Source organism: Diplotaxodon limnothrissa, linkage group LG3 (assembly GCF_057381915.1).
Source record: "Diplotaxodon limnothrissa isolate DT_005_m linkage group LG3, D_limnothrissa_male_GT1.1, whole genome shotgun sequence".
Taxonomy (NCBI): Eukaryota; Metazoa; Chordata; class Actinopteri; order Cichliformes; family Cichlidae; genus Diplotaxodon; species Diplotaxodon limnothrissa.
Genome location: NC_140598.1, coordinates 38555975 through 38628063, shown reverse-complemented (window position 1 = coordinate 38628063; position 72089 = coordinate 38555975). Strand labels below are relative to the sequence as shown.

Sequence of the window (72089 nt, the reverse complement as noted above, 5' to 3'; positions counted from 1 at the left end):
TGAATCAGTTAACAGTACACGTGCAAATACATGATTGCATCTTCTGATGTCTGTTTTAAATAGCTGTCAATAAATTCGTTATTTTACTCCCAATCACGGCTCTGGCTCAAGTGTTACAAACCTTAGAAACTATGTAAATGAACAGGAAGGCACTAACTATAGTTATATAGTTCATTTGCATAGTACATAGTATCTATAGATACTGTCTGTGTGAAACTCCCAGGTTGGCGTAGTCGGGTTTCCCCTGTGACTGTAAAGCTTTAAGCTCCCGATCGCCACAACACCATATTTGTGTTTGCAGAATCTGATGGATTCTGGTCAGCTGTACATAGATAATCCTGACAATATACAGTAAACCCGAGTCTTAAAAAAAACGGAATTAACTGAATTTGAATAAATAATAAACAAATTTATTCACCTGTGTTTGAGCCTCAGGCATGGCACCATGCCCCTCCCATGTTTTAAATGTACGTTAGAATAGCATGCATCGTCTTGATGCATTCTCAATCATCCAGGAAAGTAAATCTCCAAAAGTTGATTCTGTTCATCTGGACGTAGCGTTTTGTGGGAGAAACGTTTCGTCACTCATCCAAGTGACTTTATCAGTCTCAGCTAACTGCAGGTTTCCAATCTTATAAACAGTACATTTGCATAATGACTGAAACCAGCCCACTGAAGGAACAATGGGCTGGAAGGTCAGTTCCTTAATCATAATTATGCAAATTCTCATGACCATTGATCAACACCACTGACCAAAACCCACTGATCAAAGACCACTGATCAGTGCATGCATCAACACAATAAGTGAGCGGGAGGAGTGAGGCGTGGGGTCTTCACACACCCCCATTCTCTGTTCGCCATCTGGGGCAGGGGGCTAGCCGTTTGGTCGGTGTCTGGGCTGACAAGACTGACACACTTTGTACAGTTACATCATAGTCACTGGTTACAACACATAGTACCCCTCCCCTGCGACCCACGCACACACACACACAGCAGCACTAACGAGGTAAAGTCCCTTCGCATGGTGGTAAAACAGGAAACGTAAAATACGAGCTTTATCGGTTTGTTTGTTCTGTCTCCAAACAGAAACCGTGAAAAGCAACAAAGCAGCATTATTAAACATGAAACCTATGACAGAAATATAGGCTACTCATGTGACTCCTCAAACAACTTACACGTTTCTAAGACAAACCAAGATTATTATTATTAGTAGTAGTATTAGTATTATTGTATTGTATATTATTTATTGCTAGTTTCGTTTCGTTTTTGTATGGTCTGGCATAAGCATTTCACTCCATGTCGTACTACACTGAACAAAAATATAAACGCAACACTTTTGTTTTTGCTCCCATTCCCCATGGGATGGACGTAGAGACCTAAAATTCATTCCAGATACACAATATAACCATCCCTCCCAAACAGTGGTCACAAATCAGTCCAAATGTGTGGTAGTGGGCACATCTGCTATATTGAGATAATCCATCCCACCTCACAGGTGTGCCACATCAGGATGCTGATCTGACATCATGAGTAGTGCACAGGTGTACCTCAGACTGCCCACAACAAAAGGCCACCCTGGAATGTGCAGTTTTGTCTCACAGCAAAATGCCACAGATGCCACAAGCAATGAGGGAGCGTGCAATTGGCATGCTGACGGCAGGAATGTCAACCAGATCTGTCGCCCGTGCATTGAATGTTCATTTCTCAACCATAAGCCGTCTCCACAGGCGTTTCAGAGAATATGGCAGCACATCCAACCGGCCTCACAACCGCAGACCTCGTGTAACCACACCAGCCCAGGACCTCCACATCCAGCAGGTTCACCTCCAAGATCGTCTGAGACCAGCCACCCAGACAGCTGCTGGAACAATTGGTTTGCACAACCAAACAATTTCTGCACAAACTGTCAGAAACCGTCTCAGGGATGCTCAACTGCATGCCCGTCGTCCTCATCGGGGTCTTGACCTGACTCCAGCTCGTCGCCGTAACAGACTTGTGTGGGCAAATGCTCACATTCGATGGCGTCTGGCACGTTGGAGAGGTGTGCGCTTCACGGATGAATCATGGTTCACATTGTTCAGGGCAGATGGCAGCTGAGAATCTCCCAGTTCTTGCATGGCCAGCATACTCACTGGACATGTCACCCATTGAGCATGTTCGGGATGTGCTTGACCGGCGTATACGACAGCGTGTACCAGTTCCCACGAATATCCAACAACCTCGCACAGCCATTGAAGTGGAGTGGACCAACATTCCACAGGCCACAATTGACAATCTGATAGACTCCATGCGACGATGTGTTGCACTGCATGAGGCAAATGGTGGTCACACCAGATACTGACCGGTTCTGGGTCCCCAGACCCCCAATAGCGCAAAAAACTGCACATTCCAGGGTGGCCTTTTGTTGTGGGCAGTCTGAGGTACACCTGTGCACTACTCATGATGTCAGATCAGCATCCTGATGTGGCACACCTGTGAGGTGGGATGGATTATCTCAATATAGCAGATGTGCCCACTACCACACATTTGGACTGATTTGTGACCACTGTTTGGGAGGGATGGTTATATTGTGTATCTGGAATGAATTTTAGGTCTCTACGTCCATCCCATGGGGAATGGGAGCAGTAACAAAGGTGTTGCGTTTATATTTTTGTTCAGTGTATGTATGATTGTTTATGTGACAAATACAAATTGAATAAAATTTTAACATTTAGATTTGATCTAAAATGGACCAGGAGAACAAGTTGATTTGAATAATGTGTTCATTAGTTTGTTCTGTTTCGGTGCATCATAAAGGTGAGCTGTAAATGTAGCACATAAAACACTTTTCAAAAAATAAAGAATTATTTAAAATATTGTCAAACTCTGTTGCAGATTGTTCAGTTAATATATTTAAAACAGATGACGTTCATCACGCTGTACAGATCGTGTTTGATTGTGTGTGTTGAGCATTTTGCACACTTTTGTCACAAATATGAACATTTTTTAAGGAAACAACGACGAAAAGTTTTCATGAGACGGTTGCTTTACTTGCAAAAGATAACAGTGCATATTTGCATGTACACATATGGATGTCTTACAATTTTTCTACAATGTTTTCATCTTATCTATATTGTTTTTATTATATTATCCCTCTGTCCAGCACTTTGAATGACACTTGATGTCTTTTAACTGTGCTATAAAGATGACTTGACTTGACAATAGAGAAACGAGGAAGCGGTGTCCTTTGCCTCATTCTATTCTCATCCATAACCCGCGTATTTTTGTTCTTTTGGTTTCTTCCGCGTTTGGAGCCATGTGCAACTTGACGTGCAGTCTGAGCTCTGGAGAAGCAGGAATGTGGATTCTACCGCAGATATCCGGTTAAAACCTTTGGGAGAGAGATCAAAGTTTTGTTTTTGTATTTGATACCGCGTTGGTTCTGCGGAAAGAAAGACATGATAGTAAGTACATTTGTGCAGAGGTTTGTTGCATCATTCAGTGTTATGCGATCTCCTTATTTTCCCCGCACTCATCTTCAGATCAGAAATAGGTCCGACATGTTTGTTCACATTTTTTAGTTTTGGTCCGGGCTGCTGCATAAAAACAGAAACACATCGACAACATTCCGCCGAATTAATTCCATATTAGACTTCAAACGCACTAAATAATTTCTGAAGCAGAATCGGCTGGAATACGAAAACATCTACACAACTAAATAAATAGTGGTTTGCATTACTCGATTTGCACTAATTTGCATTAGCAGTAACAATAAGTGAGCGGGAGGAGTGAGGCGTGGGGTCTTCACACCCCCCCGTTCTCTGTTCGCCATCTGGGGCAGGGGTTTGGTCGGTGTCTGGGCTAGTGGGCTGACAAGACTGACACACTTTGTACAGTTACATCATAGTCATTGGTTACAACACATAGCAAGGGCGTAGATTTGGTTTTGGCATTGGTGGGGACGGATGATTCAACCACTGAACCCTGCCCTGTTCCTTTTTTCCTTTTTGTCGCTTCTTGAGAAAAAAAAAAAAAGGAGAAATATACTTGCCTACATATGCTATTCTTCATGCTTTTAAATCATTTAAAATTACAGTTCATAGTTTTATATGTGAATTATATGTTAAATTACTATTAAACAAATGACTGACTAAGTATTTTAGGCTTTAGTTTACTTCAGCCATATTCCATATCAATCAGGTATCATATAAAAATAAAAATAGCTTCAAATACAGTCATGACAATAAAAGAATATGACTTTAAGGACTTAACAACATTAGTTCAGTTATAGTGCACCAACATCTCTAACACATTAGCACTAAGGGAACACTGAATAACCTGGTGGTTTTTGTCCATAAAACCCCTTAGCTACGATTACCACAAAAGATCTCTCGGCAAAACGATGCAACATTTTAGGCACAATATTGCCCCGATCAAATCAGTGAGCTGGGATGTTTTATTCTCAACATGAACTACTGTTACAGCAAAAGACATGGACTACTGGTGTCCCACACAACAACTCAATGTCCATGTGAAGGAGCCAAACACATGCCTGCTCCTCTTGTTAACTGAGATAAACTGCTGGCATATTTGTTTTACATCTATACTGTCCAGTCTCTCCTGGTGGACATGGCATACATCAGGATTGTTTAATCTCATTTGAGTCATTGTTGACCTTAGCCATCTTTTTAGTCTTGTGAGAGCACTGAAGCTTCTTTCAGCCTCAGTACATGCGTTTTATCCTCAGATTAAAATTATTGTGTGCTTGATGTGCCTCACCTTTGGGCCTGGCTCTTCCCCTCTGACTGCACTAGGACATATTGCCACCTGATAAAATAACACATGGATTCGTGCCATATAAAAAGTGAGACATTTCAGATTCTTTGTCAAATATACACTAATGAAACAATTTACATCAGCAGCCTAACAATTGTCATGATAATAAATACTAGTTAATCTATAGCACCAAATCATCAGTCAGTCACCTGTGACCTCGCCTCTTCACCTCTGTCCGAGCTACAACATGGCAGAGCTGCCTCTGTCACCTGATGAATAACAGTGAGCCATTCCACATACATGCAGTCACACATGTGCTTCAAATACAGTCATGAACCACCAAGTCATCATCCAACTTCACCTGTGATTCTTGTATCACCATTACTCCACCACTACACCATTATTAAAACAATTTGTGCAAAGTGCACTCCAAGGTGGAATATTTGCAAAATCATGACTACCTCATGATATTTTGTCTCAAAAATGAACCCTATGAATATGTCAGTACCATTAGGATGAAATTATTGTGGCACCAACATTTTAACGTTAGACACATACTTTTAACAGCCTCTGTAAACCAATATCCTGGCCTGCTCGAGGCTGCCGTTTTCTCTGACAGTTTCAATCAAAATTGGAAATGCTACTGTGGGAGACTGAGAGAACTAATAGTGCTGCCTGTTGTGCAGTTAGTTTCCAAAACACGTTATTTATGGTTACATACAGTTTCAGACTGATGTGGGCCAAAGCCTAGCATAGCCTGTAACGTTATTATGAAGGACACATTTTATGAGTGAACTTGAGTTCAAGTGACTAACAGGTTTCTTTGAAAAATACTTTAAATATAAATTTCGTAACTGAAGTCAGTGAATTCCATGTTGATGCCAACTGTAATTTCAGGAATAGAAACAGCATGAAGATTGAAGTGTGAGCATAAGATTCAATTTTAAAAACAATACTAACAATAAGAATAAAGGAGCGAGCTCTTGGTGTGAGTGAGGTGGCTCTGAAAAGAGCCGTTGTTGGTAGGAGAGCGTGCAGCTTAAGCTCTCTCTCCGCGGATGCAGCGAGCCAGCTGGATGTCTTTGGGCATGATGGTGACCCTTTTGGCGTGGATAGCGCACAGGTTGGTGTCCTCGTAAAGTCCGACCAGGTACGCCTCGCTGGCCTCCTGCAGAGCTCTGGAAGCGCAGGTCGGTCTTGAAATCCTGAGCGATCTCGCGGACCAGGCGCTGGAAGGGCAGCTTGCGGATCAGCAGCTCGGTGGATTTCTGGTAACGGTGGATCTCGCGCAGAGCCACGGTACAGGCCTATAACGGTGAGGCTTCTTGACGCCCCCGGTGGCCGGGGCGCTCTTACGTAGTGATGTGACGTTCTGTATCGAGGCTTCGGAGCGTGTGTCGAGTACTGGAGGGGGCGTTTCCGCGAAGCGCGTATCGAGGCTTGCTTCATTTATGGGAGGAGCTGAAAATGATGACGTCCGAAGCCTCGCTGCCCGGCTGTACCACGTGACTGGTTCATGAAGTGGTTCGAACTTTGCCGTGAGATATGACAGATATAAACCCCTCAGACTTCATTCAAAATGTGGGTGTTTGATGGAGAGTTGCGGTTAGTGAGAGTTGGAGAGAGTTTGGAGGTTTATGAGAGTGAGGAGAGAAAGTCAGGAGAGAATGGAGCCGGCTAAGAAGAGGAGGATGTCCTCCCCTGTGTGGGAACATTTTGATCTTATTCCTCCCAACAAGGTATGTAAATTTCTAAAGAAGATGTATTGTCATGATACTGATGGTGCAATAAAACCTATGTTAAGCTGTCTGTACTTTTGTACAAGGTGAAGTGTTTGCTATGTGCCAGGGAGCTGGGATATAACAGCAACACCTCATCCATGCTTAGGCACTGCAGAGCTTTGCATGAGAATAAGGGGAACACCGATTGTGGAGCAAGACCAGGTGAGCCATCAAATGCAATGATAATATAGCATGCAGTAATGTTACTAAATGATATAACAATATTATACAACTGTTATAAGTTACGTGTGTGATATTTATATTTGTGCTTTGTCTTTATTGTCTTTCCTCAGGAGAACAATCTCAAATAGATGAAGACCTGGTCAGCATGGTGATTGAGGACTCCCAGCCATTTATCATTGTGGAGGACAAAGGATTCAAAAGATTTGTGAAATCATTAAATCCTAGCTATGTTCTCCCCACTAAAGGTTATAAAAGCAGTGAAAATTTAGTTTTTATAGAATAAAATGTGAACAGGCAGGAGTGTGTAGCTGTCCATACCTCAACGTTACAAAAGCACAACTACTGTCCACACCCCAACCACACCTCACCTCACAGTAAATGATCATTTCCATTTCAAGCATTTCCAAATAATTATTTCCCATACTGCCACTATAAATATACACAGTATACTGCCATCACTACAATATACATGTTTTACACACTCCTTTTGTTGTTGACATTTACAGGCTGTGTGCAAAATGCCACACACTTCAAATTCATGCCAGCTATTATTTTTACGTCCAGTAGGTGTCCTGCTAGAGCAAATGAAGCTTCATGAAGCTTCGCGTTGGGGTGAACCAATTGGATGAAAAGCTTCAGTGCTTCATGGGGCTTCATCTACCCATCACTACTCTTACGGACGGCCTTGGTAGCCAGCTGCTTCCTGGGGGCTTTGCCGCCAGTAGACTTGCGAGCAGTCTGCTTGGTTCGTGCCATTCTTCCTCACTTTTCTTTCCCTGTGATAAGAGCAGAAAATGTAGCGAACAGAGGAGACTCGCTGCTCTTATAGTGTGTGACTGGCTGTGACGCGGTGCCGCTCCGGCTCGTGATTGGTGACGGGCTCCACGTGGAGCATCGCCCCGCCTCAGTGTGTGCTGCTCATTGGAGAAAAGTGCATTGATGTTGCGCGCTGCCGTAAGCCTCTCTACGATTGGTGCGTGACGAAGCTCCGCGCGCTCTGCGGAAATATAAGCGAGGCTTTGAGCTGATCGGGCCACATTTTCTCTTAGGTTCTTTTCTTCGTAGCATCGAGACTATCAAAACGAGTGGCCGCGGCAAGACTGGACATTCGCAAGTTTTTTCGTTTATTCGCGAGGGTATGACGTAGAAGCACACGCGGAAACTGTTTACCCTAGCAGCGAGCGCTGGTCTGAGCGGCTTTTCGAGGAAAAACGTTTTTTTTTTAAATCATTTTATAAAGTGTTTCGTGTTAAAGGTAACTAGTCATAATGGGAAAAGCAGATTTTCTTTCACCCAAAGCGATAAGCAACCGAATAAAAGCCAAAGGTCTACACAAGTTGAGATGGTATTGCCAGATGTGTCAGAAACAATGCAGGGACGAGAACGGATTTAAGTGTCACTGCATGTCCGAGTCCCATCAGAGGCAGCTACTGCTGGCCTCTGAGAACCCCACCAAGTTCATGGACTACTTCTCAGATGAATTCAAAAGTGACTTCCTGGAGCTGCTCAGGAGACGATTTGGGACCAAGCGAGTACACAACAACATCGTCTACAATGAGTACATCAGTCACCGGGAGCACATCCATATGAACTCAACGCAGTGGGAGACTCTGACCGACTTCACCAAGTGGCTGGGCAGAGAGGGTTTTTGCAAAGTTGATGAAACCCCCAAAGGCTGGTACATCCAGTACATCGACCGCGACCCAGAGACCATCCGACGCCAAGAGGAGCAGGCGAGAAAGAAGAAACAGGAGCTTGACGACGAGGAGAGGAGTGCCAGAATGATCGAGGAGCAGGTCCGCAAAGGCCGTGAAGGCAAGGGCACTGATGAAACTCCAGTCTACACAGAGCTCAAACGGGAGAGTGAGGAAGAAAAAGTTGCTTTCAACTTGGGTGCCTGTTCTTCTGTCACTGGCCCCTCCAAATCAAGTTCGGTTCTGGGTGCTAGTGCGCTTAAAGCAGCATCATCTTCGTCTTCGACCTCAGTAAAAAGGAAAGACTCCAGCTCAGACTCCAGAGGAGGGGAAAAGAAGAAGAAATCAGCTTTGGAGGAGATCATAGAGATGGAGAAGAAAAAACAACAACAACAGCAGCCGGTGAGAACTGATGACTGGCTGCAGCCCAATATTATAGTAAAAGTAATCACCAAAAGACTGGGGGAGAAATACCACAAAAAGAAGGCTGTCATCATGGAGGTACGAGACAAATACACCGCAGTGGTAAAAATGATCGACTCTGGAGACAAACTGAAACTGGACCAGAATCACTTAGAGACAGTTATACCTGCCCCAGGTAAACGAGTTTTGATCCTGAATGGTCCTTACAGAGATATGGAGGCTCTGCTAGAGGGCATTGATGAAAAACATTTCAGCGCTGCACTCACTCTTAACTCTGGACCTCAGAAAGGAAAGAGAGTGGACATTGCCTACGAGGATTTCTCAAAACTGGCCTGAATAAGCATACTTCCTGTTTAAACCTCAGGTAGCTTTTTAGCTGAAGGACTCTACTGTGTCAGAGTTTATTCTCCGGGAATCTCTTGTGTAATAGGTGAAACCACACTCAGAAAAATTATGGTTCTTAAGTGGTTCTTCAGATGTCTTCATGGTTCTTTAAAAAACCATCATACGTCAAAGAACCTTTTTATTTTGTGGATGGTTCTTCAGCTATAACAAATGGTTCTTTAAAGAACAAAAGGTTCTTTATCCTTAGCAATCTAAGTTTGATGGTGTAAATGGCATAAATATTTATTCACTATAATGAGGCTGTGAATTATACTGTGTGTTTTCTTTGTGTGCATGTGTGTGCGAAGGGGAAGGGCGGGATACCTGGCAATTACCCTTTAAGAGAAGATGGTAGGAAACTGAATATTCAAATAAAAGTTAGAAATATTTGCAAACAATAGACACAATACACACATTCAAATACTGTACTTTAGTTTTAAATTTTAATAAAGCATTACTATTTTCTACTCCAAGGCATTACTTTTGAGATTATTATATATTTTTGAAAATATAGCATAATGATAATACTAGTTATTGTAAACTTTACAAACCACCCAGCAGTATGTAAAGTCAAATTATAAAATACAAGTAAATAACAATTGCAGGACAGAATGTCAGTGTAATGAACACACACTTCGTTTTGACAAAGCGCACAGCTTAGGTAAATGATCTGAGTAGTTGTTCATCACTGAGCAATTTGTTAATATGTGTTTCGAGCCAAATAAATGACAGGGAGAGAGAGAGTGACGTCAGAACAGGTCATACTGTAACCTCCCGGGAGCGGACGGGGGGGGGTCAGTCGTTGGGATGCGCATGCGCAGACAGAGTGTGCGAGCGGCGGGCCTTGACCTTCGGGAAAAAAAAACTCACGGACGGTGACAGCGAAACAGATAACAGTCTTCAGTACCTGCTGGACTTTGAAGCTGTGGATTCTGGGATTGTTAGAAAAGGTAAAACATTTTCATTAAAACCTTATTACGGTTTTATTTTTGTTACTCGTCATTGTAGCTTGCTGTTGATGTTGTGCTAACAGTAGCGATTAGCTAGATACGTTAGCCGTTGAGGTCAACGCAATTTAGTATCCAACGGTTTTCCTAACAAAACCACTGTTATAATTAAGTGAAGCTGCTCCCAGCTAATTTGAACCTTTGGCTTCTAAAATATGTGGTTCAATTGCGTGCTGCGTACATAACCTAATGTCAGCTAGACCGAAATTAAAATGTAATATATTGTTAAAGTCACTAAAATGGCGCCTGAAGCCTGTTGTGACGTGAGCTCTGTGTCTGCTCTAGAAACTCTGAAATTCTGTAGATCTGAGCCGTACATTAAATACTCACATGAACCTGTACCTTGAATTCTGTATGAGCTTTATAAAATACAGCTATGCATAAGTGTTTTGAATGAATAATTGGATTAGATGACTCTTTATTGTCTAATCGAATTATATAGAAATGAATAGAAATGTGACATGAGAAGGTGTGTCTTCCTGCATAACTTAGTTTCGGACTAGTTGACAAGTTATGCTCCGGTCATTTGATGTTTCCAAGGTAGATGTTCTTTTGTAATATAGTTAATTTTTTTGTATATTTCATTTATCCACCATCATACATCATACATACAAGCTAAGAAGAGGTCGTTATACTAACAAGAGGTATCAACGCTGGGCCAAAGTTCAGCACATGGTTAAAGTTTGTAATCCAGCCAGGGTGTAAATATCACTCAGCAGCCAGAGCTGAAGCAGGTAGCATCAACACATAAATCTACTCTACCCGGCTTAAATCACAAGAGCACCTCTGACCAAAAAGCTGTAGATTTTTCTTGTTTGCACAAATTAATCCAGATTCACATTAATTGTGTTCACAGCTCCAACAAAATGAGGAAGAGGAGGGGGAGAAACACAATTAGGTTGAATTACAATTGGATGGAAGGCGAGGACAAGGAGAAGGAAGCTTAGGATGAGGAGGAAGAAAAGCAGCAGGAGCATCTTTAGGGATCCCTATGATGTCATTGAGGTTGGTTTCATTAATATGGTCCTCTCACAAAGAACGATGACTTGTTTTAGTTCACGTACTTCCTGTATTAAATAGTGATGTGCAAAATGTTGTGAAAAACCATGGAACAGGCACGTATAGTGCATCTGCAGGTAAATGAACATCAAATCTCTAAGACAGACTGAAATTTGTATATTTATCACCCTTATGATAAAACCCATGTCAGCCATTGGTTTATGGACTTTGTATTTTGAAGCCTCAACATTTGCTTTCTTGCTGTTGCTATGTTGGGACCATATTAGGATGAGGGATCAGAATCTGGAGTCATGCACACTATTGTTTCATTTAGTGTGTATCCATAAGATTCGTACAGCAGATCCAAGTTGTGCCTTGAAAACAGGAAAGTCGTCTGCATAGAGGAGAACTGTAATAGCAGGCTTGTAAAAAGTGAGGCTTTGTGCTCTCGTTTTACTTCTGTCACCCTGTTTTGATGCAGATTTCACTTGAAATCAGGCAAGAACTGGACTTATTTTTTTATGTGTTCTTGTGAATTGATTGTGTATCGCATATGTTTGATTTGACTTTCTGCAAGACAACAGTTGTCCGCTGGCCAAAAAAGTTTTCCAAATACCTCCACGTGATCAAGCCTGGATTTAGAAAAGAATAGCAAAAAAATCTGCACCTCCTGCTTCAGATGCAATTTGTGTTTCTGTGTTCAGAGGCAGCGGCGAGAGGGGAGACCTCGGCTCATCCAGCTGGAGAGCCTGACCAGGAGGAGTCGAACATTAACTGAGCTCTTCCAGGGCACCCTGCAGACTCGGCTGCTGGCATCGGCGAGGGATGACGTGAACGCCAAACTGGAGTCCATCACAGGTCAACTGCAGGTATGCGAGTCAGACCTTCTGAGGAGGGTTTCACTTTTCTCTTCTTTATAATTGACTCTTTTCTCGATCTCTTTCAGCTCCTTGTCTCAGAGTGGGAGGGATTTGAAGCACAAAGGGAGGAACTTGTCATTTGGTTGGCTGATATGGATGTGAGGTTGACCAGCTGACAGGAAACACCAGTGAAAAACTGAAACAACTGCAGGTGTGGGCTTGTTTTGATATGACATATACAGGGAGTGCAGAATTATTAGGCAAGTTGTATTTTTGAGGAATATTATTATTGAACAACAATCATGTTCTCAATGAACCCAAAAAACTCATTAATATCAAAGCTGAATGTTTTTGGAAGTAGTTTTTAGTTTGTTTTTAGTTTTAGCTATTTTAGGGGGATATCTGTGTGTGCAGGTGACTATTACTGTGCATAATTATTAGGCAACTTAACAAAAAACAAATATATACCCATTTCAATTATTTATTTTTACCAGTGAAACCAATATAACATCTCCACATTCACAAATATACATTTCTGACATTCAAAAACAAAACAAAAACAAATCAGCGACCAATATAGCCACCTTTCTTTGCAAGGACACTCAAAAGCCTGCCATCCATGGATTCTGTCAGTGTTTTGATCTGTTCACCATCAACATTGCGTGCAGCAGCAACCACAGCCTCCCAGACACTGTTCAGAGAGGTGTACTGTTTTCCCTCCTTGTAAATCTCACATTTGATGATGGACCACAGGTTCTCAATGGGGTTCAGATCAGGTGAACAAGGTGGCCATGTCATTAGTTTTTCTTCTTTTATACCCTTTCTTGCCAGCCACGCTGTGGAGTACTTGGACGCGTGTGATGGAGCATTGTCCTGTATGGAAATCATGTTTTTCTTGAAGGATGCAGACTTCTTCCTGTACCACTGCTTGAAGGAGGTGTCTTCCAGAAACTGGCAGTAGGACTGGGAGTTGAGCTTGACTCCATCCTCAACCCGAAAAGGCCCCACAAGCTCATCTTTGATGATACCAGCCCAAACCAGTACTCCACCTCCACCTTGCTGGCGTCTGAGTCGGACTGGAGCTCTCTGCCCTTTACCAATCCAGCCACGGGCCCATCCATCTGGCCCATCAAGACTCACTTTCATTTCATCAGTCCATAAAATCTTAGAAAAACCAGTCTTGAGATATTTCTTGGCCCAGTCTTGACGTTTCAGCTTGTGTGTCTTGTTCAGTGGTGGTCGTCTTTCAGCCTTTCTTACCTTGGCCATGTCTCTGAGTATTGCACACCTTGTGCTTTTGGGCACTCCAGTGATGTTGCAGCTCTGAAATATGGCCAAACTGGTGGCAAGTGGCATCTTGGCAGCTGCACGCTTGACTTTTCTCAGTTCATGGGCAGTTATTTTGCGCCTTGGTTTTTCCACACGCTTCTTGCGACCCTGTTGACTATTTTGAATAAAACGCTTGATTGTTCGATAATCACGCTTCAGAAGCTTTGCAATTTTGAGACTGCTGCATCCCTCTGCAAGATATCTCACTATTTTTGACTTTTCTGAGCCCGTCAAGTCCTTCTTTTGACCCATTTTGCCAAAGGAAAGGACGTTGCCTAATAATTATGCACACCAGATATAGAGTGTTGATGTCATTAGACCACACCCCTTCTCATTACAGAGATGCACATCACCTAATATGCTTAATTGGTAGTAGGCTCTCGAGCCTATACAGCTTGGAGTAAGACAACATGCATGAAGAGGATGATGTGGACAAAATACTCATTTGCCTAATAATTCTGCACTCCCTGTATTTGATATGAAACATACGTCAGAGACATTATCCTAAACTGGACTAACAAAGGACCATGAGTACAACATGAAACGTACATTACATAGCGTAATGCTAAAGTTCATTGATCATTTTAATCATAAACTTGTTGTTGAAATATTTTTACTGAACATGCAAACATCTGCTGATGAAAATGTGTTGATTTATTGGTCTGTTATGAAGCTATTGCTATTTCTAATGTGTTTTATCACTTTCTGATGTTTTATTAATTAAACAATACATGTATTGTTGTGTTATCTGTAGCTATAGTATTTATATATATATTTATTTATAGTATAGCAAATATATTTAATTATTACTGTTTAAAACACTAATATGTGACATGTATTAGTAGTGATGTTGTGCTGAGGGTTAAAATGCCTTTTTGTCTTTTGGTAACTACAAAATGACAATAAACCATTAATATATGTCTATGCTGTGCTCGTATTTATTTTTACCCTACTCAAATTCAATTTATGATGCATTTTATTTTGAAAGATTTAAAATGTTTTTTTAAAGAACCACTCAAAAAAGGTTCTTTAAAATGGTTCTTTTAAAGAACCATTTGAAGGACCTTTTTAAAAATGGTTCTTTAAAGAACCATTTTTAAAAAGGTTCTTTGAAAAACCATTAAAGGTGCCCCAAAGAACCATTTCTTGATGGTTCTTTGGGGCACCTTTAAAGGTTCTTCAATGAACCACTGAAAGAAATGGTTCTTCAAAGAACCATTGTTTGAAAGGTTCTTTGTGGCACCAAAAAAGGTTCTTCTATGGCATCAGTCTAAAGAACCACTTTTGGTTCCAGTTAGCACCTTTATTTTTCTGAGTGCAGGAGAAGTTTTTACTGAATCATTAGAGCTGAACAGGTAATGAAGAAACAAGTTTACATTTTAGGTCACATGAATGAGTTGAAGGGAAGTTATGAACTGTTTATGAGAGACAAATAACACCAGGATCCTTTTCTATGTAGCTGACATCTGGTAACTGTGCAGGGGCGGATCTAGCAAAGTTTTGCCAGGGGGCCAGGTAGGGCATTAACAGGGAAAGGGGGGCACAAAGACATAATTTTCTTTCTTATTCTCATTTAAAATGTCTAGCTTTTAATAAATAATTATTCTAAATCTTACTACCAAAGTGGTGATCTGGTTAAATGTATAGAGATCCATTATTGTATGTAGTAAATATTAAGTCTAATATATACCCTAGTAATAGTAGTACATACAGCACTTTTTCCTTTGGGAAGGTACCATCTGCGCTGTCTGCAACTGTATTGAAGAAAAATATTGAATCTAATTATTATAGAAAAATAATTGATTTCTGTGCATTAAAGTAGATTACGTCAATTAAGCATTATCAGGCGGAGGGTGCGGGGTGGTTTCCTAATATTTTTGCTGGGAGTTGGCAGCCCTATTAGTTAGTTTAATATTTCTATGTACTGTTTAGAATACCTGAATAAGGAGGATGGTGTAAGTTTTTTAGGTTGATCAGTATTGCTGAAGTATAAAATATTTTGGGTGCAGTGTATTTTTTGCATACAGGTATAACAGAATAGCTTTAATGTTTTGTTTTTAAAACTGAGTATGAACTTATACAAAATGCAGCAAAATATTTATAAAAACAGTTTTATTTATTATAAAATACACTATATCGGATTCATATCGGCATCGGCAGATAATCAAATTTATGATATCGGTATCGGACATAAAAAAGTGGTATCGTGCCATCTGTAGTTTGCACAGAGGCACAAGTAAGATTTGTTTTGTTACAAGGGAGTATCATGAAGTAATGCACTAATGGCTTGGAAACGGTAATTGTTTGTCTTTCTAAAGTTTTTTTTTTATTTTATTTTTTTATTTGTCTTCCTTTTCTGGCAGATTTTCTTCCCCTTATGTGTTACTGTTTATTCAAGAAGATGGTGTTATTTTGGTAAGTACATGCAAATTCCTTACATATTTATCACAACAGTATTTGTCACAGTATTGCAGAGACAAGTTTATCTATCTCATCTTAAGGGTTCTTGTGATTATTAATATTGATATTATTAATATCAATTAATATATATGATTAAATTTCTTTTATCCAGGACAAAAGAAAAAAAAACTTCTGAAAGTGAAATGAAAAACAGGAATTTAGTTCTTGTGAGTTAAGAGGATGCAGAGCATATGCTTAGATGGAGGTGGATCATTCACTGTGGTGATCCCTGAAGGAAACAGCCAAGAGAAAGAGGATCAGATTGCAAAAAAAATGTGGTTTGTGTGCATACATGAGTCTTTACGGTACCCACAGGACTTCTGAAGTACAAGTACTCTGAAGTTTGCAGAGCAATTTCAGAGATGTTTGGGGATTACATGGCAAGCATGTTTTTAGTTGCACATCTAAATTTTCTCTGCTCTCTGTTTGGGCCAGAGATCCAATGTTGTCCATGACTATCTCCCCTTCAACAAATATTCCAATGTCATCATAATTAGGGCTGGGTATCGTCACTGATTTCTAGAATCGATTCAATTCCGATTCACAAGGTCCCAAATCGATTCGATCCACGATTCGATTTAATTCGATTCGATTCGATTTAAATCTGGGAAATTTTGACAGTCAGAAGTATAATTCAAATCAGAACATTTACATATTTTTGTATCTATAAAAAGGAAGCTGACACTCGCAAGACTTTATCCAAGGTGTGAGCATCACAGCAGATGCCTTTGTGTCAAAGTAGCTGAAGATAAAACACAGAAAAACATGAAGGTGATTTTCCTGGCCTGGGATTTTATAAAAATATTCTGCAGTACATCAAAAACGAAAGAAAACCATTAATTAATGAACATTGCCTCTGACGTTACAGCGCTTTTATTAGACACACGGCTAAGCATTTTGCATTTTGAATAATATTAAAAAGTTTAAATTTGTTCAGTATTGAACAGCAGAAATGAGGTTTTCTTTTCGGAAGAATGTAAAAGGGAAAAAAACAGCGGCCGACAGCGCTGTAAACAACAGTAGACTTGTGCGTAACAAGCAAGCGAATAATGAAGAAAGCGAAACTGTTCGAGAGAGAGAGAGAGAGCTGCGCATCGCAATGGAAGCAAAACAGTAAAAGAGTGAATTCATGACGATGTTTATGTGAAGCGTTTGGATCTTCTTTTGCTGCTGGTTCGGTCAATATTGTTTGGAGAGAGATCAAACTAACAGCTTTAGAATCAGCGCATAAAGGGCGTGAACACAAAGCGCGGACCCGGATCAGCGAGCTGTCGGCTTTCAGCCCCGACTGTGAGAAAGGCGACATCTAACTGATTCTGATCCGCGGGTTGCGCTGTGTGTTTAAGTCTATGTGCAGAATCCCTGTACCTGCTCTCATTTACTGTTTGGTGGTTCTTGAAATTTTGTGAGATGTCACCAGAGATTCTGGCATTTCGGACAAAATAAATTTATATTAAAAAATCGATTCAGGATTTTAATGAATCGATTTTACGTTATCCAAGCCAGAATCGATTTTAATCGATGAATCGATTATAAAAACCCACCCCTAATCATAATGTCCATTTTTTCCATCCTCCTTGTTGATGACATAAATGCCCATGGTGTGCTTCTTCAGGTCTGTCTGGATATCATCTCCTTCAATGTCCTAAACATTTAATATCTGCTGGATAGGAAGATTTCTAAAACCACACATCAAGAGAATGCTGTTATGTAAATTACCAATGACTGGTGCTCTTGTGAATAGGAGTGAAACTCTTGTACAACAATCATTTGTTCTGTGTTATGTTTTGATTGAACATTTTAACTTTCAATAATGAATGTTTCACGTGTGGTACATTTGAGTAGCTTGAAGAGCAATTTTGTAATTATTCAGTTATAGCTGCTGCCCTGCGTATAATCAGTGTTAACTCAACCGAATTTAAAAGAAAACAAAAAATAATAATTCATGATTACCACACTGCAGCACACTGGTAACACTTTAAAGACTATTAATTGTTTTGAAGCGAGTATGTTAGGTCAGAAAACATGTAAAACATTCAGAATCTTCAAGGAAGGACTAGAATGGAAAGACAGTGGTCAATAAGCAGTAAGGAAAACACAAGTTTAGTTTTAAGTCTAATTACCTTATTAAAATGCAATTTCTAAATATGGATCGCAGAACAGCAAGTCTGAAACTGGTTAGTTTGTGGATGCATCAGTTTCTTTTTTTTTTTTTTTCTCCCCTGTCCCATTTGGTTCTTTAGCCATCAGAATTGTTGTCTGAAGACCAACAAGGATACCCAATGGATTTACTTTGCCAAATGGATCATCGTGGCATTGCCGTATTGGTCCATTTGGTCGATCTTTGTTTTTATTATTTATTATATTTTATTTTCAGATGTTACAGACGGGACAGACATGAGTGAGGGATAGGAAAGGGAGAAAGAAAGAGGAAAGAAAGGTAAAACAGAAGGGGAGAGGGACAGTGAGAAAGGGGGGGAGAAAAAAAATAAAAATCTCCTGGATCACCTGTTGAGAGAAGAATAGAAAACAAGCAAAAAAAAGACAAAAAAAAAAACAAAGCAACATACTAAACACAACACCATCGCATTAATCTAGCTAAGTGTAAACAGCAGCAAATACTAAATATTCAATGTTGTTGTGCAGCACGCAGGACAGATGTGCTTCGAAGTAGCAGCCAAGAAAGGTGTAATTTGGGTCTACGAGCAGTGAACACCCGTGTGCATACCTGTGTGGATCAGCGCGCTTGTATTCCAAAGGTTTCTCCATGTAACGATCTGCTAGGGAGTGTGGGGGGGCCACAGCCCCGTCCTCCAGGGTGTGAAGCAGGTATGGAGGAGATCAAAACTCCAGACATCCGGAGGTCCCCAGAACACAAGAGACCATGGAAGACCAACAGAGGGGCAGCCGCGCCACTGTTCCAGTAAGAGCTGAGGAAAGTCCCAGATGAGGGTTCACTCAGCAGCCGCGGAGCAGAAGCCAGGGGGAGTTGCAGTGACGCGCCCATGAGCTCCGCCGGCCACCAGCTGTGCCTGAGTGACCGAGCCCCAGGCCGAGAGGCCGGGGGCACCCCACCCCCGAAGGGGCCCGAGCGAGCGCCAGGCTCCAGGCCCCGATAAGCGGCCGCCAAGGAGTGAGCCGGTGTGTACCTGGACGCCCACCCCCAGACACAAAGAACCACCAACGCACCGACACCTGAGGGAGTCCGCCACTGGCAGGGGAAGTGGTGGTAGGTGGAGATAGGCCTCCAAACCTTGGAGGGCCTGAGGTGACCCCAGAGAGGTGGCGTCTGATACCCAGCCTGACATATAGACACAGACATACAGGCACACACAGACACAAACATCCATTCCCCACCTCATGCTCTCATATGCACTTACTCCACACTCAACCAACGTGGAGACAAACATAAAGAGACGCTGTACACACGATCACACTCCCCAAGCGTACTCTACAAACCGGGTCTAGGTACCCTTGCCCCTGGAGGGGGGAACCGCACCCAGACCCAGGTGGTGTTACCCTTTTCCCTGCGGTGGGGAGAGGCAGACCACTCCGACTCCGTAGCAGCAGGGAGGCCCCACACTCCAGACCGCAGTCGGACGGCCAACTCCACCTAGCCCTCCCGCTCCAGCAGGCCGCAGAGAATGGGGGTGGGAGAAGACTCCAAACCTCCCTCCACCCGCTCATTGTAGTGTTGATGCATGTGTGTTCTAAGGTGCAATTAAAACCCAGGAGGGCATGGAGCTACCTGCCAAGGAGCAGCAGGTAAGCACATAGTCCCTCCTGATAGCCCTCAATGTCTAAGTGTATTTAAAATTGAGAGGTGGGCAACGACGCCAGGGGTGAGGTGTACACCCTGATGGTAATTTGGACTCCGTGATTGTGCCCACCCCCAAGATCCTATATGTATGTGTAATGAGAGTGTGAATAATGTGAATGTCTAAGTTGTGGGATAAAATTGAGGCAGAGGCAGCCAGAAGGGGACAGAGGGGGGGTAGCCTCCTCTGCACCCTGGTGACATACCCCTACTCCAAGGCCCTGCATGTGTGGGTGGTTGTGGTGGAGCGGGAAGAGGGAGGCAGCTGGAGATGGGGAGGGAAGGAAGGGAGGGGCAGGTAACCCCTCCCTGGGGCCAGCTCCCCCGCTGACCCCAGTAGGCACTCCCACACTCCGCGACCCGCCAGGGGAAGGGGGCCCAGGCCCATCCAGACCGGGGCCCAGTGCAGCAGCGCCCCCCGGCCCCACAGAGCCCGGGACAGTCCACCCAACCCCACCACAGAGAAAACTGCACCCACCCCACCATCAGTTTCTAATTGTGATACTTTATACTGCTGGCAGTGTTTTATTCTTTTATGTAAGGAGTTTTTTTTTTCTTTTTTAGAGGAAGAGAAACATTGGTTAACATTTCTCTTGTCTGTTGTTTCTGTTTTGTTTGAATACAGCTTTGTAAAGCTAGTTCATAGGCAAAAGTTTTGTAATTTGTATTATACAAATTGCAGCAATTTCCCTTAGAGATGTGGATTCTTATTCTGTTTGCAACAAATTTAGCATTAATAAATGATGTGAAAGAATTTTGTAGTTTTCATTATTGACGTTTTTAAAAACTACAAATCAGGGTAAGCAATATTTTTTTAAGTAAACTTAACTTAATTGAAATAGAGAGAAATTAACAATTTGATTGATTTGAATATAAGTTTGGGACATAAGTGTAAAGGAAACAAATTATTCTGGTACACTTAACACGACCTTAGTTGGACTTACTAATAATATTTGACTAAGTCGTATCCACAACAGTTAAGTTAAAGTAGCTTAAAAATATATGTTGGTTTTACTCGCTTAAATTAAATTCAGTGTACTTAAAAAATATTTCTGGATTCAAACAAATTTATTTTGTGCAACAACTTGTCATAAAAAAAATTGAGTAAATTGAACAAAACATTATTTTCAGTGCAGGCTTTTTGAGCCATGCCTGGCCACAGCACAGGGGCTCCACGCCACAAGTACCCCAACTCTTGCTCTAGGGCGGACAACCATCGAACCAACCGGACTATATCCAGGGACAGCACAACCAGCCAAGACTCCTACAAGGATCCTCATGGGGAGCAAATACGTGACCACTCCCGCTATTCAGAGGGCAGGTATGGTCGAGGAAGAAGCCACCCTCGAAACGGCACAGGAAGGGGTTCAGAGACAATAGGATTTATTCCGGGGTCGGCAGACAGCGTGCCGAGCAGCAGGCAGTCCTGTGCCTCCATGGGCTGGAGTAGCTGTAAGGCTCTTATCTGTTCTGTTCTCACCTGTGGATTTTATGGCACCTGGGAGCCCTGGGTTAACGAGAGCTCCACAGACCATACCCCCAAAACGGTCGGTGACCCTCGACCTCCTAACGGCATAGCTGTGAAAACCCCTGGCATGTCTTTGGAGCCCAATAATAAGCAGCCCAAGACCCCCAGGTTGCCCCTGAATGACAGTTTCCGTTACCCAGATGTGCACATAGCAGGTCAGAAGGTAAAGTACCCAGGTGCTGACCCCAAACGGGGTCGCGCATCAGGTAAAGGGGATAACCAGCGGCCGGTCAGCAGCACCAGCCTTATATCCTACGAAGACTACGACTTGGATGAGCAGAGCGACAAAGACATTGACTCTCTGATCACCAAGAAGCTGCTGGAGCTTTACGCCCTGCATCAGATTGACCAGCTGGCCAAGTGCACCTCTGATTCCTCCTTCTCCCGCGAGATCAGCGAGCTCATCTACAGCATCGCTCAGGACTACAACCTGGAGGATCAAGAGGCCGAGTGCAAGCTGGTGCACGGGGTCATCCGCATCAGTACGCGGAAGGGCAAAAGGAACAAGGGCTACCTGTCGACCGGGCAGCATCATAACAGCAGGAGGGATGGGACCCTCCCCGACAGTGGCAACGAGACCATGACAAACACCTTCATGAGCAGTGATTTTCCAGAGGTGAAAGTGTCGGAGCAGACACCATCAGACGAGCTGGCGAGAAAGATGAGAAATTACAGCGGGCGAACATATTCCTCCAGCACTACTACGGCTTACTCAGCGTACCACCACGACACTGAAACCTACTCCTCAGGCGCTCCTCTGATTCTCTAAAAGTCAAACAAAAACAATGAGATGTAGCCAGTTACATGTTATGCATTGTGATTTATTTTGAAATGTACGTTCATTCATGTCGTCTTACATAGTCAGGGACTGAAATCCACCTTCAAAATATACTATCATGAGTGCTTAAGCAGTGTGTTTGTTTTATTCACAAGACAAGAATAGACGGTCTTAATATAAAGTCAAAATAAAACTAAAGCAAAAAGCTCTGTCTCTCCTGAGTGGTTAAGGCTTGTGCCTTGTTCAACCTCATTGCTCATCTTACTAATTTAGAATAAATAGGATGTCACCAATTATTATCTTCATAACTACAACTGTAGACACTCATCATGGTTCACTCGCTTGATAATTAAAGCAGTTTCTACACTCATGGAAACAGACAACACGTGGTACATGACACTGTGGCAAGATCACAAACCTTGTCAAACACAATAGGAAATCATAACAACGTGAGGAGAGGGACAGGTGGACTTCTTTGGTGCTGCAGGAACTACCCAGGTACAGAGGGAGGAAAATGTGGAGCTGTTAGCAACATGTTCAGCACCACTGCTGCTAAATTTGGGACATTTTGCAAAGTCACTTACATCTACGCTTAGTTAACCCCTGTTTTAAGGACAGTAGTGGGTTTGAGCAGGATTCGAACCTGGGCCTCCTGGTCTCAATGCGGCTATTCATCCCATTGTGTTCTCAAAGCATTTCATGCGACCTTAAAGCTCTCACGAATTACATTAAGTTGCTGAACCCTGACCTCTGACGTGGCAGATTAGTTGGCTTAGCTATAAACTTTGGTGTGTAACTCTGTATGGATCGAAGAATGTATTGACAGTGGGGGTCTGCCTGTCGTAAAATGAGTAAAAGCTGCCTCAGCCAGATAAACAATAGAATTAGAGGAAAACTACTGAGGAGGGGGATACAGGGCAGCCCCGGCCTCTCCTCCAGCTGGGATATCCAAAGAATCGGTGAGGTCAAGAAGTAAACCTCAAGGCTATATTTTGAAAAAAAAAAAGGAATTCCCAGCATCCTTAACTCTACAGAGCTCCATTAGTTCAAATGTACACAAATCAAATTGGTTATGAAATCAGTAATGAAATCAATACATGCTAAAATAACAGCTGTATGGGTTCAGCTTGGAGTAAAATGTGTCTTTGAAATCACCTAATATCAGCTCACTTGGCCTAGATTTAGTCAGGTTAGGTTGTAGAGCATTTTGAGTGGATTATATTGGCTAGGTATCATTAACCTATACGTGTACTTCCACTAAAACAGCCAGTGTAGGCTTTCAAAAAATAAAAATAGAACTCAATATTTCATACAGAGATAATACCTTGCAACTATAAATGTAATACTTTCAGTCATGTTTGTTGTTTTTTTAATATAATGTTTTTAAATGTGGGTGATAACTTTTAAAGGTTTATTTCTTTTCTGATAGTGTTTCATAGTAAAACAAGAAGTGTTGTGATGTCTTGTACTATGAAGGTATGATTGTAAAGAGCAAACGGGTGAGGTGTTTCAGGTGTGCAGATCCGACTACAAGCCAACGAAATGAAGATAAAAAATTTCAGAGGTGGGCCATTCTGGTGTCACAAATTTATGAAACGAAAAGGACTGTACATCTGACAGAGTGGAGAAGTGTGAAAACATCCACGATCACCAACGGATTTCAAAGGGCTGGACTGCTGCTTGATGGAGATGAGGACACCGCCACGGCCCTTCAGAGGGTGTTCGACTCCAACACTGACAACGAGAATTTTTTTGGTTTTGAAAGCCGACACTGGAGAAGAGGACTTTGGTGGTTTTAGTGCGCAGGAAGAAGAGAAAGATGGTGGTGAATGACTGACTTTTCTTCTTGTTAAAGCCATGTTACTGCACCTGAGCCTAAAAGGTAGGCCGAATCGTTTTTTCTGGTGTGCTGTAGGTTATTGTTATGTACTACTACATTTGTTACTCGTTCTTGTAATTACCGGTACTTGTACATAAAAAGTTGTGCAAATATGTACCGGTAACTTGTTTTTCAAAATATTAATACAAGGGATGTGTTCCCAAACAGCCATCTCTTTCCTGACAATCCCCTTTGTGCATATTCTCTTACATATGGTAAGTAAACATTAAAGCACCTGCGGCTTTTAGTCAGGTGCGGCTGATGTAGGTACAAAACAGGATTTTCCCCTGATTTTAGCTTGTGCGGCTAATATTCAGGTGCGCTTTGTAGTCCGGAAAGTACGATAATTTAATTTCAAGGGGAAATTAAGTCTCACTGAGGTTAAAGGCCAAAGAATAAAAGTGGGTTTTAAGACGCAATTTAAAATTGGACAGTGAAGGGGCCTCTCTAACGTGCAAGGGCAAATTATTCCATAATTTTGGAGCCACGATAAAGAAGGCCCGCTCCCCTCTGAGCTTCCTCCTGGATCTCAGTACCTCCAGGGGCAGCTGACCTGGGAGACCGACAGGGTGTGTGGAGATGAAGAAGCTCAGAGAGGTAAGGCGGGGCAAGACTGTGAACATAAGAATTTTAAAATTAACTCTAAAAGACACAGGGAGCCAGTGCAGTGAGGCTGGAACAGGGGTTATATGCTCTATTTTAAAAGTTCCTGTTAGGAGTCATGAAGCAGCGTTTTGAACCAGCTGCAGACTTGAGAGCAATGACTGACTGACCCCCACGTAAAGTGCGTTACAGTAGTCCAGGCGCGAAGAAATAAAAGCATGGATCACTGTTTCAAGGTGCTGCCTTGAAAGAAAAGATTTTACTCTTGTCAGTCGCCTTAAATGATAAAAACTGGACTTCACCACTGCTCTGATTTGGTTGTCCAATTTAAAATCACCATCCAACTTAAAACCACGATCAGTAACAACAGGTTTAAGATAAACTTCCAGGGGTCCCAAATCTACAGAGAAGGACTCGCAGGGACCACTGGGTCCAAACACCAACAACTCTGTTTTCTTTTCATTAAAATTTAAAAAGTTTAGAGCCAACCAAGCTTTAATGTCATCTAGGCATGTTGTGAGAGGTTTTATGGAGATGCCACCCTTCTGCTTCAGGGGCAAATAAATTTGGATGCCATTATCATCTAGAAAATCTTTCAGTTGACTAAAAACAATTTTCTCTAAAACCTTGGAAAGTAAAGGGAGCTTGGAAGTAGGCCTATAGTTCGCTAAAACTGTGTGATCAAGGCCAGGTTTCTTAAGCAGTGGCTGCACTAGTGCATGTTTGAAACTTGCAGGAACCACACCAGAAGACAGACTGCTGTACCTTCTCTCTGTATTTAGACTCATTGTTGTTGGTGATGAGACCCACCACTGTTGTGTCATCTGCAAACTTGATCATGTGATTTGAGCTGTACTGTGCAGTACAGTCATGTGTTAGCAAGGTGAACAGCAGTGGACTAAGCACACAGCCCTGTGGTGATCCTGTACTCAGTCTGTGTTATTTCCTATGGAGACAGACTGGGACCTGTCAGTTAGGAAGTCCAAGATCCAGTTGCAGAGAGTGATGTTTATTCCCAGTAGGTCCAACTTCTTTACCAGCCTCTGGGGAATGACAGTGTTGAATGCTGAGCTGAAGTCATTAAACAGCTATCTGACATAAGTGTCCTTTTTGTTGAGATGGGAGAGAGAAAGGTGAACAGCAGACGAGATGGCATGATTTCTGGAGCGGTTTGGGCAGTAGGCAAACTGTAGCAGCTCCAGATTTGGTGGAAGGTGAGTTTTCATGTGCCTCAATACCAGCCTCTCAAAGCACTTTGCGATGATGGGTGTAAGTGTCACCAGCCGGTAGTCATTGAGGCAGGAAACAGTGGCACTTCTTTGGCACTCGGGTGATTTTTGTAGTTTTGATGCATAGATCAGTGGTGTATTTAAGATTGTCCAATCTGGGGGAGGGGTGAAGCCTTGTATGCTGAATGTTTGAGTAAACAAGGTCTAACATGCTGTCCCCTCTTGTCGCAAAGTCAATGTTCTAATGAAATTTGGGCAGAACTGATTTTTATCAGGTATCTCTCCCTCCTTTTTTGTGACATTGGCAGGACTTTTGTTTTGTTGTAATTATAAAAGACCAAATTGGTTGTGAGAGTTGATCATTCAAGATCAGCTTAGCAGACAAAACACAGTTTAAGTGTCATGGTGAGCTGTGCTGGAGGCTAGAGTAGGGCCCAAATACAGGACTCTGAGACAATATTAACTTAAAGAGGCAGCTTTTTTTGATATAGTAATTACATAAAGCAAAGTACAAGACAAAACACTAAAAGAAGCAAACAAAAGATAAACTTGAACTCAGATCTTGGCAACTGAAGCACTCATAACCAGATATAACTGAGAGAACATGAAAGACACTCTATGGCACAGCTACTATGGAGAACATGACAAAGAACAGAGGGCACCCATGAAGGATAACGAGGAGATGGGTAACAGGTGTGAACACAGCTGGGACTAATCAGTCATGGCCAGACACAGAGGAAGGAAAACCGGTTACACTTTGTTTTCTTTTATTTTTCAATACCAAACTGTCATAATACACATAGGTACATATAGAAATGATCTTTTTCTTTTTTACAGCATATAAAAAAAAAACATAAATGGGATGAGTACCTGAATACCCCCACTCCCTCCCAATAATGTAAAAATGAATATGTTACAGAGGAAATGAATTAACCCATACAAAATATACAAAAAAAAGCAAGAACAAGAAATCAACAATAAGATAGTAGTGCGTATCCTTATAGTTTAATATTAACATTAATAAATATTGATATAAATCTTAACAAATATTAAGAGTAGTAACAATATTAATATTAATATTACTGAATCCCTGCTCAGCGGTTGAAACAAATTAATAATGCTGGAATATCTTTAAATAAAGCATTCTTATAAGGTAGAACAGCCACTGCCGGGAATAGCAGAACAATTTGTACACTGTCATATGGTGGACTACAGAGAGAGTTCTACTTTTCTAAGTATTTAAGTAATGGTTTCCAGTGAGTAAAAAAAAAAAATAAATCTATTGGATGAGCCTCTGATGGAGAATTTTATCTTCTCCAATTTTAAGAGTCCTAAGATATCCTGTAGCCACACTTTAATTAATGGTGGCTGAGATGATTTCCACAACAACAAAATTATTTTTTTAGCGATGAGAGAAGCAAAGGCCATAAGGTTATTTTGAATAGTTGTAGTATGAAGGTTATTTGGTGGTTTTCCAAATATAGCGATATGTGGAGTCGGAATCAATTTTATACCCAATATATCTGAAATTATTTTGAAGAATTGATGCCAAAATTCAGACAACCTAGGGCACGCCCAGGACATATGAGTAAGATTGCAAGGTATCTGTGAGCATCTGTTACATTTATCATCAAATTTATCTGGGTAAAATGTTGACAGTTTTTCTTTACAGTAGTGTAATCTGTGGAAAATTTTAAATTGTATTAATGAAAGTCTGGCACAACTACAAGACAAATTAATGGCCCCTACCGCTCCATCCCACAACAACTCAGAAAAACTCATATGGAGTTCTGACTCCCATTTCATCTTGGTACTGTTTAAAAGAGATTCACTAAAATCGGATTTAATGAAATTAAAGCGAGTAACTAGTTCGTTAAAACTTGCAAAAACCTCATTTACGTATAGATCATCAGTACCTTTATGTTCTAAAACAGAGAATCTTAAGTCAATCTTTGCTGGAACAAATAAGTGATTGTGGCAGATCGGGGTTGCAAGAGGGAGGGTGAGCCAACCAAAGTGTCAAATTTTTAATGTTTCAGTAACAACTGGGTTGGAAGACCGGTTTAATAGGGATGATTGTGAGGTATCACATGCTAAAGCAAGTAATGACGAGGAACAGGAGGCTGCTTCACTCTGGCACCAATTAGTATAGGGAGACATACACCACAATAATGTATTATACGTGTTAGATGCCCAATAACACAGCTTTATTGCTGGAGGGAAACGGCGAAACAAACTGATAAGAAACTACACTGGGAAGCAATACACTAGCACACAGAGAAACACACGGCCATGAATGAGGGAGAATGCGACACTGAACAGAGGGAGACACAGACATAAATACACAGAGATTTAACGAGGGAGGTGGGAGCACATGGGGAACACAGCTGACACAGATAATCATAACGAGACAGGGCAGGAGCAACACAACATGACACATACTGACGGGAGACTGTCAAAGTAAAACAGGAAGTACACAGAGGCGCAGACAGGAGGAGAGAGGGAGCACAGGGAGAGCACAGACATAACGGGCTGGGGAAAACGTGGAATAAAACACGAGGGGAAACGAGGGCTCACAGATACAAAGAGGGGCACACAGGGGGTAAAAGTCACAAAGGGAAGTCAAATAAGGAACAAAATTCAAAAATACATGAAACTAAGAATGCTGGGCCAACATGGCCCAGGATCATGACACCTCCAGCTGATCTATCCCCATAAAGAAGCGAGCGAGCCCTTGGACGTTTACCGGCCCAAATAAATGATGAAATAGTGTCATTTATAGTTCTGAAATAATTAGACAGACAAATGGGCAAACTTTGAAATACATATAGATATCTAGGTAATGCATTCATTTTAACATGCATTAACGTCTAAGGTGCACCATCAACACTAAACACAAACATGAAAGCAATGTTATGTGATTTGATTATTTTCATTTTATGTGCACATCAAAATGTGTGTAAATGTGTTGCTAGGCAACCAGGAGTGCCACAGTTGTTTTACATTGATTTCTACACGGTGAAAATATCTCCTGTGGTAATTCTAGATTGAAATGGTCATAGTTTATTTTTCCCACACATCCCCAAATTCTCTATATGGTGATAGGAGAAGCTGTGTTACTGTTGTGGATTTTTATGACATATATATCATACACTGGACATATATTCACATGTACACTATGCAATCATATATATACACAGATTCTCTCTCTCTCTCTCTCTCTCTATATATATATATATATATATATATATATATATATATATATATAAATAAAACACCCAGCACGCCCCTGCGGGCGGTTTATCCTTCAAGCTCGGGTCCTCTACCAGAGGCCTGGGAGCTTGAGGGTCCTGCGCAGTATCTTTGCTGTTCCCAGGACTGCGCTCTTCTGGACAGAGATCTCCGATGTTGTTCCCAGGATCTGCTGGAGCCACTCGCCTAGCTTGGGAGTCACCGCACCTAGTGCTCCGATTACCACGGGGACCACCGTTACCTTCACCCTCCACATCCTCTCGAGCTCTTCTCTGAGCCCTTGGTATTTCTCCAGCTTCTCGTGTTCCTTCTTCCTGATATTGCTGTCATTCGGAACCGCTACATCGATCACTACGGCCGTCTTCTTCTGTTTGTCTACCACCACTATGTCCGGTTGGTTAGCCACCACCATTTTGTCCGTCTGTAGTCAACTGAAAGATTTTCTAGATGATAATGGCATCCAAATTTATTTGCCCCTGAAGCAGAAGGGTGGCATCTCCATAAAACCTCTCACAACATGCCTAGATGACATTAAAGCTTGGTTGGCTCTAAACTTTTTAAATTTTAATGAAAAGAAAACAGAGTTGTTGGTGTTTGGACCCAGTGGTCCCTGCGAGTCCTCCTCTGTAGATTTGGGACCCCTGGAAGTTTATCTTAAACCTGTTGTTACTGATCGTGGTTTTAAGTTGGATGGTGATTTTAAATTGGACAACCAAATCAGAGCAGTGGTGAAGTCCAGTTTTTATCATTTAAGGCGACTGACAAGAGTAAAATCTTTTCTTTCAAGGCAGCACCTTGAAACAGTGATCCATGCTTTTATTTCTTCGCGCCTGGACTACTGTAACACACTTTACGTGGGGGTCAGTCAGTCATTGCTCTCAAGTCTGCAGCTGGTTCAAAACGCTGCTTCATGACTCCTAACAGGAACTTTTAAAATAGAGCATATAACCCCTGTCCCAGCCTCACTGCACTGGCTCCCTGTGTCTTTTAGAGTTAATTTTAAAATTCTTATGTTCACAGTCTTGCCCCGCCTTACCTCTCTGAGCTTCTTCATCTCCACACACCCTATCGGTCTCCCAGGTCAGCTGCCCCTGGAGGTACTGAGATCCAGGAGGAAGCTCAGAGGGGAGCGGGCCTTCTTTATCGTGGCTCCAAAATGATGGAATAATTTGCCCTTGCACGTTAGAGAGGCCCCTTCACTGTCCAATTTTAAATTGCGTCTGAAAACCCACTTTTATTCTTTGGCCTTTAACCTCAGTGAGACTTAATTTTCCCTTGAAATTAAATTATCGTACTTTCCGGACTACAAAGCGCACCTGAATATTAGCCGCACAAGCTAAAATCAGGGGAAAATCCTGTTTTGTACCTACATCAGCCGCACCTGACTAAAAGCCGCAGGTGCTTTAATGTTTACTTACCATATGTAAGAGAATATGCACAAAGGGGATTGTCAGGAAAGAGATGGCTGTTTGGGAACACATCCCTTGTATTAATATTTTGAAAAACAAGTTACTGGTACATATTTGCATAACTTTTTACATATATGTACAAGTACCGGTAATTACAAGAACGAAACATGTACTCTGCTTTATAAACGAGTAACAAATGTAGTTGACAAGACTTCACTCCTGCTGATCTGCCAGATCATTTTGTTCAAAGTATCTGGCAACAAGACAGATGAGCAGGTTGAGGGCGGGCAGTTTATCATCTTCCTGGCTGTCCAGCGTGCTGCGGAGCTGGGCGCATCTCCGTGCAAGCTGTCTGATGGATGAGTGAGCTTGACGCTACATGACGATTCGCGGCTCCGGGACTGACTCGTTGATGGATTTGTGAGGCAGGACGTTGGCACCGTTCAGGTAAAGCTCGTCATTGACGATCACGTCCTCCCCCAGCACCGTCACATTCTCCATACGCACCCACTGGCCGACTGACGAGCTCCACCCCACGATGCAGCTCTCCAGCCACGAGTGCGATCGAACCCTTGACCCTTTCAGCACCGTGCACCTCTTTATCCTCACGCCATCCTCCACAACAACGCCGGCGCCGATGGTGACATTCGGGCCGATGGTGCAGTTCTCCCCGATCTATGCTGTGGGATCAACCAAGACGTTGCCGAGGAAACCGGGGCCTGTACGTAATCTCTCAGGTGCGTGTTGTCGTACTGACTGGAGGTACATACACATCCCTGTCAGGAAGTCTTTAGGCTGGCCGATGTCCATCCAGAAACCTTGCAGCTCCATGGCATACAGCTGTCCCTCCCCTGCCATGACAGGAAATATTTCTTTTTCAATGGATGTTGGTCTCAGCTGGATCCTGCTGAGCATGCTCGGATTGAAGATGTACATGCCGGCATTAATTTTGTTGGAGACAAAGACCTGTGGTTTCTCCACAAAGCGATGGATCCTCCCGCTGTCCGCCTCATACACCACCACACCGTACTTAGAGGGCTCTTCCACCCGTGTTACCACAATGGTTCCCTCCTTGCCGTGGTTGCGGTGGAACTGCAGCAGATCTTTGAACGGAAAATCACAGATGACGTCGTGAGTTGAAAACGAAGAACGGCTCACTGTCATCATTCAGAAAACAAAAAAAAACATATACAGAATGTACTACAAGGACAGAAGCTATGACTTGTCTGAAGACCTGACAGGAAACACTGCTTTACTCCCTGCACAATTAAATCATCCACCTCTGTATGCACAACCCAGATGTGACTGCTGCAGTAAATCTTGGGCATCTCTGTTTAGTCTCCTTGGTTTCTGTCCCATCTTGGATTCAGTCTGAATCTCCCTCCTCTGCTCCGATGGCTCCGGCCAACTCCTCTTCATGGCAACGCAGACAATCACGGATGAGTTCAGCAATGGCTCTCTGTGTTCTCCTCTCCAACTTCTCCAGTTTCTTTGCCACATCGCGCTTTAGATCCCAGTCTGGTTTTCTTGGGGCAAGATTGGCTAAATCCACTTCCTCAATGATGGGCTCTGGATTATAATTTACTTTATCTTCCACTGATGCTGGATTGGCCTTAGGCACCGGTATTTCCTTTAGCTCTTCATCCTCTGGAGCGTAATTCCTCAATGTCAGTTCTCTGTGTTCCTCTTGAGTGGCCTCTTCTAATGTGGCTTTTTTGCTCTCTGGCTCACAATCGTCCTGCTCTCGCCCATGAAGCTGTTTCTCTCTTAGCGCCTTTAGCCTCTCCTTCCTCTTTAGAGCCTGCTCCTGCCGAGTCTTGCCGCGTCCACTCATTTTAACAAGTTCTTTTCTTCGTAGTATCGAGACTAAGAGAAAATGTGGCCCGATCAGCTCAAAACCTCGCTTATATTTCTGCAGGGCGCGGGCGGATTCGTCACGCACCAATCGCAGAGAGGCTTGCGGCAGCGCGCAAATTCAATGCACTTTTCTCCAATGAGCAGCACACACCGAGGCGGGGCGATGCTACACGTGGAGCCCGTCACCAATCACGAGCCGGAGCGGCACCGCGTCACAGCCAGTCACACACTTTAAGAGCAGCGAGTCTCCTCTGTTCGCTACATTTTCTGCTCTTATTACAGGGAAAGAATAGTGAGGAAGAATGGCACGAACCAAGCAGACTGCTCGCAAGTCTACTGGCGGTAAAGCCCCCAGGAAGCAGCTGGCTACCAAGGCCGTCCGTAAGAGCGCCCCGGCCACCGGAGGTGTCAAGAAGCCCCACCGTTATAGGCCTGGTACCGTGGCTCTGCGAGAGATCCGCCGTTACCAGAAATCCACCGAGCTGCTGATCCGCAAGCTGCCCTTCCAGCGCCTGGTGCGCGAGATCGCTCAGGACTTCAAGACCGACCTGCGCTTCCAGAGACATCCAGCTGGCTCGCTGCATCCGCGGAGAGAGAGCTTAAGCTGCACGCTCTCCTACCAACAACGGCTCTTTTCAGAGCCACCTCACTCACACCAAGAGCTCGCTCCTTTATTCTTATTCTTAGTATAGTTTTTAAAATTGAATCTTATGCTCACACTTCAATCTTCATGCTGTTTCTATTCCTGAAATTACAGTTGGCATCAACATGGAATTCACTGACTTCAGTTACGAAATTTATATTTATTAAAGTATTTTTCTAAGAAACCTGTTAGTCACTTAAACTCAAGTTCACTCATAAAATGTGTCCTTCATAATAACGTTACAGGCTATGCTAGGCTTTGGCCCACATCAGTCTGAAATTGTATGTAACCATGAATAACGTTTTGGAAACTAACTGCACAACAGGCAGCACTATTAGTTCTCTCAGTCTCCCACAGTAGCATTTCCAATTTTGATTGAAACTGTCAGAGAAAACGGCAGCCTCGAGCAGGCCAGGATATTAGTTTACAGAGGCTGTTAAAAGTATGTGTCTAACGTTAAAATGTTGGTGCCACAATAATTTCATCCTAATGGTGCTGACATATTCATAGGGTTCATTTTTGAGACAAAATATCATGAGGTAGTCATGATTTTGCAAATATTCCACCTTGGAGTGCACTTTGCACAAATTGTTTTAATAATGGTGTAGTGGTGGAGTAATGGTGATACAAGAATCACAGGTGAAGTTGGATGATGACTTGGTGGTTCATGACTGTATTTGAAGCACATGTGTGACTGCATGTATGTGGAATGGCTCACTGTTATTCATCAGGTGACAGAGGCAGCTCTGCCATGTTGTAGCTCGGACAGAGGTGAAGAGGCGAGGTCACAGGTGACTGACTGATGATTTGGTGCTATAGATTAACTAGTATTTATTATCATGACAATTGTTAGGCTGCTGATGTAAATTGTTTCATTAGTGTATATTTGACAAAGAATCTGAATTGACATGTCTCACTTTTTATATGGCACGAATCCATGTGTTATTTTATCAGGTAGCAATATGTCCTAGTGCAGTCAGAGGGGAAGAGCCAGGCCCAAAGGTGAGGCACATCAAGCACACAATAATTTTAATCTGAGGATAAAACGCATGTACTGAGGCTGAAAGAAGCTTCAGTGCTCTCACAAGACTAAAAAGATGGCTAAGGTCAACAATGACTCAAATGAGATTAAACAATCCTGATGTATGCCATGTCCACCAGGAGAGACTGGACAGTATAGATGTAAAACAAATATGCCAGCAGTTTATCTCAGTTAACAAGAGGAGCAGGCGTGTGTTTGGCTCCTTCACATGCACATTGAGTTGTTGTGTGGGACACCAGTAGTCCATGTCTTTTGCTGTAACAGTAGTTCATGTTGAGAATAAAACATCCCAGCTCACTGATTTGATCGGGGCAATATTGTGCCTAAAATGTTGCATCGTTTTGCCGGTAATCGTAGCTAAGGGGTTTTATGGACAAAAACCACCAGGTTATTCAGTGTTCCCTTAGTGCTAATGTGTTAGAGATGTTGGTGCACTATAACTGAACTAATGTTATTAAGTCCTTAAAGTCATATTCTTTTATTGTCATGACTGTATTTGAAGCTATTTTTATGTTTGTATGATACCTGATTTATATGGAATATGGCTGAAGTAAACTAAAGCCTAAAATACTTAGTCAGTCATTTGTTTAATAGTAATTTAACATATAATTCACATATAAAACTATGAACTGTAATTTTAAATGATTTAAAAGCATGAAGAATAGCATATGTAGGCAAGTATATTTCTCCTTTTTTTTTTTTCTCAAGAAGCGACAAAAAGGAAAAAAGGAACAGGGCAGGGTTCAGTGGTTGAATCATCCGTCCCCACCAATGCCAAAACCAAATCTACGCCCTTGCTATGTGTTGTAACCAATGACTATGATGTAACTGTACAAAGTGTGTCAGTCTCTTGTCAGCCCACTAGCCCAGACACCGACCAAACCCCTACCCCAGGTTTAGCTGGTTTCAGCTTCATGTTTGTTTTCTTTTTTGTCCCTGTCAAGTTTGTGCATCTTAGTCTCTGTCTCAGTGTTTGTTTCCTGTTTTATTTCTGTCTTATTTTGGCCCTTTGTGCATTTAAACCCTTAGTTGGGAATAAATGTGGACTTTCTGCTTCAGAAGATAAAGGTCAGTTTTGCGATTTATGAAGTTTGCCCTTTAATCTGGATTTTGGCTCAGCTTCCAGCTACACTGTGACATAACTATGGCAATGATGAGATACAGATCTCCAGTGAAGGTGTCACCATGATGAGCAAAGCAAGGCTTCATGAAAGATTTGAAGTGTTTGTGATTCAAAACAATCTGAAACCATCTCCACAGTGGCACCTGCTGGACAATTTGGCTATTGTCATCTCTTGATCATATTCTCTGAAATGGTGACACAGACAAGTTCTGCACAACTCCAAACAAAACCACTTATCATACCAGACCATCCATAACTCTGATCATCACATTTTGGAGAAATCCTCAAAGAAACAAGGCACCTTGCCTTTTATTGGATAGTAATAGTGAAAATGAAGAGTAAAGTGCAGAGGAAGAGGGAGACGGGGAAGACATGCAGCAAAGGGCCGCAGGTTGGACTCGAACTCAATTCGCTGTTTTCCACTGAGCTAAACTGGCCCCCGTGTTTGGTTGACTTTTAGGTTTTCTAGCACTTCTAGTTTTACTAAACTGAAAAGTAACTGAAAACGGCTAAATCACCAAAACACACACTTCACAGAGGAGGAGCAAGCAGCCACCAGACAAAGCTCACCAAGGTGGGAGAGTTGACAGGACACACCCACACAAGGTCATTAAAAATTCCCCTCTCGCCCCTGCGGGCGGTCTATCGTTTAAGGTCCTCTACCAGAGGCCTGGGAGCTTGAGGGTCCTGCGCAGTATCTTAGCTGTTCCTAGGGCTGTGCTCTTCTAGAAAGATCTCAGATGTTGATCCTGGGATCTGCTGGAGCCACTCGTCTAGCTTGGGAGTCACTGCACAAAGCACTCTGATTACCACTGGGACCACTGTTATTTTCACCCTCCACATCTTCTCTGAGCCCTTGGTATTTCTCCAGCTTTTCGTGTTCCTTCTTCCTGATGTTGCTGTCATTCAGAAGTCCCACAGGATCTTAGCTCGGTCATTCTCAACTACCTTCAACTCTCCCAGTTTGACTTCCAGGCCACACTCAGCACAGATGTTTCTGTATACTAAGCCGGCCACTTGGTTATGGCGTACCGTGTAGATGCCTGCTAGCACCTTGCACCCTGCTGTTATGTGCTGCATTTGTCATGAACAGGCTATGTGCTGGCATTGGAGGACCCAAATGCAGACTTTGGCTACGTTCACACTGCAGGGGAAAGCGCATCAAATCCGACTTTTTTGACCCTATGCGACCCATATCGATCATGGTATGACAGTGTGAACAGCACAAATCCAATATTTTCAAATCCGACCCAGGTCACTTTCGTATGTGGTACTGAATTCGATACATATCTAATGTTTTAGAAAGCGACTGCTGTTTGAATGGCCATGTCACCTTAAATCCATCTTCTACTTCACTGACACAAGACAGACGCCAATTATCAGCGCCGGAGAAGAGCCCGAGAAGACATCGTGAACGCTTCCTGGCCATCCCGTGTAGATGTCAGTGAAACTGTTGGGAAGACAATGTTGGAGAAACATGAACATTTTATTTGTACTGTATAATCTGCAGATTCTGACAGAAATCTGCAACTATCCTTTGAAGCACTGCTCCTCTAAAACAGCAATAAGGATAATTATTAGGCCATATGTAAATAACAAAATAACTTTAAAACTTAAAGAAAAATTGGGAAACGTAAAGTCCGAAACAAGTCTTTATATTAAGAGCCATCATTCAAACAATACTGTTTGGTCTGAGTCTAAACAGAGCGCGTTGTTTTATTTGTAGTGTGAACAAGCAGACAAAGAAATCGGATTTGATCAAAAAATCAGAATTAAACATTAAGACCTGCAGTGTGAACGTAGCCTAACAGAGGCGAAGAGTAAACAAAAAAACCCCACAGCTTTATTTGCTGGATGAGAGCTACACTAGGAAATAATATAACCTAACACACAGCAAGGGAAACATGGGGCTTAAATATACTGAGGGATAATGAGGGAATGAGACACTGGAGGAGAGCACAGCTGGGAGAAATGAAACGTGACGGGACCAAGGGGAGGCAAAACTTGAAACACTGGCATGAGACAAGGGAACGTCAAAGTAAAACAGGAAGTATAACACAAAGATGTGGACTTGACATTGAACAAAGGGAACACGGAGCACAGAGACAGGAGTGAAAGAAGACATGACTGATTGGGGAACAAGATAATAAACATGAAGACTGAACTAAACCTACCTAACTGAGAACTGTTTCAGGCAAAACCCAGCAGACTACTGTGTTTATACCAAGGAGGCAGGACATGGCAAGGTGATCACCTGGGTGGATAATTGCAGCTGGCAATGAAAAGGAAATGAAGGATGTGAAAGAAATGCTTTCAGTCCGATTTAAAATGAAAGACTTGGGCAGACTTCAGCATTTTCTGGGTATTGATTTCACTCAGTCTGAGGGATGTATAACAATGTCACAAGAAACATATCGTTAGCTTGATAGCATAATTGCCTTAGTCATTTTTTTGTGTTTTCGGAAAACAAGAAAAAACTAATTTTCTAAATATCACATGCATATTTTTAATTGATATTTTCACAGAACATTTAAGTATATGTGAGGAAAAGTATGGAAAAAGAACAAAACCCAACATCATTTCTTTTGTCTAATAAAAGTGACTTAGGCAGATTATGCCTATGACTTAGGCAGTTTTTCTTCAAACTATAAAATGAACATGACATACTATAATGTAACCATAACACACTGTAACTTTTCAATTTTAATCACAAAATGGCAGCTAGAGTAAGGAGACTTACTCACTTCACCTCACCCACCCATTAATTTGCAGAGGAGGCCTGTAGGCTCATAAAAGAGGTGTGCGTGTGTCTATGTGTGTTTGTATCTGTCTGTGTGTGTTTGTCTCTCTCTTCTCTCTCTTTCTCTTCGTGTGCGGGTGTGTGTGTGTGCGTGTGTGTGTGTGTGTGTGTGTGTGTGTGTGTGTGTGTGTGTACTATTTGGTAGGCTATGTATACTACTGATGAGGAAGATCATCATAGTACTTGTGGGCCACTCTTGGTAGTACATTTTTCATTGACTGTAAGTCACTGTATTTCCTCAGGGTGATGGGCAACTGAGCAGGAAAGAGTGGGATCCACTTGAATGGCTTGTTGTCGGGTATGCTGATGCGCCGAGGCAGGTCTTCCCAGTCAGATTCAAAATCCAGCTTGTACCTGATCCGTCCATCAGTCAAGTACTGCAAAGCCCGTCTGCAGCCTTTTCAGCTTGAGCCTGACTCTTCAATCTCAAGTGTGTAGCAAGAGCATCCTCATCTGTATTTCCTACCTTGGCGCTTACACAGATGTCACATTGGTCTTTTTTTGGAATGAACACAGAGTAATCCTGCTCTCCAAAAACCTTCCGAAAGTATGTCTCACTCACAGCACGCTTTCCATTCTCATTGGCAGCATTCTGGTATTCCTTGTGAAGCTCTCTCAAAACTGTTCCTGGCTCCAGGAACTTCTTGTTCTGATAAGAGGGAACCTGGCGGCAGTAATGGGATGGGACTGTAGGTATTCCAGAGAGCCACTCTTTCAGGAAGGCCTGGTCTCCATCTGATATTGGCATATGAGGACCAGTCTTGTTGATCTTGGGGTTGGGCTGGGTATGAGTGTTGGGTTTCATGCCTGCAGTTAACCATGATCCAATGGTTCTCAGGGCAATACCAAGTGTGGAACAGAAAAGATTTTTGCACACAGGTATTTTGCATCTATCTGAGAGTTGCAGGTGGTATAGCAGAGATGTTGTTCTCCTTGAATCAACACCACCTTTCTTCTGTTTTATGGGCACATTTTCAACAACAGTCTGGATATACACCTTGCGTGTCTCCCAGGAAGGCATGGACCAGAAATTGTTGAAGATTCCTCTTCTCTCAACTTCAGTCAGTAGCTCACAACTTCTTTTCGTTGACTTGAAGCAGTGCTGTGATGTGCATGGTGGGCCCATGGCCTTTGGTGGTCTCTCCTGTCCCATTGTATTCTTGTAATTCTCTCCCTTCAGACGCTTTTCTTTGATGACATTTTTCTTCCACGTATGGGGCAGTGGACGCTTGTGACGAACAGCAGAAGTGCTGGGGGTTGGACTGGCTTCCTCTTCCTCTGCTTCCACCTCCCCTCCTTCCTCTTCCTCCCCTTCATCTTCGTCTCCTTCCCCTTTCTTTTCCTCTCCTTCATCTTCCTCTCCTTCTCCTTCCTTTTCCTCTCCTTCCCCTTCCTTTTCTTCTCCTTCATCTTCGTCTCCTTCCCCTTTCTTTTCCTCTCCTTCATCTTCCTCTCCTTCTCCTTCCTTTTCCTCTCCTTCCCCTTCCTTTTCTTCTCCTTCATCTTCCTCTCCTTCCCCTTTCTTTTCCTCTCCTTCATCTTCCTCTCCTTCCTCTGGCTGCTTATCAGTCTGTTGCCCCATATCAACATAATTTCCTCCTTCTCCCTCATCTATATCCACCAACTCCTCTAAGTTCACATCAACTTCCTTTCCTGATGATACAACAGAAAATAAAATGCTGTTGGAGTATCTTAAAATGGTAAATCAAGATGACATCTAAATCTACTTGTGTAGTCAAAATGTCTGCTATGTAAAAAAAAAAAAAAAAATCAATTTGTACTATTAATATCAAATCAAATCAATTTATTTTTGTATAGCCCAAAATCACAACAACAGTCGCCTCAAAGGGCTACATGAATATTACTGGCAATAGAGTTCAACCAGTATCAGTCATTTGAACACAGTCAATATAAAGTCCAATTTAACAATTAACAATGAACCCAGGGCGTCCCCCGTCCTTAGACTCTCCTCCTAATAAAAAGCAAATGTTTGAAACATAATATAATTTGCAAACTTGCTGAAAATGCTCAAATTGCCTTTGAAATTGCCAAAGATTTACTCTGGTAGCATGCTGCTGTTAGCTAGCTGCTAGCTTGTACTACATTACTATGCTAATGCTACACTACTAACGCTAATGTTAGCTAGCCATCATACTTTGTTTGCAACAAAAAAGTAATCTTTTAACATGGTCATAACCTCTTTGATTGAATGAAAATACATTTAGTGACCAAAAAACTAAAAAAATATGAACTTTTACCAGATGTAAATGAATCAAAAAGAAGAGCAAGGGCTTCACTTGCGGTCAACCTCTTCTTCTTATCAGCCATTTTGCATACATCAAAACTGCCTAAGTCAAATTGATTGTAGCAAAACTGCCTAAGTCCAATGGTAAAACTGCCTAAGTCAAATGAATGACTTAGGCAAGTATGTTTTTTGACTCTTATGAGTGTTGTGATTGGCCAATGACATAGGCAGACGGACAGGATGATGCAGCAGTGGTAGGGGAGTAAAGTTAGGCAAAAATCTCAATTTGACCAAAAAATGACTTAGGCACTTATGCTATGAAGCTAACGATATGTCAATAAGATACTGATGAGGTTTAACATGAAGAACTGTAAACCCAGAGTAACTCCCTGTGATCAAAGGTGAGAGATGTGAGGACGTATAGAGAGGCTGTAGGCAGTCTTATATACCTCACATCAGGTACCCGTCCCACCTGTCAGTATATTTGTATTTGTATCTATTATTGCTCTTAATTGGTTCTGTGAAGCACTTTGGCATACCTCTGGTTTTTAAATGTGCTATTTAAATAAAGTTTTATTGTATTGTGTTGTAGAGCACAAACTAAGTATTTAAATCAGAATAAAAACAAAATGCTGAAGTATCCATTTTTAAACTAATTTTAAAACCAGCATTTATTTATTTTTTCACATTTTTAAATGCCAACATCAAGTCATGTGACAAAATATTTCAAAATATATCTAAAAATTCACAATACATTTAAGCTTCATGTGTAACAATTAAAGCTCTCAAAGTGCGGCCCTGCAGGCTGATGGTGGCCCTCGACTGTAACCAGAGACATTTCATTGATCAACAGTTCAAGTTAAACTGTGACTCAGTGCAGAACAACATTTCTATTTAACCTCTTCCGTTGCAGCAGTCAGGGCAGTGTCGACCTTCCTCACAGTGTCAGAAAGCTGCTGTCAGCTCACACCTTACTGATGGCTGACTGCAAAACTACAAACCAAAGCGAAAATGAAAAATCAGCAACATAAACCAATATCATGTGAACACACACATTTAAAACATTAATAGTTACTGAGTTTTTGTGAGTTTTTTTCTTCCTGTGACGCTTTTAATCACATGCTGGCACCTTTAACAAAATCCTTTCTCAGCATAACCCATTTTTTAGTTCGTCTCACACAAAGAGAAATTTGTTTGACTCTTTCTGCTCTTTGGCCTGAACAGTTATTCTGACAAAGAGAAGCATCAGCGTTTGCAGTGGATTAGATGCAGTGAAATAAAAGGGTAAGTGTGCTGTCGCAAAAGGCAGGCTTCACAACACCCACTGCCAAATTCAAACATACAAAGGTCTCAAAGAGCATTAAATACTATCCCTAGCTTTCGTTTTTGAAATAATTTTGTGCTTCACGAACTTGGTGCAAAGCTGGATTATTCAAAATGAGGTGTCAGCCAGTACCTATGACAAGCTATGACACATTCTTTATTTATTTCTAACTACCGAGTTAGAATAAAGAACACAAACACAACAGCACTACATTATTGAGCTTCATACCCCTGAAAATTTTTACAATTTCATGCCCCAACTTGGATTAAAAACATGGTTTTGAACCACGATTATTCACACACGTGTCCCTGATGAATGACTGCTCAGATTTTTTCAACACTTTCAATGTGGGGTGCATGGGTACACATTTGGGGTGCTGTAAACTGCACACAGATGATACCAACACTTTGGCCTGTTATGAGCCCTTTAGTATTGCCACCATGTTCCCTCTAATTTTTCATGTGTCTGAGCGAACACACAAACTCCCTGAGCGGTCCCGTGGACCACTGTGAGCAACAGCAGACGTGTGACTGTGGTCACGCCAGCAGTGAATCCATCCAAGTTACATGGTTTATTAAAATAATCAAATTACAGCATTTACATTTATGTTAGACTACTTTTAATTAACTGCTTTAGCCCACTTACAATGAAAATTTGAAAAAAAAAAATTGTTCATGACCTGTGTAGTATGTTAACACTATTGGAAGTAAAAATAACTTGAACTCCAATTTTCAAAACACAACTTTCTTTTTTTTTCTTTTTTCTGTTTTTTTTTATAAAGCTCTGACTTGTATTATGAGTCTGTGGTGTGGTTGAGAGTCCTGTAACTCTCTGTCTGCAAATACAGTTTATAATGACCAATGTTGGGCAATTAATTACATAGTTACTTCTTCAAAAAAGTTATTGAGTTTTGCAAACAACAACGTTTTTTGCAGCTGTTTATCAAAAAATGCAGCCAAGGCATTTTTTAAATAAACATTTCAAACTATTTACAGAACAATCCGGTGTTCTGCATCAAATTTGATGCCACACAAATTATTTGTGCCACTCCAAAACAACACACTAACTTTAGACTCCAAACAAACGTCGCAAATCTCTCATATCTCAAAACACCGCTGTCACTTCTAAAACCTGCCCCCTTCCTAAACCACTAAATGCCATGTTGCCATATCATTTTTTTGATTGGTCGACATAGTACATTTTTCCAACAATAAGAAAGGGTGGGGTTATTTTTGGTTTTGGTTTTGCAGGTGGAGAGAGAGCTTTCCTTATAAAACGCAGTTTTTACCGTTTCTTCCTGCAGTAAATATAAATACAATCAATGGCAGTATTCAGGAAAACAAAGAAACAAACATTGCATATATATATATTATAACTGCTCCTGAAGGTTTTTCATGTTCGAAGTAGAATAAAGGGCCATGCTCCAACTGATGTTCAGCCAGTATTTTAATCTTCTTTTCACCAGCAAACACCGTGAAAAACTATGGTGAAATGATCAATGAAAAACACGGATATTACATCAGCAGAACAAAAATTACAACTCAAATAAAACATACACACGAAGTAAATGCACCAACATACCGTGTGCGCCTTTCTACTGAACATTCATGAGCAATTGTAGTCCATATCTTCTATATTTCCACCCTTTACACAGGCCAGCATTCTCTTTCTGGCTCGAGCCTTCAGTCTCTGGTGACACGTGCGCTTAATTGAGCCTCACCCCAAAGCATGCGCACCACAAAGCGCCACACTCAGGCCCACCAGTAGGTGGCGACAACACAACATGAATCCAGATTAAACACCAAATTTTGAACATTGCAATCACATAATAATTACATTCCAATGCGACGGCTACATATATATTTTTTTTTATCATAACTCTGGTTTCACGTGCCTATCAACACAATTTAAAAACTGTTACAAAGTCCACACATCAAGTGTACTTGACTCTGCTGTATGCTGTGTAAATGTGACTTTTGAGCTGGGTGAAATCCGTGAAGCAGAAATTATATATTGCATTGCTAATCATCGGTTGTGGCCAATCAAATTGTATGGTCCGACTATAAATAGTAGCTGCTATTTTGATTCATTTATTTATTTATTTATATTTATTTTTGGTTGATTAAGGCTGTTCGTACTACTGGTATGTTTGTGGAGTCGGATTAACCACAGAGGACGTATTTGATTTCCCGTTTCGGGTCTATTAATAAGTTGTGTTTTTACTCTGAAGGCCTAAAGTAGAGGTGACTGGGTGCCCTGGTGGTGGGATATTCCGTGGTTCGTGATTATTTATGCATTCGCCCACTGGTAATCCAGGCTCTGAATCAGTTAACAGTACACGTGCAAATACATGATTGCATCTTCTGATGTCTGTTTTAAATAGCTGTCAATAAATTCGTTATTTTACTCCCAATCACGGCTCTGGCTCAAGTGTTACAAACCTTAGAAACTATGTAAATGAACAGGAAGGCACTAACTATAGTTATATAGTTCATTTGCATAGTACATAGTATCTATAGATACTGTCTGTGTGAAACTCCCAGGTTGGCGTAGTCGGGTTTCCCCTGTGACTGTAAAGCTTTAAGCTCCCGATCGCCACAACACCATATTTGTGTTTGCAGAATCGATGGATTCTGGTCAGCTGTACATAGATAATCCTGACAATATACAGTAAACCCGAGTCTTAAAAAAAACGGAATTAACTGAATTTGAATAAATAATAAACAAATTTATTCACCTGTGTTTGAGCCTCAGGCATGGCACCATGCCCCTCCCATGTTTTAAATGTACGTTAGAATAGCATGCATCGTCTTGATGCATTCTCAATCATCCAGGAAAGTAAATCTCCAAAAGTTGATTCTGTTCATCTGGACGTAGCGTTTTGTGGGAGAAACGTTTCGTCACTCATCCAAGTGACTTTATCAGTCTCAGCTAACTGCAGGTTTCCAATCTTATAAACAGTACATTTGCATAATGACTGAAACCAGCCCACTGGAGGAACAATGGGCTGGGAGGTCAGTTCCTTAATCATAATTATGCAAATTCTCATGACCATTGATCAACACCACTGACCAAAACCCACTGATCAAAGACCACTGATCAGTGCATGGATCAACACAATAAGTGAGCGGGAGGAGTGAGGCGTGGGGTCTTCACACACCCCCGTTCTCTGTTCGCCATCTGGGGCAGGGGCTAGCCGTTTGGTCGGTGTCTGGGCTAGTGGGCTGACAAGACTGACACACTTTGTACAGTTACATCATAGTCACTGGTTACAACACATAGTGCCCCTCCCCTGCGACCCACGCACACACACACACAGCAGCACTAACGAGGTAAAGTCGGAAACGTAAAATACGAGCTTTATCGGTTTGTTTGTTCTGTCTCCAAACAGAAACCGTGAAAAGCAACAAAGCAGCATTATTAAACATGAAACCTATGACAGAAATATAGGCTACTCATGTGACTCCTCAAACAACTTACAGGTTTCTAAGACAAACCAAGATTATTATTATTAGTAGTAGTATTAGTATTATTGTATTGTATATTATTTATTGCTAGTTTCGTTTCGTTTTTGAATGGTCTGGCATAAGCATTTCACTGCATGTCGCACTATGTATGATTGTCTATGTGACAAATACAAATTGAATAAAATTTTAACTTTTAGATTTGATCTAAAATGGACCAGGAGAACAAGTTGATTTGAATAATGTGTTCATTAGTTTGTTCTGTTGCGGTGCATCATAAAGGTGAGCTGTAAATGTAGCACATAAAACACTTTTCAAAAAATAAAGAATTATTTAAAATATTGTCAAACTCTGTTGCAGATTGTTCAGTTAATATATTTAAAACAGATGACGTTCATCACGCTGTACAGATCGTGTTTGATTGTGTGTGTTGAGCATTTTGCACACTTTTGTCACAAATATAAACATTTTTTAAGGAAACAACGACGAAAAGTTTTCATGAGACGGTTGCTTTACTTGCAAAAGATAACAGTGCATATTTGCATGTACACATATGGATGTCTTACAATTTTTCTACAATGTTTTCATCTTATCTATATTGTTTTTATTATATTATCCCTCTGTCCAGCACTTTGAACGACACTTGATGTCTTTTAACTGTGCTATAAAGATGACTTGACTTGACAATAGAGAAACGAGGAAGCGGTGTCCTTTGCGTCATTCTATTCTCATCCATAACCCGCGTATTGGGCCAAAGCCTAGCATAGCCTGTAACGTTATTATGAAGGACACATTTTATGAGTGAACTTGAGTTTAAGTGACTAACAGGTTTCTTTGAAAAATACTTTATTAAATATAAATTTCGTAACTGAAGTCCGTGAATTCCATGTTGATGCCAACTGTAATTTCAGGAATAGAAACAGCATGAAGATTGAAGTGTGAGCATAAGATTCAATTTTAAAGACACTACTAACAATAAGAATAAAGGAGCGAGCTCTTGGTGTGAGTGAGTGAGGTGGCTCTGAAAAGAGCCGTTGTTGGTAGGAGAGCGTGCAGCTTAAGCTCTCTCTCCACGGATGCGGCGAGCCAGCTGGATGTAGCGAACAGAGGAGACTCGCTGCTCTTAAAGTGTGTGACTGGCTGTGACGCGGTGCCGCTCCGTGATTGGTGACGGGCTCCATGTGGAGCATCGCCCCGCCTCGGTGTGTGCTGCTCATTGGAGAAAAGTGCATTGAATTTGCGCGCTGCCGCAAGCCTCTCTGCGATTGGTGCGTGACGAATCCGCCCGCGCTCTGCGGAAATATAAGCGAGGCTTTGAGCGGATCGGGCCACATTTTCTCTTACTCTCGATGCTACGAAGAAAAGAACCAAAATGAGTGGACGCGGCAAGACTCGGGACTCATCAACAGAAAGTCCGGGCATGACTCCTGTGTTGCTGCTGGCAGTGTGTTTTCTCGGTGCGTGTGCCCTTTCACCTGTGGAGGACACAAACAGGCAGGAGCAGCTCCTCCTCAGGTCCCTGGGGCTCTCCGAGAGGCCGAGGCCTGCAGGGAGCCTCCAGCCCCTGCACCATGTCCCCTCCGCTCTCTGGAGGATGTTCCGGAGGGCCGAGAAGCTCCAGGCTCTGGAGAGCCAACCCTGCACGGTGTCAGAGTATGGAGTCCGCGGCAACATTGTCAGATACATCCAAGACCAAGGCAGGATGGTGTCTGGCTGGAGCAGCAGCTGTCGGGCTTGCCTGGAGAAGCATCTTTTCTTCAACATGTCCATCCTGCAGCCTGTGGAGATGCTATCTCTGGCTCAGCTGGAAATCAAGCTCCACTGGAAGCCCCTCAGTCCCGTGCAGCTGCTGCAAGGGTCCCAGGCCATTAGTGCCTCTCTTTATAAAGTGATCCGATCGACTTTGAAGGGAACTAATCCTAAGGCGAACCGCAGACTCCTGCTGTCCCAGTCGGTCCAGCTGCAGCCCGAGTCCACCTCCATCACCATGGATCTCACAGCGGTGGCAGAGAGCTGGTGCAAACCGGGGTCTAACTACGGCTTAATTTTAGAGTTGCTCTCTCTTGGACCACACCCGGAAGAGTTCTTTCTGTTTTACCCCGGTAACTCCCTCCCACTGGAACAAGACTTCACCTTCCCGTTGGTTCAGGCCTCACTAGTGGCTGTGTCCCTCAACCCAAATCGGTGTCGGTCCAGACAGAGGAGAAGCGCCATCCACATCCCCGTGACACCCAGCAATGTGTGTAAAGCTCGTCGCCTCTACATCAGTTTTAAAGATGTCGGCTGGCAGGACTGGGTAATCGCCCCGCAGGGCTTCATGGCCAACTACTGCCACGGGGAGTGTCCGTTCCCGCTCAGTGAGAGCCTGAACGGCACCAACCATGCCATCCTGCAGACCCTGGTGCATTCCTTGGATCCAGAGAACACGCCACAGCCCTGCTGCGTCCCCATCCGTCTCTCCTCGATCTCCATGCTCTACTATGACAACAATGACAATGTGGTGCTTCAGCATTACCAGGACATGGTGGTGGATGAATGCGGGTGTCGCTGAAGATGCTGGACGCTTCTGATTGGCCTCCGGTCACCAGATATTATCCTCTGATTCATTCAGCTACTTTATCCAGTGATGCGAGTCTAGAATTGTTGTTACTACAATTTTTTTTTTTTTAAAAGTGATTGTTTTTCAATATGTAATGGAATATGCTTGCAGACAGTAATTTTTAAAGAATTTAACCTATTTGCTCTTATTGAAAGCTTTTGTTTGTCTTTTGTTTGAAATAATGAAATAAAATTAGGAATTTAGTGTTTTTCAGTTTTAACAATGGCTTAAGTGGTCTGTTACACATCACTTGCAATACTGGGCGGCATCGATCCAATAGCATTTTCTGAGTCCAAGACCTAAAAGTGAGTTAAGTTTTGTTAACAAAAAGCAGATTTTAAGAACTATTTTGCTTTTAATTAGGAAAAAAAAAAAAAAAGCAATACTCGGGGCTCGATGGCAGCGAGGAGGAGCGAGCCCGGGGAGCCGTGAAGGATGCTCCAGGGGCCGTACAGCAGCCTGGACCGGGACCGGCTCCTCATCCGGCTGCCGTTCAAAAGCTTCGCCGTGGGGACGGTTCTGCTGCCGGTGACTGGCTTCATCTTCATAGCCTGCATCTTCATCTCCCTCTGGTACCACTATGAGGACGCGACGTACACGCACTGTAAGGTGTCCAACTACCTCCCGTCCATCAGCGGTGTGCCGCAGCGCTACATCTGGCGCGGCTGCATCGAGCTCCACTCGGCGCGGCGGTACCTGGTGGCCTTTGCCTACTTCAGCTTCTACCGCAGCCGCTTCGCCAACAGGCTGCCGGAGCTGCTGCTGAGCGGGCTGGCGCTCCTCTGCAGCCTCGCCGAGAACACCGGCCTGGTGATGCTCACGTACGTGTCGTCCACGGAAACCTACAGTGTTCATAAGTACGGGTTCATCACGTTCATAGGGAGCTCGCTGGTGCACATGCTCATTACGTGCTGGCTGTGGTACGTCATCAAGAGACACTACGTGAGACCAGAGGAAGTGACATCATATCACTGGAAGCTGCGTCTCTTCCTGTTCAACATCAGCTGCTGTGTGATCGCCGCCTACTTCTTCAGACGCCACAACAAATACTGTGAAGCAGGAATCTACTCTCTGTTCGCCGCCTTCGAGTACCTGGTGGTCTTCTCCAACATGGCCTTCCACATGACGGCCTTCTGAGACTTCGGGAGCAAAGAGGTGACCGTGGCCACGCCGCCGGAGGACAAACGATACTGAGCAGGAGGGGGCGGGCAGATATAGATATAAGGATAATGAAAACTGCGACTTGCCACATTACTGTTTGCTAAGTACTACCCTAAATGAACATCTAATAATATACCTGTTAAAAAGGCCATATTTATACTCCAAGCTATAAAATGTGTGATTATACATTTTGTTTATTTGCTAAAGGAACTAAAATTTTTGTCATTATCAAAGGTAAAGAGACAAAAGTGCAACAAGTTAAAATTTCAGTCATGTATTCCCATCAGATTCATGAAAGCCGTTGTAATTTGGGGTTTTCTGTGGGTTTTAATTAGTTCTTTGAAGTGTCCTTTTTCCAGGATCGATTATTGAGCATAATCAATCATATCAGACATACAGGATGTGCCTTTAATGGCTTAAAAAAACCCCCACAAGAATTGGGTGTATGAGAATTTCTAACTCTGGTTGTTTTCCTTTTAAGCATAGTCCACACATTTTCATTAGGGTCGGGGAAGGTGATTCCTGAAGCTTGCCTTATCTATTCCAAAACCAGGTTTAGTTTTTGGATTGTTGTCCTGTCCAGCTCTTGATTTGAGAAAAAGTTGACGAATTTGGAGGTAGTCCTCCTCCTTTAATATTCTGCCAGTATTGCTGGAAGCAAAACAGCCCCAGAGCATGCTGCTACCACCACCATGCTTGACAATTGCTACAGTGTTTGTCCATTTGTCCAATATTCTGCCATCCATGGCAACAAACTGTTCCAACTTCTGCAATCTGGTAGAAGGTTCCGCATCTTCCGGGCAAGGACAGAGAGACTCAAGAGGAGCTTCTATCCCCAAGCCATCCGTGCCCTAAACACACACACCCGCCCTCTCACATCATCTATAATTGACTGAGTCAGGACTCTTCCAGACACTAAACCAAGGCACAATGTACATTTCAATTCCTTTAATTTTAAATATGTTTATATTGTCTATCCTGTAAAATAGTCAGATGTCTATTCATATTAATGTACAGAATTCACCTGCTTGCTGCTACTACTGCACATTCACCCAATGTATATACTACATATATATATATATAAATATATATATATATATATATATATATATATATATATATATATAAAATGTTTTTCCTCTACACCCCCCCCCCCCCCCAGTTTTTTTGCACATGTCGAGGAGTGTGTCAGGCTACATTTCACTGTGTGTTATACTTGTATAACTATGCATGTGACAAATAAAGAACCTTGACCTTGACCTTGACCATTTGAAAGCCACACCTGTGCTCCTCCAAACATACCTCTTTATTGTCTCAATCTTTGTCACATCTTTGACCATAAAACATTTTTCCAGAAGGCTTGTCCACATGTGGACAGCTGCAAATTTCAGTCGAGCTTAAAGGTGTTTCTACGCTCATGGAAACAGACAACACGTGGTACATGACACATGTGGCAAGATCACAAACCTTGTCAAACACAATAGGAAATCATAACAACGTGATGAGTAGGACAGGTGGACTTCTTTGGTGCTGCAGGAACTACCCAGGTACAGAGGGAGGAAAATGTGGAGCTGTTAGCAACATGTTCAGCACCACTGCTGCTAAATTTGGGACATTTTGCAAAGTCACTTACATCTACGCTTAGTCAACCCCTGTTTTAAGGACAGTAGTGGGTTTGAGCAGGATTCGAACCTGGGCCTCCTGGTCTCAAGGTGGCTATTCATCCCATTGTGTTCTCAGAGCATATCATGCGACCTTAAAGCTCTCAAGAATTCCATTAAGTTGCTGAACCCTGACCTCTTTTTTTTTTTTTTTTTTTTTTTTTTTTTTTGGCTTGTCCCGTTTGGCTCTTTTGCCATCAGAATTGTTGTCTAAAGGCAAAGAAAGATGCCCAACGGATTTACTTTACCAAACTGACCATCCCAGCCTTGCCGTAATGGTCCATTTGATTCACCTTTTATTGTTTATTTTATTTTCACTTACTGAATACGGGACAGACTTGACTGGGGGAAAGAAGGGGAGAAAGAAAGAGGGAAAGAGAAACAGCTGAGAAGAGGGACGGGGGAGAAGGGCAAAAGACAAAAACCAACAGAACGGGCAGAGAAAAAAAAATGCATATATCAATCACCTGGATCACCTGCTGAGAAAGAAAAAAGAGAACAAGCAGAAGAGAACAAGAGTAATAGAATAAACAACATCACAATGATATATGGGAATATGACAGTAAATACTAAATGTTAAACATTATTGTGCAGCACATAAGATCAACAGAACACAGTGTGCTTTGAGGTAGGAGCCAAAAAGGGTGTAGTTTGTGGGTGTGATCACCCGTGTGTACACCTGTGAGCATGGACGCGCTTGTTTTTTGTTTTTTTAAAAGGTTCCTTCATGTAATAATCTGCTAGAGGGTGTGGGGGGGCCACAGCCCCGTCCTCCAGGGCGTGAAGCAGGTGTGGAGGAGATCAAAACTCCAGACATCCAGAGGCCCCCAGAACACAAGAGACCAAGGAAGACCAACAGAGGGGCAGCTGCGCCACTGTCCCGGAAAGAGCTGAGGAGAGTCCCAGATGAGGGCTCACTCAGCAGCCGCGGAGCAGAAGCCAGGGGGAGTTGCAGTGACACGCCCGTGAGCTCCGCCGGCAGCCAGCTGCGCCTGAGTGACCGAGCCCCAGGCCGAGAGGCCGGGGGCACCCCACCTCCGAAGTGGCCCGAGCGAGCCCCAGGCTCCAGGCTCCGATAAGCGGCCGCCAAGGAGTGAGCCGGTGTGTACCTGGACGCCCATCCCCGGACACAAAGAACCACCAACGCACCGATGTCTGAGGGGGTCCGCCACTGGCAGGGGAAGTGGTGGTAGGGGGAGATAGGCCTCCAAACCTTGGAGGGCCTGAGATGTCCCCAGAGAGGTGGCGCCTGACACCCAACCTGACATATAGACACAGACATACAGGCACACACAGATACAGAACCCTGACCTCTGACGTGGCAAATTAGTTGGTTTAGCTATAAACTTTGGTCTGTAACTCTGTATGGAGGGAAGAATGTATTGACAGTGGGGATTGACAGCCCGGATCTCAGTCAGCTGAGATCCGGGCTGCACGCCGCAGTGTCCTGGAGGTGTACAGGTCCTGCAGAGATGGGAGTCTGCAGCCAATCACCTTCTCAGCAGAGCGCACAACACGCTGCAGTCTCTGTTTGTCCCTGATAGTGGCTCCAGCGTGCCACACGGTGATGGAGGAGGTGAGGATGGACTCGATGATTGCAGTGTAGAATTGCATCATCGTCCGTGTTGGCAGGTTGAATTTCTTCAGCTGCCTCAGGAAGTACATCCTCTGCTGGGCTTTCTTAATGACGGAGGTGATGGTGGGCTCCCACTTCAGGTCCTGGGTGATGGTGGTACCCAGGAAGCGGAATGAGTCCACAGAGGTGATGGGGGTGTCAGTCAGGATGATGGTGGGGAGTGGAGCTGTGTGCTTCCTGAAGTCCACAATAATCTCCACTGTCTTCTGGGCATTCAGCACCAGGTTGTTGTGGCTGCACCAGGACACCAGACGTTCAACCTCCCTCCTGTAGGCAGACTCGTCCCCGTCCGAGATGAGCCCAATGACGGTGGTGTCATCTGCGAACTTGATTAGCTTGACAGACTGGTGGGTGGAGGTGCAGCAGTTGGTGTACAGGGAGAAGAGCAGAGGAGAAAGAACACAGCCCTGAGGGGAGCCGGTGCTGATGGTCCGGGAGTCCGAGACATTCTTTCCCAGCCTCACGTGCTGCTTCCTGTCCGTCAGGAAGTCAGTGATCCACCGGCAGATGGGATCAGGCACATTCATCTGGGAAAGCTTGCCTCGGAGATGGTCTGGAAGGATGGTGTTGAAGGCAGAGCTGAAGTCCACAAACAGGATCCTGGCATAGGTTCCTGGGGAGTCCAGATGCTGCAGGATGAAGTGTAGGGCCATGTTGATGGCGTCATCTACAGACCTGTTGGCTCTGTATGCAAACTACAGGGGGTCCAGGAGGGGGGCCGTGAGGGTCTTGAGATAGAAGAGAACCAGGCGCTCAAAAGACTTCATGACCACAGATGTCAGAGCCACGGGTCTGTAGTCATTTAGTCCAGTGATCCTAGGTTTCTTGGGGACAGGGATTATGGTAGAGGACTTGAAGCAGGCAGGCACATGACATGCCTGCAGTGAGGAGTTGAAAATGCCAGAAAACACTGGGGCCAGCTCGTTTGCACAGTGTCTGAGGGTGGCAGGAGACACACCGTCTGGGCCGGGAGCTTTTCGAGCATTCAGACTCTTAAACTGCTTCCTCACATCTGCTTCATGAATATGAAGAGTTGTGGTGGGAGGAGGTGGTGTGAAATCCTCTTTTGTGTGGGGTGAGGAGGGGGGGTGTTGTAGGTGAAGTGTTTGAAGGTGGTGATGGCTCTATGGAGGGGGGAGAGGTGGGGGAATGAGTGTCCAAAGTGTCTCTATTGTTGGGGCCGTTGGAGGTGTGAAGACTTCCTGATGGCTCGTCAAAACGGCAGTAAAAGTCGTTGAGGGTGTTGGCCAAGAGCAAGTCATCAGTGGAGTGGGGGGTTTTAGGCTTGTAGTTGGTGATATTCCTAAAACCTTTCCACACAGAGGCCGAGTCATTCTCTGAGATCTGCTGCTGCATCTTCTCAGAGTGCTGGTGTTTAGCAATGTCCACTTCTTTAGTGAACCTGTACTTGGCCTCTCTGTAGCAATCCCTGTCTCCGCTTCTGAACGCCTTTCTCTTTTCCAGCCACAGCTTTTTGAGTTTAGGAGTAAACCAGGGTTTGTCATTGTTATAACTCACCCTGGTGCGTGATGGCACAATGCTGTCCTCACAGAAGTGGATATAGGAGGTGACAGTGTCCGTAAACTCGTCCAAGCTGTTAGAAGCAGCCTTCATTGTGTCCCAGTCTGTAGACTCCAAACACGTGCGAAGCTCCTCCACAGCCTCGTTGCTCCACAGTTTTTTGGTCCTCACGACAGGTTTGGAGAGCTTCAGCCTCTGTCTGTACGCGGGGATTAGAAGGATCATGACATGGTCAGAAAGTCCGAGTGAAGCGCGGGGCACCGCACGATAGGCCCCACTGATCGTGCTGTAACAGTGGTCTAATGTCCTCTCCTCTCTGGTCGGGCATTTAATATACTGCTTGTATTTGGGAAGCTCATGGCTCAGATTGGCTTTGTTAAAGTCCCCAAGAGCAATGATGAGAGAGTCCGGAAATGTCCGCTTCATGTGCAGTATCTGCTCCGTGAGTGCGCACTGAGCTGCCTGCACATCCGCATCTGGCGGGATGTAAACAGCGGCCAGGATGAATGAAGCAAACTCCCGCGGAGAATAAAACGGTTTGCAGTGAATAAAAAGGTATTCCAGAGAGGAAGAGCAGTGCTGAGCAATCACTGTTTCATCTGTGCACCAGCCACACAGTTTTAGCGAACTATAGACCTACTTCCAAGCTCCCTTTACTTTCCAAGGTTTTAGAGAAAATGGTTTTTAGTCAACTGAAAGATTTTCTAGATGATAATGGCATCCAAATTTATTTGCCCCTGAAGCAGAAGGGTGGCATCTCCATAAAACCTCTCACAACATGCCTAGATGACATTAAAGCTTGGTTGGCTCTAAACTTTTTAAATTTTAATGAAAAGAAAACAGAGTGGTTGGTGTTTGGACCCAGTGGTCCCTGCGAGTCCTCCTCTGTAGATACGTGGGGGTCAGTCAGTCATTGCTCTCAAGTCTGCAGCTGGTTCAAAATGCTGCTTCATGACTCCTAACAGGAACTTTTAAAATAGAGCATATAACCCCTGTTCCAGCCTCACTGCACTGGCTGCCTGTGTCTTTTAGAGTTAATTTTAAAATTCTTATGTTCACAGTCTTGCCCCGCCTTACCTCTCTGAGCTTCTTCATCTCCACACACCCTGTCGGTCTCCCAGGTCAGCTGACCAGCTGCCCCTGGAGGTACTGAGATCCAGGAGGAAGCTCAGAGGGGAGCGGGCCTTCTTTATCGTGGCTCCAAAATTATGGAATAATTTGCCCTTGCACGTTAGAGAGGCCCCTTCACTGTCCAATTTTAAATTGCGTCTTAAAACCCACTTTTATTCTTTGGCCTTTAACCTCAGTGAGACTTAATTTTCCCTTGAAATTAAATTGCCGTACTTTCCGGACTACAAAGCGCACCTGAATATTAGCCGCACAAGCTAAAATCAGGGGAAAATCCTGTTTTGTACCTACATCAGCCGCACCTGACTAAAAGCCGCAGGTGCTTTAATGTTTGCTTCCCATATGTAAGAGAATATGCACAAAGGGGATTGTCAGGAAAGAGATGGCTGTTTGGGAACACATCCCTTATATTAATATTTTGAAAAACAAGTTACCGGTACATATTTGCATAACTTTTTATGTACAAGTACCGGTAATTACAAGAACGAAACATGTACTGTGCTTTATAAACGAGTAACAAATGTAGTAGTACATAACAATAACCTACAGCACACCAGAAAAAACGATTCGGCCTACCTTTTAGGCTCAGGTGCAGTAACATGGCTTTAACAAGAAGAAAAGTCAGTCATTCACCACCATCTTTCTCTTCTTCCTGCACACTAAAACCACCAAAGTCCTCTTCTCCAGTGTCGGCTTTCAAAACCAAAAAAATTCTCGTTGTCAGTGTTGGAGTCGAACACCCTCTGAAGGGCCGTGGCGGTGTCCTCATCTCCATCAAGCAGCAGTCCAGCCGGTTGAAATCTGTTGGTGATCGTGGATGTTTTCACACTTCTCCACTCTGTCAGATGTACAGTCCTTTTCGTTTCATAAATTTGTGACACCAGAATGGCCCACCTCTGAAATTTTTTATCTTCATTTCGTTGGCTTGTAGTCGGATCTGCACACCTGAAACACCTCACCCGTTTGCTCTTTACAATCATACCTTCATAGTACAAGACATCACAACACTTCTTGTTTTACTATGAAACACTATCAGAAAAGAAATAAACCTTTAAAAGTTATCACCCACATTTAAAAACATTATATTAAAAAAACAACAAACATGACTGAAAGTATTACATTTATAGTTGCAAGGTATTATCTCTGTATGAAATATTGAGTTCTATTTTTACTTTTTGAAAGCCTACACTGGCTGTTTTAGTGGAAGTACACGTATAGGTTAATGATACCTAGCCAATATAATCCACTCAAAATGCTCTACAACCTAACCTGACTAAATCTAGGCCAAGTGAGCTGATATTAGGTGATTTCAAAGACACATTTTACTCCAAGCTGAACCCATACAGCTATTATTTTAGCATGTATTGATTTCATTACTGATTTCATAGCCAATTTGATTTGTGTACATTTGAACTAATGGAGCTCTGTAGAGTTAAGGATGCTGGGAATTCCTTTTTGTTTTTTTCAAAATATAGCCTTGAGGTTTACTTCTTGACCTCACCGATTCTTTGGATATCCCAACTGGAGGAGAGGCCGGGGCTGCCCTGTATCCCCCTCCTCAGTAGTTTTCCTCTAATTCTATTGTTTATCTGGCTGAGGCAGCTTTTACTCATTTTACGACAGGCAAACCCCCACTGTCAATACATTCTTCGATCCATACAGAGTTACACACCAAAGTTTATAGCTAAGCCAACTAATCTGCCACGTCAGAGGTCAGGGTTCAGCAACTTAATGTAATTCTTGAGAGCTTTAAGGTCGCATGAAATGCTCTGAGAACACAATGGGGTGAATAGCCGCATTGAGACCAGGAGGCCCAGGTTCGAATCCTGCTCAAACCCACTACTGTCCTTAAAACAGGGGTTAACTAAGCGTAGATGTAAGTGACTTTGCAAAATGTCCCAAATTTAGCAGCAGTGGTGCTGAACATGTTGCTAACAGCTCCACATTTTCCTCCCTCTGTACCTGGGTAGTTCCTGCAGCACCAAAGAAGTCCACCTGTCCCTCTCCTCACGTTGTTATGATTTCCTATTGTGTTTGACAAGGTTTGTGATCTTGCCACATGTGTCATGTACCACGTGTTGTCTGTTTCCATGAGTGTAGAAACTGCTTTAATTATCAAGCGAGTGAACCATGATGAGTGTCTACAGTTGTAGTTATGAAGCTAATAATTGGTGACATCCAATTTATTCTAAATTAGTAAGATGAGCAATGAGGTTGAACAAGGCACAAGCCTTAACCACTCAGGAGAGACAGAGCTTTTTGCTTTAGTTTTATTTTGACTTTATATTAAGACCGTCTATTCTTGTCTTGTGAATAAAAGAAACACACTGCTTAAGCACTCATGATAGTATATTTTGAAGGTGGATTTCAGTCCCTGACTATGTAAGACGACATGAATGAACATACATTTCAAAATAAATCACAATGCATAAGCTACATTTCACAGTACACAAAATGTTACAGACACAGTAACAGCAAGAAGAATCTTTGCTTAGAGGGAAGTGTTTGGCTCTTAAAAGAGCCTTTGTTTTTGGTGAAGCAGAGCGCTTTGCGTTTACTTGGCCTTCGCTGGCTTCTCGGTCTTCTTGGGCAGCAGCACAGCCTGGATGTTGGGCAGCACACCACCCTGAGCGATGGTGACTCCCCCCAATAGGGGGGGGAGAGTCTCCTAAGTGGGCCTTTTGCTTGAAAACAGCAGGTAGTAGCTGGACCACTTAAAGGCAGAAGTACAACCACTCGGGGTAAAAGGTGCTCAACTTGGTAACAGCGGGAGGATGAAATAGCCCATGTAACTGGCTACATCTCATTGTTTTTGTTTGACTTTTAGAGAATCAGAGGAGCGCCTGAGGAGTAGGTTTCAGTGTCGTGGTGGTACGCTGAGTAGGCCGTAGTAGTGCTGGAGGAATATTTTCGCCCGCTGTAATTTCTCATCTTTCTCGCCAGCTCGTCTAATGGCGTCTGCTCCGACACTTTCACCTCTGGAAAATCACTGCTCATGAAGGTCCCATCCCTCCTGCTGTTATGATGCTGCCCGGTCGACAGGTAGCCCTTGTTCCTTTTGCCCTTCCGCGTGCTGATGCGGATGACCCCGTGCACCAGCTTGCACTCGGCCTCTTGCTCCTCCAGGTTGTAGTCCTGAGCGATGCTGTAGATGAGCTCGCTGATCTCGTTGGTCTTGCGGGAGAAGGAGGAATCAGAGGTGCACTTGGCCAGCTGGTCAATCTGATGCAGGGCGTAAAGCTCCAGCAGCTTCTTGGTGATCAGAGAGTCAATGTCTTTGTCGCTCTGCTCATCCCAGTCGTAGTCTTCGTAGGATATAAGGCTGGTGCTGCTGACCGGCCGCTGGTTATCCCCTTTACCTGATGCGCGACCCCGTTTGGGGTCAGCAACTGGGTACTTTACCTTCTGACCTGCTATGTGCACATCTGGGTAACGGAAACTGTCATTCAGGGGCAACCTGGGGGTCTTGGGCTGCTTATTATTGGGCTCCAAAGACATGCCAGGGGTTTTCACAGCTATGCCGTTAGGAGGTCGAGGGTCACCGACCGTTTTGGGGGTATGGTCTGTGGAGCTCTCGTTAACGGGGAGGCAGGGCTCCCGGGTGCCATAAAATCCACAGGTGAGAACAGAACAGATAAGAGCCTTACAGCTACTCCAGCCCATGGAGGCACAGGACTGCCTGCTGCTCGGCACGCTGTCTGCCGACCCCGGAATAAATCCTATTGTCTCTGAACCCCTTCCTGTGCCGTTTCGAGGGTGGCTTCTTCCTCGACCATACCTGCCCTCTGAGTAGCAGGAGTGGTCACATATTTGCTCCCCATGAGGATCCTTGTAGGAGTCTTGGCTGGTTGTGCTGTCCCTGGATATAGTCCGGTTGGGTCGATGGTTGTCCGCCCTAGAGCAAGAGTTAGGGTACTTGTGGCATGGTGCCCCTGTGCTGTGGCCAGGCATGGCTCAAAAAGCTCCAAACGGAGAAAACAAAACCACCTACAGATTTTTAGGTTTGTGTACTTCAGCAAAGTTTGCAAACCCAAAACAGAGTCCGGCAGTCCGAGGGGAAAAACACAGCTCAGCGGCGTCGTTTATCTTTCAGTGAAAGGACGTTTACAGTCTTGCGTTGCTGAGAGTCTCCCAATGTTTGGCTAGGTTCTTTTCTTCGTAGTATCGAGGCTAAGAGAAAATGTGGCCCGATCAGCTCAAAGCCTCGCTTATATTTCCGCAGAGCGCGGGCGGATTAGTCACGCACCAATCGCAGAGAGGCTTGCGGCAGCGCGCAAATTCAATGCACTTTTCTCCAATGAGCAGCACACACCGAGGCGGGGCGATGCTACACGTGGAGCCCGTCACCAATCACGAGCCGGAGCGGCACCGCGTCACAGCCAGTCACACACTTTAAGAGCAGCGAGTCTCCTCTGTTCGCTACATTTTCTGCTCTTATTACAGGGAAAGAATAGTGAGGAAGAATGGCACGAACCAAGCAGACTGCTCGCAAGTCTACTGGCGGCAAAGCCCCCAGGAAGCAGCTGGCCACCAAGGCCGCCCGTAAGAGCGCCCCGGCCACCGGAGGCGTCAAGAAGCCTCACCGTTATAGGCCTGGTACCGTGGCTCTGCGCGAGATCCGCCGTTACCAGAAATCCACCGAGCTGCTGATCCGCAAGCTGCCCTTCCAGCGTCTGGTGCGCGAGATCGCTCAGGACTTCAAGACCGATCTGCGCTTCCAGAGCTCTGCTGTCATGGCTCTGCAGGAGTCCAGCGAGGCTTATCTGGTCGGACTTTTCGAGGACACCAACTTGTGCGCTATCCACGCCAAAAGGGTCACCATCATGCCCAACGACATCCAGCTGGCTCGCCGCATCCGCGGAGAGAGAGCTTAAGCTGCACGCTCTCCTACCAACAACGGCTCTTTTCAGAGCCACCTCACTCACACCAAGAGCTCGCTCCTTTATTCTTATTCTTATTCTTAGTATAGTTTTTAAAATTGAATCTTATGCTCACACTTCAATCTTCATGCTGTTTCTATTCCTGAAATTACAGTTGGCATCAACATGGAATTCACGGACTTCAGTTACGAAATTTATATTTATTAAAGTATTTTTCTAAGAAACCTGTAAGTCACTTAAACTCAAGTTCACTCATAAAATGTGTCCTTCATAATAACGTTATAGGCTATGCTAGGCTTTAGCCCACATCAATCTGAAATTGTATGTAACCATGAATAACGTTTTGGAAACTAACTGCACAACAGGCAGCACTATTAGTTCTCTCAGTCTCCCACAGTAGCATTTCCAATTTTGATTGAAACTGTCAGAGAAAACGGCAGCCTCGAGCAGGCCAGGATATTAGTTTACAGAGGCTGTTAAAAGTATGTGTCTAACGTTAAAATGTTGGTGCCACAATAATTTCATCCTAATGGTGCTGACATATTCATAGGGTTCATTTTTGAGACAAAATATCATGAGGTAGTCATGATTTTGCAAATATTCCACCTTGGAGTGCACTTTGCACAAATTGTTTTAATAATGGTGTAGTGGTGGAGTAATGGTGATACAAGAATCACAGGTGAAGTTGGATGATGACTTGGTGGTTCATGACTGTATTTGAAGCACATGTGTGACTGCATGTATGTGGAATGGCTCACTGTTATTCATCAGGTGACAGAGGCAGCTCTGCCATGTTGTAGCTCGGACAGAGGTGAAGAGGCGAGGTCACAGGTGACTGACTGATGATTTGGTGCTATAGATTAACTAGTATTTATTATCATGACAATTGTTAGGCTGCTGATGTAAGGGATTAATAAAGTTCTATCTTATCTTATCTTATCTTAAATTGTTTCATTAGTGTATATTTGACAAAGAATCTGAATTGACATGTCTCACTTTTTATATGGCACGAATCCATGTGTTATTTTATCAGGTAGCAATATGTCCTAGTGCAGTCAGAGGGGAAGAGCCAGGCCCAAAGGTGAGGCACATCAAGCACACAATAATTTTAATCTGAGGATAAAACGCATGTACTGAGGCTGAAAGAAGCTTCAGTGCTCTCACAAGACTAAAAAGATGGCTAAGGTCAACAATGACTCAAATGAGATTAAACAATCCTGATGTATGCCATGTCCACCAGGAGAGTCTGGACAGTATAGATGTAAAACAAATATGCCAGCAGTTTATCTCAGTTAACAAGAGGAGCAGGCGTGTGTTTGGCTCCTTCACATGGACATTGAGTTGTTGTGTGGGACACCAGTAGTCCATGTCTTTTGCTGTAACAGTAGTTCATGTTGAGAATAAAACATCCCAGCTCACTGATTTGATCGGGGCAATATTGTGCCTAAAATGTTGCATCGTTTTGCCGAGAGATCTTTTGTGGTAATCGTAGCTAAGTGGTTTTATGGACAAAAACTACCAGGTTATTCAGTGTTCCCTTAGTGCTAATGTGTTAGAGATGTTGGTGCACTATAACTGAACTACTGTTGTTAAGTCCTTAAAGTCATATTCTTTTATTGTCATGACTGTATTTGAAGCTATTTTTATGTTTGTATGATACCTGCAATCATGTATTTGCACGTGTACTGTTAACTGATTCAGAGCCTGGATTACCAGTGGGCGAATGCATAAATAATCACGAACCACGGAATATCCCACCACCAGGGCACCCAGTCACCTCTACTTTAGGCCTTCAGAGTAAAAACATAACTTATTAATAGACCCGAAACGGGAAATCAAATACGTCCTCTGTGGTTAATCCGACTCCACAAACATACCAGTAGTACGAACAGCCTTAATCAACCAAAAATAAATATAAATAAATAAATAAATAAATGAATCAAAATAGCAGCTATTATTTATAGTCGGACCATACAATTTGATTGGCCACAACCGATGATTAGCAATGCAATGTTAAAATAAAATATTATTTCTGCTTCACGGATTTCACCCAGCTCAAAAATCACATTTACACAGCAGAGTCAAGTACACTTGATGTGTGGACTTTGTAACAGTTTTTAAATTGTGTTGATAGGCACGTGAAACCAGAGTTATGATATTACATATATATATATATATATATATATATATATATATATATATATATATATATATATATATATATATATATATATATATGCCATAATTGAATGTATTGAATTTTGATGATCACTGGGTTTTTATTTGTTTGGTTGTTATGGGAGTCACGTGGGTGCTAGCGGTGACATAAATGGGCGTTGTCAGTCTGTCATTCACTGGGTTTTGATTTTGACAGAGAGGAGGGCTGGGTAGCCGTAGTTTTTGTTGACCGCTGCACTACATGTTTCGCTTCGTTATATTAGAGCCTGTGACGTTGTAAGAGTCTGAATCAGGAGCTGATGATATTACTCTGTAAACTCTCAAAGCACTTTAATAAACAAGCAAACAATTCCACCTCTCGCATTATTGCGTAAAGTTGACAGCGCGTCAGGCAAATAGGCAGGCTCCAGCCCCGGCCTGTAGCGACTGTGGAAGTCGCTACATCTTTAGTCAACAAAAAACGGCATTCTGGAGAAGCAAGCCGCAAGCAGGATCAAAGAAATCAGATCAAGGAACCTGAAAGACGCCAAGTAAGTGCAGCGCATCTGTATGAGTGAGCCCAGCAGCACCGACACACCTGACGCAATTCTGAGGAGCGCAGGTAAGAATACCTGTGTATGTCTGGTTGTGGAAAGGGAAGCCACATTGTGCATTAGCGCTGAGATGCTTCAAAAGGACACACTGAACGGAATGGAATGGATGTTGGTTAAATGTGCAACGTTTTGGCTGCGCTCTTGGAATGATGTCTGCGCTGCGTCTTATTAATTATGCTGCTTGGATGACGTTTACATGGACAATTAAAGTGCCGTTACGTTGAAAGGATTTTATGGTCAAAGTCTATTGTGGCTTCCAGTGGATATGTTTTAATGGATGATCCCTTTGTGACTTTTACCCCCTGTGTGCCCCTCTGTGTATCTGTGAGCCCTCGTTTCCCCTCGTGTTTTATTCCACGTTTTCCCCAGCCCGTTATGTCTGTGCTCTCCCTGTGCTCCCTCTCTCCTCCTGTCTGCGCCTCTGTGTACTTCCTGTTTTACTTTGACAGTCTCCCGTCAGTATGTGTCATGTTGTGTTGCTCCTGCCCTGTCTCGTTATGATTATCTGTGTCAGCTGTGTTCCCCATGTGCTCCCACCTCCCTCGTTAAATCTCTGTGTATTTATGTCTGCGTCTCCCTCTGTTCAGTGTCACATTCTCCCTCATTCATGGCCGTGTGTTTCTCTGTGTGCTAGTGTATTGCTTCCCAGTGTAGTTTCTTATCAGTTTGTTTCGTCGTTTCCCTCCAGCAATAAAGCTGTGTTATTGGGCATCTAACACGTATAATACATTATTGTGGTGTATGTCTCCCTATACTAATTGGTGCCAGAGTGAAGCAGCCTCCTGTTCCTCGTCATTACTTGCTTTAGCATGTGATACCTCACAATCATCCCTATTAAACCGGTCTTCCAACCCAGTTGTTACTGAAACATTAAAAATTTGACACTTTGGTTGGCTCACCCTCCCTCTTGCAACCCCGATCTGCCACAATCACTTATTTGTTCCAGCAAAGATTGACTTAAGATTCTCTGTTTTAGAACATAAAGGTACTGATGATCTATACGTAAATGAGGTTTTTGCAAGTTTTAACGAACTAGTTACTCGCTTTAATTTCATTAAATCCGATTTTATACGGTACTTCCAGGAGCCAAAACTTTGTTAAAGGGTAAAAACTAGCTTCTCCACCTAGTGAATCTCTTTTAAACAGTACCAAGATGAAATGGGAGTCAGAACTCCATATGAGTTTTTCTGAGTTGTTGTGGGATGGAGCGGTAGGGGCCATTAATTTGTCTTGTAGTTGTGCCAGACTTTCATTAATACAATTTAAAATTTTCCACAGATTACACTTCTTTACACAGTAAAGAAAAACTGTCAACATTTTACCCAGATAAATTTGATGATAAATGTAACAGATGCTCACAGATACCTTGCAATCTTACTCATATGTCCTGGGCGTGCCCTAGGTTGTCTGAATTTTGGCATCAATTCTTCAAAATAATTTCAGATATATTGGGTATAAAATTGATTCCGACTCCACATATCGCTATATTTGGAAAACCACCAAATAACCTTCATACTACAACTATTCAAAATAACCTTATGGCCTTTGCTTCTCTCATCGCTAGAAAAATAATTTTGTTGTTGTGGAAATCATCTCAGCCACCATTAATTAAAGTCTGGTTATAGGATATCTTAGGACTCTTAAAATTGGAGAAGATAAAATTCTCCATCAGAGGCTCATCCGATAGATTGATCTTTTTTTTTTTTTTTTTTTTTTTTCTTCACTCACTGGAAACCATTACTTAAATACTTAGAAAAGTAGAACTCTCTCTGTAGTCCACCATATGACAGTGTACAAATTGTTCTGCTATTCCCGGCAGTGGCTGTTCTACCTTATAAGAATGCTTTATTTAAAGATATTCCAGCATTATTAATTTGTTTCAACCGCTGAGCAGGGATTCAGTAATATTAATATTGTTACTACTCTTAATATTTAAGATTTATCAATATTTATTAATGTTAATATTAAACTATAAGGATACGCACTACTATCTTATTGTTGATTTCTTGTTCTTGCTTTTTTTTGTATATTTTGTATGGGTTAATTCATTTCCTCTGTAACATATTCATTTTTACATTATTGGGAGGGAGTGGGGGTATTCAGGTACTCATCCCATTTATGTTTTTTTTTTATATGCTATAAAAAAGAAAAAGATCATTTCTATATGTACCTATGTGTATTATGACAGTTTGGTATTGAAAAATAAAAGAAAACAAAGTGTAACCGGTTTTCCTTCCTCTGTGTCTGGCCATGACTGATTAGTCCCAGCTGTGTTCACACCTGTTACCCATCTCCTCGTTATCCTTCATGTGTGCCCTCTGTTCTTTGTCATGTTCTCCATAGTAGCTGTGCCATAGAGTGTCTTTCATGTTCTCTCAGTTATATCTGGTTATGAGTGCTTCAGTTGCCAAGATCTGAGTTCAAGTTTATCTTTTGTTTGCTTCTTTTAGTGTTTTGTCTTGTACTTTGCTTTATGTAATTACTATATCAAAAAAAGCTGCCTCTTTAAGTTAATATTGTCTCAGAGTCCTGTATTTGGGCCCTACTCTAGCCTCCAGCACAGCTCACCATGACACTTAAACTGTGTTTTGTCTGCTGAGCTGATCTTGAATGATCAACTCTCACAACCAATTTGGTCTTTTATAATTACAACAAAATAAAAGTCCTGCCAATGTCACAAAAAAGGAGGGAGAGATACCTGATAAAAATCAGTTCTGCCCAAATTTCATTAGAACATTGACTTTGCGACAAGAGGGGACAGCATGTTAGACCTTGTTTACTCAAACATTCAGCATACAAGGCTTCACCCCTCCCCCAGATTGGACAATCTTAAATACACCACTGATCTATGCATCAAAACTACAAAAATCACCCGAGTGCCAAAGAAGTGCCACTGTTTCCTGCCTCAATGACTACCGGCTGGTGACACTTACACCCATCATCGCAAAGTGCTTTGAGAGGCTGGTATTGAGGCACATGAAAACTCACCTTCCACCAAATCTGGAGCTGCTACAGTTTGCCTACTGCCCAAACCGCTCCAGAAATCATGCCATCTCGTCTGCTGTTCACCATTCTCTCTCCCATCTCAACAAAAAGGACACGTATGCCAGATAGCTGTTTAATGACTTCAGCTCAGCATTCAACACTGTCATTCCCCAGAGGCTGGTAAAGAAGTTGGACCTACTGGGAATAAACATCACTCTCTGCAACTGGATCTTGGACTTCCTAACTGACAGGTCCCAGTCTGTCTCCATAGGAAATAACACAGACTGAGTACAGGATCAGCACAGGGCTGTGTGCTTAGTCCACTGCTGTTCACCTTGCTAACACATGACTGTACTGCACAGTACAGCTCAAATCACATGATCAAGTTTGCAGATGACACAACAGTGGTGGGTCTCATCACCAACAACAATGAGTCTAAATACAGAGAGAAGGTACAGCAGTCTGTCTTCTGGTGTGGTTCCTGCAAGTTTCAAACATGCACTAGTGCAGCCACTGCTTAAGAAACCTGGCCTTGATCACACAGTTTTAGCGAACTATAGGCCTACTTCCAAGCTCCCTTTACTTTCCAAGGTTTTAGAGAAAATTGTTTTTAGTCAACTGAAAGATTTTCTAGATGATAATGGCATCCAAATTTATTTGCCCCTGAAGCAGAAGGGTGGCATCTCCATAAAACCTCTCACAACATGCCTAGATGACATTAAAGGTTGGTTGGCTCTAAACTTTTTAAATGTTAATGAAAAGAAAACAGAGTTGTTGGTGTTTGGACCCAGTGGTCCCTGCGAGTCCTCCTCTGTAGATTTGGGACCCCTGGAAGTTTATTTTAAACCTGTTGTTACTGATTGATCAATGTCCTCTTTAAGAGACATTTGATTTTTTAATTCGTTCCAGGGGAAAACTTTCCCAAGTTTCAGGTCCATTGTTCGTCTTCTCCGCAGGTCTGTAATGATATGTTTACTCACAACATCACTACTTATCATCTTTTGTTCAAGTACTCCTTTGGCACGAGTTTTCCAAATATGTGTGTTTATTACACACATTACTAACCAAAAGAGTCTCCTTTTGTCGTCACACATTTTTTCTTTAAACAAACCATATTTAACTGCTTTAATATTAACATCCACATCATAGCCAATCTCTGTCATCTTATGCCTGATCTCAGTTGTCCTATAACAATCCAATAGGAGATGTTCTAGGGTCTCATCTTCATCACAGCCTGTCATAGGACATTTCATGGTGGTAACAAAACAACTCCATTGTACCACCGCTCTCACAGGGAGGCGCCCGAGCGAGATGAGCCATACCACGTCTCTCATGCTTTCAGATAATAATTTGTCTTGTATATTTTTAACTATTGAAAGGTTTTCATCTTCATTTGCATACTTATATTGAATTACACCTTCCTTTTTGGTTTCATTAATTTTTTTATAGATATTTTTCGTATTATCTTGGAGAATATTTAAACCATAATGTTCCCATTGACTTGATAAGTCACCAAACATAAGTCTGTGGTATGGAACGCCCGCTCTGGCCCTGCCTCTTTTCTTTTGCCACAATTGCTCCTTCCCTCGAACCCACGGGGCACCCCGAGAAATTGCGCTTTGAGTAATTTTTATAAAAGGAATTCGCAAAACAATCTCTAAGTCTGGGGCTCCCAAACCCCCGTCTTTCCTACTCTTGTACATAAATTTTCTCTTAGTCACTTCTCGATTGGATCCCCAGATAAATTTAATGCACATCTTACTTATTTTCATTACAGTTGTTCTCGGAGGAGGAAAAATTGCGGCAAGGAAAAGAAGTTTCGAAATTATGTGTGTTTTTACAATATTAATACGCGTTTTATAATTTGTATCTTTATTTTCCCATTTCATAATTTCCATTTTAATTTCATTTTCTTTCTTATTCCAATTTAGTAAACTAGAGTCAGTATTATCAATCCATATACCCAAAATTTTAATCTCCCTACAAAGAGAGATCATCATTTTAGGTTGTCTGGTCGGATGTCCAAGCCACACCCCTTCAGTTTTGTCTTGGTTCAGTTTGGCACCTGATGCCTGTTCGTAATGGTGTAATATCTCCATAACTGAAGACAGTTCGTTTTGGTTTCTAATTATCACCGTCACGTCATCTGCATACGCCAAAGCTGCGATTTTAAGGGATTTATCAAGGACGTATCCCTTGATTCGTTTATCGTCGTTGATCCTTTTCAATAAGGGATTAATTGCAAGGACATATAACGCAGCACTCAAAGGACATCCTTGTTTAACCCCGCACTCAGCACTAAAAGGGGATGAGAGCTTTCCATTTACCTTAACTTGCACTAGGGACTTTTTATAAATCAATTGGATAATAGAAATAAATTGGTCCGGAAAATTATAAGCTTTCATTACTTTCCATAAATAAGAGTGGGAAACAGAATCAAAAGCCCTCCTTTGATCTAATCCTAAAATGCAGAGTTCTGAATCCTTGCCATTATAAACAATTTCTCTTAACATACTTAAGTTATCCCACATCAATCGTCCCTTAATTGCGCATGTTTGTTCTTTTTCAATGATAATATCTAATACATCCTCTAGTCTAGACATAATTATTTTAGCAAAAATCTTATAATCTACATTCATTATTGTCAGTTGCCTATAATTGTTAATATCTTCTCTATCACCTTTCTTATATAATAAACACATAACTCCCCCATAAAACGATTTACCCATTGTTTCTCTTTCTATTCCTTCATTAAAATACTGAGTTAACAATTCAGACAGTTCTTTACTCACAATTTTGTAAAATTCAGAGGGGAGTCCATCCAGACCAGGTGTTTTATCGGTACTAAGTTGGTTAATTACTGACTCCACTTCCTCTCTTTTAATTTTTCCAATCAAAGTTTCATAAATGACAGGATCTAATGGTTCAACCTCACTCAAAAAATTGTTAATAGCGTCGCTGTTTGTAACTATGGATGAAAACATCTCCGAACAATAGTCTCTAATTACTTGTCTTTTCCCCTCTTCTTTAAAAACTGACTTTCCATGTTTATCCTTAATTGAGACAATAAAATCATTCCGACTTTTCTTTTGATTATTAAAAATCATATAATCACTGTTCCCGTGAAAGTCAGTACGTCGCAACATATTAAATAAAACTTCTCTATTGACTCGATCAATGTCCTCTTTAAGAGACATCATTTGATTTTCCTCCTCCTCTTCCTTCTCCTTCTTATTTCTTAAATATATATATCTACTCACATCTTCGTTATATTTTACATTCTTTGCATGATTTAATTCTCTCGCTTTAAATTTAAAAAAATGACACATACGTCGTTTAAGAAGCTCCCAAAGTTCCGAGAAAGAAGTAGTAAAAATCTTAAGATCTAATATTTTCTTAATTTCAGATTTAACTTCGAACCTAAGTAACTCGTTTGCTAACAAGGATGTATTCAATTTCCAATAGTTCAAAAATTCATGGGGACAACACGACACTGTTGCCATAACCACCATATGATCAGAAAAGTCTGTTAAGAGTGTCATATTTCAGACCTTGAACATTATGTGATATGTAGAATCTATCAATCCTTGTTTTAGTTAACGAATCGAATCTAGTGTAGTGGACGGTATGTGGATGCAAGTGCCTGTATAAATCACGGAGTGCTGCTTCCTTACAAACTTTAACCAACAATTTGCTTTCCCGCAGTTCTCTAAATTCAACCTTGGATATTCTATCAGTTGCTTCAGTAACAATGCTAAAATCTCCACATAGAATTATATTAAAACCAATCTCTAATAAATTGTTAGCAGAGACGGGTCTTCCAGCGGAATCTGCATGAATATTGAAGATACTTATATTGTCTAGACGGAGGAATAATCACACGTGGGGCATCGGCTTTTCACCGGAACAACACTTAGTTTTTATTATTGAACTCTCGCGTGCACTCTGCAGCATAACAGGAAGCATCCTTTCAAAATAAAATCACAACAGATGACAACGAAGGCATACCTATTAACTAGCTCAACACCCCCACTTGCACTCACGTTGTCAGCTTTACATGCATTCCAAAAGAAACAGTTTTTCTTTACTATTTGTTTACACTCCAAACATATATTTCTCAAACTTCAATAACTTCCCCTTTGTTGCTGGCTTTGTCATAACATCGGCCACCATCAGACCTGTCGGACAATACTCCAATATCAAATTTCCAGCATTAACTGTTGATCTCACAAAATGATATTTGATATCGATATGCTTACACCTCTGTCTGTTAACAGGATTCTTTGCCAATGCAATAGTCCCTTGATTGTCCTCAAAAATCTTTGGCGGTCTCTTTTGATGCTCATACATGCTTTGCAACAGTTGTGTCAAGTACAAACATTCTTGTGTTGTTGCTGCCAAAGCTATGTACTCTGCTTCACAAGTTGACAAGGCAACAGTTGGCTGCTTCTTTGTTCGCCATGACACCAAAGTACCTCCTTCATTCAGGCTTACGCAGTAACCTGTAGTACTCCTCCTGTCAGTCACATCCGCAGCCCAGTCTGAGTCACTGTGACCTTGTACTCTCAAATCTTTGTCACTTTTCCTGTAGCACAATGTCTTGTCTTTTGATTGTTTCAGGTACCTTAGAACATGTTTCACAGTAGTCCAATGTTCCACAGCTGGTTCTTTGAAGTGCTGTGACAGCTTACTTACAACAAAACTCAAATCTGGTCGTGTGCAAGAGGTCAAGTAAATAAGGCTACCTACTGCCTCTCTGTACATTCTGACATTGTTCATTTTCTCAGCATCATCATTGTAGTTCAACCTTTGTTCACAAGGAGTTGATCTTGGTTTACAGTCTTGCATTTGAAATCTTTCCAGTATGTTTTCTACATATCTCTCTTGTAACATTTTTACACAATCTTGGGTTTGCTCAAAATCAATACCAAGAAAATGTTTGAGTTTCCCCATATCTTTCATTTTGAATCTTGCAGTTAGCATTTCCTTCACAGTTTTCAAAACCCTTTCATCACTGGCTGCAATAATAATATCATCAACCCATATGATCATGATCACTTTTTCTTTTCCTGTTTTCCTTGTGTAAACACAATGATCTACAGGACTCTGCATGAAACCGTTCTCTATCAAATAGTCATGTAATGTCCTGTTCCAGTTTCGGCCTGACTGTTTAAGCCCATAAAGTGACTTTTCCAGCTTGTAGACCAGTTTCTCATCTGTTTTTCCTTTTACTTCATAGCCTTCTGGCTGCTCAACATACACTTCAAAATCTATTGGTGCATGCAAGTATGCGGTTTTTACATCCATCTGATGCAAAATCAGGTTTTCTTGTATTGCACACTGCATCAATACTCTTATGCTTGTCAGGTTAGCAGTCGGAGAAAAAGTTTCATCATAGTCTATCCCAAAACACTGGTTGTAACCTTTAGCTACGTACCGTGCTTTATATTTTTCTGATCCATCACCACTGTTTTTCTTCACATATACCCATCTACCCCCCACTGCTTTCTTTCCCTCAGGTAAGATTGTTAGGGTAAAAGTGTTGTTCTCGTTTAAGGATTGCATTTCTTCATCCATAGCTGCTTTCCACTCTCTAGAGTTGGGTGACCTTGCAGCTTCACTGAATGTCACGGGTGAGTTACTTATCAGTCTGTAACAGTAGTCTATGTTAGTCAGCACTTGATCATCAATGTCTTCTCCTGACTCATATTCATTTAGATAATCTGGTTTCTTTCTTGTTCTAGAAGGATACCTTCTGGAGTTTTCAGTCTCATCACTAAGTGGCATCTGACTGTTCACTTCTGGTTGGTTGTCAGTATCTGGTTCCTGTGAACTGGTACTGGGGCTTTCCCTGTTCACGTTTGGTCTCTCCCTCACCTGTATGTCTTCATCCTCAGATGTCGTATCAGTTTGTGTTTGCTTTTCCTCATTGTGTTTGGTTACAAACTTAACCAGCCTAAACTTTTGCACTTTGGCGCTGTCTGGGAAATAAACCTTGTATGCTGGACTGTTTTTGTCGTAGCCTACAAAAATCCCTTTTGTACACTTAGAATCCAGCTTACCCTTGTTTTGCTTGTAAGCATAACACTCACACCCAAACTTTCGCATTCTGGATAGATTGGGCTTCCGCCCAGTCAGCAAAAAGTAAGGTGTCTGCCCTGTCCGGTTGTTAAAGCATCTGTTTCTCACGATAGCCGCTGTTTGAACTGCATACGTCCATAATTCCTTTGGTATGGCACTCTCAATAAGCATGCACCTCCCCATATCAAAAAGTGTTCTCCAGCCACGTTCCGCTGTACCATTCTGGTGAGGGGAATATGGGGCTGAAGTTTCATGTCTTATTCCATGTTTGTTTAACAATACCTGGTAACTCTTTGCCATGAACTCTGTGCCGTTGTCTGACCTGATACACTTTACCTTCCCGAGTGGGGCTGTATCGGCCAAAAAGATTTCAGTTGCTTGCATTGTTTCACTTTTGTTTTTGAGAAAATATACAAATACTGCACCGGAAAAGTCATTGGTAAACAATAATGCATATCTGTGTCCATCTCGTGATTCTGGATCTATCGGCCCTGCTAGATCCGTATGTACCAGCTCGAGAGGTTTCTCAGCTCTCCTGTCAGGGTTTCTATTCCTAGTCTGGACAAATTTTCCCTGAATACACACCTCACAGTTCAAACTTTCTTTGTCAGTTTTCCCTTTGATTTTCATACCTTCAACCACATTTTGTAGCTTCAGAATGTCACTATGATTGCAATGTCCCAAAATTTCATGCCATGTCTGCACATCAAAACAATTATTACACTTATCATCGTACTCACTTACAGTCTCAAGGTAATAAAGTCTGTTGTGCTCATGGATGTGAAACTTTGTACCGTC

The 72089-nt window shown here is 42.5% G+C and overlaps 4 protein-coding genes and 6 pseudogenes across 4 annotated transcripts; 6 read left to right on the top strand and 4 right to left on the bottom strand.

The window, feature by feature from the left end:
• Nucleotides 1–5794: 5794 nt before the first annotated feature.
• Nucleotides 5795–7475, bottom strand: LOC146635778 (histone H3-like; annotated as a pseudogene).
• A 512-nt stretch (nucleotides 7476–7987) lies between these two features.
• LOC146635777 (DNA/RNA-binding protein KIN17 pseudogene) lies at nucleotides 7988–9172 on the top strand (annotated as a pseudogene).
• An 11668-nt stretch (nucleotides 9173–20840) lies between these two features.
• On the top strand, nucleotides 20841–21989 carry LOC146635776 (keratinocyte differentiation factor 1-like). Its single transcript, XM_085348695.1, has one exon. The coding sequence runs from the start codon at nucleotides 20841–20843 to the stop codon at nucleotides 21987–21989; it is 1149 nt and encodes a 382-aa protein (XP_085204821.1).
• Nucleotides 21990–30745: 8756 nt separating this feature from the next.
• LOC146635775 (mannose-1-phosphate guanylyltransferase catalytic subunit beta pseudogene) lies at nucleotides 30746–31729 on the bottom strand (annotated as a pseudogene).
• Nucleotides 31730–31736: 7 nt separating this feature from the next.
• Nucleotides 31737–32204, bottom strand: LOC146635774 (coiled-coil domain-containing protein 12 pseudogene; annotated as a pseudogene).
• A 325-nt stretch (nucleotides 32205–32529) lies between these two features.
• LOC146635773 (uncharacterized) lies at nucleotides 32530–32919 on the top strand. The gene has a single exon (XM_085350210.1). It carries the CDS (start codon nucleotides 32530–32532, stop codon nucleotides 32917–32919), a length of 390 nt encoding a protein of 129 aa, XP_085206336.1.
• Nucleotides 32920–46288: 13369 nt separating this feature from the next.
• LOC146635772 (protein DVR-1 pseudogene) lies at nucleotides 46289–47419 on the top strand (annotated as a pseudogene).
• Nucleotides 47420–47902: 483 nt separating this feature from the next.
• Nucleotides 47903–48661, top strand: LOC146635771 (acyltransferase PGAP2 pseudogene; annotated as a pseudogene).
• Nucleotides 48662–57397: 8736 nt separating this feature from the next.
• Nucleotides 57398–58525, bottom strand: LOC146635770 (keratinocyte differentiation factor 1-like). The gene has a single exon (XM_085348720.1). It carries the CDS (start codon nucleotides 58523–58525, stop codon nucleotides 57398–57400), a length of 1128 nt encoding a protein of 375 aa, XP_085204846.1.
• A 512-nt stretch (nucleotides 58526–59037) lies between these two features.
• On the top strand, nucleotides 59038–59448 carry LOC146635769 (histone H3-like). Its single transcript, XM_085349052.1, has one exon. The coding sequence runs from the start codon at nucleotides 59038–59040 to the stop codon at nucleotides 59446–59448; it is 411 nt and encodes a 136-aa protein (XP_085205178.1).
• The last annotated feature ends 12641 nt before the right edge of the window (nucleotides 59449–72089 follow it).

Coding starts and splice junctions, on each gene's coding strand:
- LOC146635770 (XM_085348720.1), bottom strand. CDS start 58,525: ATGCCTGGCCACAGCACAGGGGCACCATGCCACAAGTACCCTAACTCT.
- LOC146635776 (XM_085348695.1), top strand. CDS start 20,841: ATGCCTGGCCACAGCACAGGGGCTCCACGCCACAAGTACCCCAACTCT.
- LOC146635769 (XM_085349052.1), top strand. CDS start 59,038: ATGGCACGAACCAAGCAGACTGCTCGCAAGTCTACTGGCGGCAAAGCC.
- LOC146635773 (XM_085350210.1), top strand. CDS start 32,530: ATGGCACGAACCAAGCAGACTGCTCGCAAGTCTACTGGCGGTAAAGCC.